This window comes from Gymnogyps californianus, chromosome 16, assembly GCF_018139145.2.
Source record: "Gymnogyps californianus isolate 813 chromosome 16, ASM1813914v2, whole genome shotgun sequence".
In the NCBI taxonomy this organism is placed as follows: Eukaryota; Metazoa; Chordata; class Aves; order Accipitriformes; family Cathartidae; genus Gymnogyps; species Gymnogyps californianus.
The window spans coordinates 14,818,585-14,873,447 of NC_059486.1; the positions used below are offsets into that span (position 1 = coordinate 14,818,585).

At 55.8% G+C, this 54,863-nt stretch overlaps 1 protein-coding gene across 1 annotated transcript; it reads left to right on the plus strand.

Annotated features, from left to right (window-relative positions):
- The first annotated feature begins 10,077 nt into the window (after positions 1–10,077).
- On the plus strand, positions 10,078–34,343 carry RPH3A (rabphilin 3A). The gene is given in 22 exon segments (XM_050906681.1): positions 10,078–10,245; positions 10,820–10,834; positions 11,657–11,800; positions 20,030–20,159; positions 20,470–20,556; positions 21,075–21,240; positions 21,691–21,732; positions 24,233–24,385; positions 25,718–25,822; positions 25,995–26,054; positions 26,125–26,145; positions 26,148–26,252; positions 26,255–26,344; positions 27,432–27,511; positions 27,908–27,982; positions 29,162–29,271; positions 29,887–30,013; positions 30,533–30,589; positions 30,789–30,940; positions 32,732–32,813; positions 33,360–33,456; positions 33,827–34,343. Coding segments are annotated over 22 exon segments (2,106 nt in total). The 5' UTR covers positions 10,078–10,168; the 3' UTR covers positions 33,958–34,343.
- The last annotated feature ends 20,520 nt before the right edge of the window (positions 34,344–54,863 follow it).

A 54,863-nucleotide genomic window follows, 5' to 3' on the forward strand; every position in this document is an offset into this window, starting at 1 on the left:
AGATGAGGAAGAATGGGAGAGGGGGAGGGAGGGAGAGGGGATGGGATGGGATGGGATGGGAGAGGGGATGGGAGATGAGGAAGAATGGGAGAGGGGGAGGGAGGGGGAGGGGATGGGATGCGATGGGATGGGATGGGAGAGGGGATGGGAGAGGGCTGGGGAGGAGGAAGAATGGGAGAGGGGGAGGGATGGAGAGGGGATGCGATGGGATGGGATGGGAGAGGGGATGGGAGATGAGGAAGAATGGGAGAGGGGGAGGGATGGAGAGGGGATGGGGAGGGATGGAGAGGGGATGGGATGGGATGGGAGAGGGGATGGGATGGGATGGGAGAGGGGATGGGAGATGAGGAAGAATGGGAGAGGGGGAGGGAGGGAGAGGGGCTGGGATGGGATAGGGGAGAGGACGGGCAGGGAGGGAGTGCCGCTGCCTCTAACCCCCCCCGCAGCCCGCTGCGGGAGCCGGGGGGGACCCGCCCCGCTTTGCAAAGGGGCTGCGCCCCGGGGCGGGGGCGGCTCCCCGGGGCGGGCAGCGGAGCGGGGCCGGTCCCGGCCGTGTCCCCTCCCCGCGCCGCCCCCGCGCCGCTCCGCAGTGCTGCCGCCGGAGCCGCGCTGCGCCGAGCCGAGCCTAGCCGAGCCCAGCCCAGCCGAGCCCAGCCTAGCCCTGCGCGGGGGGAGAGGCCGGCGGCGCCGCGGCCCCCCCGGCCCGGCGGGACCCCGGCCCAGGTAAGGGGGGGGTCGGGGTCGGGGCCCCCCACGGCGCTGGAGCGGGGAGAGCGGCAGCCGGGGCGGGAGGGTGGGGGTGTGTGTGTGTGTGTCTCGCCGCTCCTCTCCCCCGGGTTGGAGCCCTGGGGCGGGCAGGGGGGAGCGGGGGCGGCCCTGGGGGTCCCCGTTGCGGAGAGGCAGGGGTCGGGGTGCAGATCCGGGGATGCTCGGCCAAAGGCGGTTCCCCCCCCTGCCTGCAAGGGAGCAGCCGGCCGGGGAAAGTTGCAGCGTCCCGGAGCTGTGCGGGTGGTGGGTGACCTCCCCACGGCCGTGTCTCCCGTGGGAAGCCGGTGGCAGCGGCTGGGGCTGGTCCCCGGCTTGTGCGTGGAGCTGGCATCGCCCCTTCGGCACGTTGTTGCAGGTGGAGCGTTGCTCTGGTCGTTGCTTTTGGACTTCGCCGTGCGCGGGCAACTTTTGAGCATGTTGGGCATTTGGGGGGTTTTTAAGCCCCTAAAATTGTCTCTTGACCCTTTTCCCGGAGCGTGAACAGCGAGAGCTGCGATGGCAGCGGGAGCTGAGCCCCTTCCCTGGGCACCTGGCAGCAGCGGGATGCAGAGACCGTCCTGCTCCCGGAGCGGAGGGCGTGCTGCGAGGGTGCTTTGGGTTTTTCTGCTCCCTGTTAGGGCTCTGAAAGGGCATCGCTGCCCGGCTCAGGGCTGGCTCAAGGGGCTTTAGCAGGTGCCTTCCCTGCTCCTTTCCCAGGACAGACAAAAGTGATGCAGACGGCATTAAAAGCTATTTGGAGTGGTAGCCTGAAACCTCGAGGCAAAACCAGCCACCTTGGAAAATAGGCTGAGGCTGCTAATGCTGCTGTTCCCGGGGTCAGGTTGTTTCAGGGAGGGGACCTGATTATCTTTCTTGCTGGTGTCTTTCTATTAATTCTGGTTTCAGGTATAAACTGGAGCAGCAATTTGTCTTTGAGCAATTAACACTTCTTCATTTCACTGCTAAAAAGCTTTGAGCAAGGTGGCTGCCCTGAACGTGGCTCTGCTTTGGGCTCGGTCCGTGCTACACTGCTCCTGGGATCTAAAAAGTGTGTGTGGATCAGCCTGATCCCCCCCCTTCTCGGGAGGCTGCAATAAAAAAAAAGATAATACGGGGCTTCAAAACACAGACATTCGGCTCTAGGGATGCAAAGATGATAACAGATGAACCATTTGCTTTAATTACTGGTATCAAAAGCCCAGGCTGCAGCTTAGCCTGAAAATAAATATTGTTAATGTTGTGATACCGGGCTTTATTTGATGATGCATCGTTCATGTGGCAGGGATTTAGCGAGCTGCTCGCTTTTGCTGTAGGGGCTGACTCAGGAGATCTGCGTTCAGCCCTTCTGCGAGGATCAGCCTGGGGTGCGTGGAGCCGTGGGTCTGAGCCCCACATGCTGAACTGGGGATTGCTGCAGCATCCCCTGGGCACTTTGCTGGGCATCCCCCAGGAGCGTAGCGTTGGGTGGGCAATGCTTGTCCGCAGCAGCCCCGCAGCCGGGCGAGCGCCGGCCGCCTCCGGCAGAGCTGTGTGCCATATCCAGGCGATGCGGTGGGAGCTGTTTGCCATCACCTGTGTGCGTGGTCTGCGGGATGGGCTTCCAGCAAAGCCCCCCTGCATCAGACCCACCAACCCCGTTAGGAGCAACCCACCTGGGTGCAAATACCATCCCTTGCTTGACACCGGCTCCAGCCTGCCGATCTGCTTTCTCCTCCTTCACAGTCTTGCTTTTGCGCTGCCCTGGCTCCCGAGGAGAGCTGAAAAGCATGCTGAATGTGGAAAAAAAAGCACATATTTTTGTGTGGAGCACTCTTTGCAGCGAGGGTGAAACCTGGGAGCCCATTGCGGGACTCTGCTGTGCCTCCGTGGCCGCGTGGGTACGTGTGTGCTGGTGTTAAATGTTCCCCGATATTGGAAAGGGCAAGGGGAGGAAAAACTGCTGAGAAAGGGTGAGGGCACTCACAGCTCCGGGGTCTCTTTTTGTGCTTAAGTTTTGAGGGACTTTCTCTGGGACCTGAAAATGAGATGGTCCTCCGTGTCCGCCGCAGGTCCCGGGGGCTGTGCTGGCAGCGGTGACCTTCTGCCCGCTCACCAGCGCTGCCGGTGGCCCCGGCCCGGTGCCCTCCTTCTGCCCGCAGACAGGTGACAATGTCACTGCGGTCATTGCCAATTAGTGATAATAGGTAATGAATCGTTCCAGACGGTCCCAGCCGAGCACTCAAGGTCTGGGCAGGGAGGAGGGCTCTGCTCCCTGAGGCAGTGCCCCCAAGGCCAGCCTGATTAATTCCCCCATCCTCGTTAAGCTGGAGGCTGGGGAGTGGCTGGGGCTAACGACCGTGATGGTTTATAATGTTCATGTGCTGGAAGATGCCCTGGCTCCATCCCTGTCCTTACCTGCATGGGTGTGAGCAGCATCGCTCGCCTCCAGCCCCGGGAGGTGGGTACGGGCTCTCCTATTTGGGCCCCAGTGCGTCGGTGAGGGGGGACAGGTCCGGCTGCGTGAATACCAGATGCCTAACCAGGGTGTGTGGGGAGAGAAAGGAGCTGCATTTAGTGACTGGGGAAGGTGGGAGCCCAGCATCTCCCAGCGTGGCGCAGATGCCGAGCTGGGTGGCTGCGTGCTCCTCTCTGCCGGTGGGCTGGGCTCCCCGTGGCTCTCGGGGAGGGTCGGGCTGCGGTGCCGGGGGGACCCCCTCCGCACAGGCCTGTCGTGGGGTGCCTGGCTCCGCGTGGCTCCTCTGCCCCAGCCTGGCCCTGGCTGGGCATCGCTGCTGCCTCCCGAGGAGGGCAGGTTTGCAGCCCTGAGCATCCTCAGCACGACACCGTGGTCCTCGACCACTGCTGGGGCATCTTGCGGGGACTGTCACTGCCTTTGGGAAACCGCCCCCGGCAGCGAGCAGGACCTGCCACCTCCGAGCACGCTTGGCATCACCGGGCTGGCCGATACTTGCCAGCCTTTTCACACCGCTAAACTTCCTTCAGCTGCTGCCGCTGTTGTTGCGTGGGGGTCCCTGCGCCGGCATCCCTGATGGGGCCGGTTCATCCCAGCAGCTCTGGCCACACGCCCCGTCCCTGGCGGTGCCCAAATCGAGGGCGGTGTGCCGGATCGGTGTGCCAGAGCGGTGCAGTGATCTGTTGCTAAGCAGCCTTCAGAGCAGCTCTGCCACGGTGAGAGGAGCGATGGCAACGCCGCCGCTGCCTTTAATAGCACCGGGTAGGCTTGGGGTGCGCTTGGGCATCGCCTGGCCAGAGACCCCCAGCTCCAGCAGCCACAGGTAAGTCGTATAAACCCAGAAGTGATTTTTTTTTTTTCCCCCACCATTGTCTTTCCTGCAATTAATCAACGGGAGTAAATCCTCATGACAGCATCATAACAGTGTTTGGTTTGTGAAGGAGCTGCTGGAGGAAACGTCAACGTGCTGCTTGAATAAAATTGACTGTGCGCTCCTGCTCAGCTGCCTTGGGATGGGTCTTTGTCTGGAGGATGACAGGGAGCTGGGAATTAAGGGGGAGGGAAAAAAAAGCATCTCTTGGCACCTTGTGTGAATTTAAAGGCAGCAAAGGCGTTGGCCAAACCAAAGGCATCGGCATTCAGGAGGGTTCCCAGCCCTGTTGCTCTGGGCTGGGCTGCGGTGTGGATTTAGCTGGAGGCAGGAGCAGCCCCATCGGCTCCTGCGTGCTGCATGGGTGAATGCCGCGTGCCGTCGAGCAGCGTGCCGGGTCGCGGCGGTCCCGTCCCGGCGTGTCATGGGGCTGGGTGGATGGGTGCTGTGGGCAGGCTGCTGCCGGGTGGGCTTGCAGGGGCAGCCATGGGATCAGGGCACCAGAGGATGGCCAGGACTTTAATTGCTTTGCACTTCTTGTACGCCTCTGATCTGTGGATCGCTGTGGACTGCAGCCGTCACTGTCGGTTACCTGCGGGGCCACGTTTAGCCTTAATTAACCAACTAGTGCCAAGCTGGCCCAGGGAGTTGTGGGGCCTCTGTTCGCTGTAAGGGTCTGGCATGGGGCCGAAGGATGCAATGACCCCGGGTTTAGGACTCGCTGGTTCTGGGTCTTTCCCGAAAGCTGAACTTCCAGGACCCCTGGCTCTCGCTGTGCCGCAGTGCCGTCGGAGGGCTCTGCACCCCGGGGTCTGATCCCACCTCACGCCATCTCGCACCAGAGCAGCGTTGCTGGGCGGTTGGGGTGCGCAGGTCCCCGTGGGAGCACAGGCAGTGTGCGGTGCCACGGCTGTGTGTCACTCGGTGCTTCGCCTGGAGTCACAGGGTGACTGTCCTGCTGTCCCGTGCCCCAATGCCAGACCTGTCCGGGGGTCCGTGGGCGGCTCCAGGCCAAGCAGCTTCACTTTGCCGCGTTTCTGCCAGCCGAGATCTGCCTCTCTTCTTTCTTTTTTTAAAGGAAAGTCTCAAACGTGGGCTGTTTCCTGAAGCGCCATCCGTAAAGCAGCTTGCCCAATTTTGCCCGAACTTTCTAAAACGATTTGCATCCGAGATGAGACAAAGCGCGGACGCTGGCTGCCCGGGGACGTCGGGATTCGAGGGAGTTTTGGTGCGCGGGACCCTACGGGGCTGGGCTGCCCTCCTGCCCCTCCATCTGCTCTGCTGATTATTTTGCAGCATTACACAGCTGCTTCAGCAGCTGTTTTGGGGCTATTTACACCTTTTTTTCCCCCCCTCTGCAGGTAAATCCAGTAGTACCAAATCCAGTAGTACCAAATCCTGCCTGACCCTGGAGGGGAGCGAGCACCCTGCTGTCTGCTTGGGCAGCTCTCTGTGGCCCCTATAGCCATACACGTACGCCATAGGGGATGCTGTGGGGTGTGCGTGGCTCCTGCGCTGGGCAAACTCTTTTTCCTGGGAAAGGAAGAGCCCGGGTGTTGCTAGATGCTTGGGGCAGAACCGAATGTGGGGTGCACAGTATCTGTACCAGGTCTCCGGGGTCCCCTGTGGTTTGCAAAGCTCTCTTGGGTGCCAGGCACCAGCCCCGGTGCTGGGGCACGGAGGAGGGCAGGATCTGGCCCTGATGGACTTGTGAGATGGCGGCGAATGTCACGGCCAGCTGGGAGAGAGCTCCAGCTAAAAATGGTGTTTGGGGACGCACGTGCGTGCTGAGCGGCGGGGAGGCACGGTTCCTGTCCCGGGGCTGCCGGTGCATCCTGGCTTCTGCATTTGCTCTTCTCATCATTCAGCCTGGGGGGTTCCCACTGGGTCCTTGTAACCCCCAAATACTCACCCCTTCTCCCTAGGTGTGGGGCTGGGGAGCCCCATCGGGCAATCGCATGCTCATACCCTATTTTTTCCTCCCCATCCCCAGCTTCACCATCCAGCTGGGGAGCATAAATCAGCTCCCGTTGCCCGGGCTGGCCTTGGAGCTGGCATGAAAATCCTGTCAGCCTGACGGAGGATGGTGTTTGGATCCGTTCGAGTTCAAAACCTCCTGTTTGGTGATGACACGCAGAAATAATCTGTCACTTGGCCTCCGAGCAGCAGTTTGGGTTATTTGTTTGGGGTCTGGCTACTGGCGGTGAATAACAAGCTGCCACCGATGCTCTGTCTGTAAGCGTGTTTCACCGAGTGAATGGACGGGCTCTAAACCCTGCCCTTTCAAACCAGATTAATCGCATTAGGCTTTGTCAATGCAAAAATTACCTCATCATTGGCACTGGCAGGTGGTGTAGAGCAGCAGACTTATTCAATATTTAAGAAAGCTGCATTGCAGAGCTGAGAAGGCTGGAGAAATAGGTTGCCTGTGTCAGTGTCTTTGCTGGTGGAGACGATCTCTGCAGGCACCGCCAAGTGTGAAATGTTGAGCTCGCCGTAAAAACCTGATTATTGCACTGCGAGTCTTCAAAATACTGAATTTTCTGTTTTCTACCCCACGATGTTATTTCCAGATGGCTAAACCAGTGTGTCTGGGCAGCCCTGTAATGGTCTCTTTGCAGATGCCCGGTTGGTGGTGGCGGTGTGGGTGCCTCCGGGTCCTGCCCAGGGTGCCAGCAGCCCCGTGTCCCTCCTGGTGCCCACGGGGCAGGGTGGGTTCGCGCCGTGGGGCTCCCGCCGCCTTTCCCTGCCCACCCGGGGCTGCTGGAGAGTGAGGGGTCCCTGCCGGTTGCTGACGCTGCATCTACCGGATTTTGGGTGCTGGCGATGGGCCCGTGAATCGGCACCTCTTGGCTTGGAGCGAGCGGCGTCTGCGCGCGGGACGACAGCGCCAGCAGCTCGGGGAGAGGCAGAGTGATTCACGGAAGGCGTTCAATCCGTTTTTATTAAGGCATGATCAAATTCATGGGCTCCGTCATACAGAAGTAATGGAGCGGTGTGATTAGAGTCATGTGGCTCTTCCTTAAGGCCAGAAATTAAGACCTCGCTTCTATTCCTGGCTCTGCCCGGGACGCGCCGCGTTCGCGCCGGCGGGAGCTGCCGCCTGGCTCCTTCTGACCTCCGCCTGCAATCGGGGAACCTCGAGCAGCCGGGGACGAGAGGGCTCCTCGCATCCCCGCTGATGGCAGACCTGGGGGGAGCCGGTCCCGGGACCCTCTGGGGACAGCCAAACCCTGGAAGGTCTTGGCATCCTCCTAGGATGGGATATTTCCATTTCATTAACTAAATGCTGCTGCATCCCATCAATCACGACTTGGATTGCCACATCCTTTTGCTTGTGAGCAGGGATTTGGCAGGGGGAAAAAAGCCACCGTAAGCTGGTTGTTTTTTTTTTTTTTTTGTTCTTTACTGTGTGCTAAAAATGCGGAACCAAGCATTAGGACAAGCAAGAGTAGTTGCTGGAAGTAATGCAAAGTAGATCTTCAAAATCTATTATTTATAGGCGGAGGGAAAGTGTATTCCTCCAGGAGCCGTCCCCAGGCTCTTCTCCATCTGCAACAAAGCGAAACACCCGTGGCTTCTCTATTATTAGCAGAAAGTTCTAGTTGGGGGGAAGAGTTTTCCTCTCCGCCAGCTGAAGTGTCGGTTCTTGCTCTACCCTCTTCGCTAGCAAAAACCAGCGATTTTCCTCTATTCTTTGCGGGGCCGGGGCAGCCACTACTGCTCTGCGTGACCTTGGGCAAGTCCTTTATCTGCCTGCATCTCCCCACAAATGGGTGCTGGCAGCCCAGCGCTGCCCTTCCTCCCAAGGCACCCCGTTAAATCTGCGTCCAGCCCTGCGAGACCCCCTGCTCCCGACAGGACCCTGCATCCCCGGCAGGAGTTTGCTGCTGCAGTGCAGATTGTGGAGGTGGCGGGGGGAACTTAAATGAACAATTTGCTTATTTAACTGACCTTGTCAATCAGAGCCTTCTGATTTGGCACAGGAATAGGCGCTGTATGAAACCAGCAGAGCGCTAATTACCACACATGCTTCGCTTCTTTTATATATATATATATATATATATATGTATTTTTGGAAGTTATCAGTGAAGCAAAAGTGAGCCTCAAATCTCTGGTGACTCTTCAGGGACTGCTGGAGAAACCCCTGCAATATTGCAGAGCAGAAAGTGGAGGATGGGAATTATGTTTTTCCCCCTTCCTGGGAAAGTTGCACTTTTTTTCATGGCTCGGAGTTTGTGATTTCACTGGGACAGTTTTGCGAGCTCTCATTTTCCATCTTCTCCTCGGGACAACCTCCCCAGTGCCTCTCTTGGAGTTTTGCTGAGAGCTGGAGTTGCTCTGTGCCCTGCAAAGGTGCGTTCGCTGGGTTTGGGCTGAGCTCCGGTCCTGCCGGGATGCACTGGCCGCTCTGGGATGCTGGCTTCGGTGCTGGGACCCGGCGGGACGTTGGTGGCCGAGTGGTCCCTTCCAGCCGGGGAGGAATCTGCGGCAGCATCTTCCCAGGGCAGCAGGTTTGGGAGGACGAATGGCCCACGGGCTGGGAGCAGCCTTGTCGCCCGTGGGCCAGGCTCTGCAGAGGGGTTTGGGGTTTTGTGGGGTTTTTTTTTTTTAGTTCTGCTGCAGGCAGGAGGAAGCAATTCAAATGCAGGTGCCGCGAGCAATGCAGGCGGGAGGCTGCTGCCGTGGGGGGATCCCAGCGGGTACCCCATGCTGGCTCTGCCTCAGTGCTCGGCGCAGGAGATGGGCAGGGGGGAAAAACCCGCGGATGGGAAATAGTTGAGTTAACAAAAACTTCCCCCATCATCAGGGGGTCCTAACGAAGCGGGGATTTGTATCCTCCTTGGTGCCTTGTGCTCTCGTTAGCGCTGTAGCAAAGCCAAGCCCTTCGTGGACGGATTGCCTTTTCTCTTTTATTTCCACCTTAACTCCTGTAAAGGGAGGCTCGACCTGAGCTGCTCCCTTTGCAAGTGATATCTCACGGGCGATGCCACCCGTGGGCTGCACCCTCTGCCCTTGGGGACCATCCTGAGAGTGGTCCAGGCGTGACAGTGGCTCACGGCGGCATCGCAGCGTCCCCCAGCACCCCACGGGCTGGGCAGGAGGACGGATCCTGCCCTGCCCTTGGCTGGGGGACCCTGCTCTGCCTGCGGTGTTCACCCTGTGTAAAAACACCGGGTTTCCCCCCCCGAAGAGACGATGGGACGGAGGGATCCGTCCCTCTGCCGTGGGTGACGCTGGTCGGCATCAGCTCGGGCTTTGCCATCCAGTGCCCATCCCCGTGCAGTGAGTAGGGGCGGTGGGTGGAGGGGGAAAACACCCCCAGAAAATGGGAATAAACTAGCACTCAGGCTCTGAATTTTACATCAGTTTGTTTTTTAATAAAAGCTGTCAGTTTTGCTGAAAGGAGAAGGGTTTGAAGAGCTCCCTTTCTTGATGAATCTTTTGGAGATGAGCAGACAGAATATCGTGTTTGGGTCCTGTTGCCACATCCTCCTTCAGTGCCTCTCCCGGTTTCATTTTGCAAAAACTTTAATAAACAAAAACGAAAAAGGAGGACTTTTGTTCCAGAGGGAATGTGGTTTGGGGGAGGACAGCGAGACGTGCTGGGTTCTAGGAAGAAAGTTTCCTAGTTTGTAGGTTTTCTTTCTCTGAGACGGAAACATCCTCTTCCCTCCCAGCTCTGAAGCCTCATAATTAATGTGAGGTCGGGTACCTCATTAATTACATCCGTGCCGAGCATGGCTGCATTGCCCTCTTGGGAGGGTGGTGGTTGTGGACTCCTGCGTCTCGTGCGTGATATCAAGACAGTGACTGAAGTGACATCCCTGTTCCTCTCCCTGCTCCCACTCCTCTTAATGCCAAAAATAAAGCCCTGCCCGGCGTGATTTTGTGTTTTTTTTGTTCGGTTCCCCCCCCCCCCCCCCCCCCCCCCCAGCCTGGCTGAAAGCACCAGGTTACCTTCATCGGCATCGCTGCTATCTGGCAGACGAGCAAAGTGATTGACCTCCCCGGCGTGCCGAGTCGGCGCTTGTCAGCGGAGCACCGGTGTGCCCAAACTCGCTCCGCGTGTCCCCGGGTCCCCTCGGCAGCCAGCGATGACCGATGCGGTGGTGGGCGGCAGCTCTGACCGGTGGATGTGCCCCGGCGACAGGACCATGTCTCTCCGGGCCAGGTAAGAGGAGGGGGACCAGGGGCTGCGGGATGCTGCTGGTGCGGGAGGGAGGGAGGAAGGAGAGTCTCTGGGGGGTGGGAGACGATGTGGGTGCAGCCACCCCGGTTCTGCCTCTGGGGTCATTGGGAATTGGGTTTGCACCAGTTGGATGGGGACGTTTTGCCATGTTGCCTCCTAAATCCCCTGAGAAAGGTGGTGGGGACAGACCCACGGGTGTGCACGCACCCCAGTGCCGCCGAGGAGCCCTGTCCATCTGTCCTGACGCCCTCCAACACGGCTGCCGTGCGGGGTGATGCTGCATCCCACCGCGTGGCAGATCTCCATCCCGGCTGGATGGGTGGTGGCAGCACCTATGGATGGGTGCTGGTTTTGGGTGCCTGGACGATGCAGGGGCTGGGTGAAGCTCACTGCTCCGCACCGCTTTGGAGGAGCAGGGGGGGGACCATGGAGAGGGACACACTGTCGGGGACCATCACCCCCAAGGCGGGGAAAGCACTGGCTGTGCCCGGGCTGAGCTGTCCTCGTCCCTTCTCTCACCTAATCCTTGTTCCCTCTCTTTCCCTGTGCCTCCCAGCAGCGAGAAGGAGCAGTAAGTATCTTGCTTGCTTTTTTTGGCCTGTTGCTCTTTACCTGCTACTCTGACGGTCTTGAGAGAACAGGAAAAACCTTGCTCTGGATGCAAGAAGAAAGCAATGAATTTTGGGAAGCATTGCACAGGGTTTTAATGAATTTAAGGTTTAAGACCGTGCGGGTCTGCTCAGCCCAGGGGGAAAAGACCCAGGAAAGGTCTTAAGATGAGGGGAGGAGACGCGTTTGCCTTTTGCATCCTTTGTTAGCATTGCCCCTCTGCTGCCCGCTAATTTGCAAGGCTGAGTGGCAGACGTTACCGTGTCACCAGGTTAAAGCTGCCTGATGCCCACGCTGTGCTCGCTGTGCGAAAGGATCTTTGGAAATGACGTTAGGAGAGGAAAAACTCCCATGTTTGATGAAATGTACCCAAAAAAGCGCCCACTCCTGCGGCCATCGTCCCGGTACCGCAGCTCGCTGGCAAACCCAGTGTTACACAGCAGAGAGCAGGGTTGCAAAATTAACCGTGTCGGTTGATGCTTAACATGGAAATAATGAGAATATTTTTGAAAAGGAAATTGGTTTTCTCCATATGAAACAAGTGTTTCTATCTGAAACTCCCCAAAAATAGAAATAAGAGCTTCCACCCGGTGGGTGGGGGCTGTTTGCAGGATTCTTGCTTAGAAGAGAGCTTGGAGGATGGGGAAATATCGTACCCCTTCTTCCTGGGCTTGGGAATTGGTGCCTGGCTATCGCCCACACACACGTGTGGTTGCGCACGCACACACATGTGCACGCACATGCGTGACCTGTGGACGAAGCCCTGGCCCCCGTCTCCCCGCAGGCTCCCCGCCGGCTGGGCAGCGCGGGGCGGCCAGCCCGACCGGCAGCGCAAGAGCGAGGAGCTGACGGACGAGGAGAAAGAGATCATCAACCGAGTCATCGCCCGGGCCGAGAAGATGGAGGAGATGGAGCAGGAGCGCATCGGGTAAGGCGGCGGTGGCGGCACCGGCACCACCGCGCCGGTGGGACGGGAGGGACCCCAAGCTTTGCCGGTGCCCGCGGGGGGAAAGCGCTCGCTTGGCTGCTTTCCTGGCCAGCAACTACTGCACTGCAGCGTTTCTCCTGAAAGGGAGCCTGCGGGGGATCTTTTTGAGCCGGCGTTGGTCCTTGGCCAGGAGGAACCTGTAAGCAGGGGAGGGAGCTGCTCGGCGTGCCGCTGCCGCTTGGCGTGCCGCCGCGTTCTGGACCAAGAATTTATAGTCTCATCGATTTTCTTCTTTTTTTTTTTTTTTTTTCTTCATTCCAGAAGGGATCATTAATAACATCTCATTTCGGGGAGTGAAGCTGCTGCTGCTTGCCCAGTCCTGAGCCCAAGCACCCGTGAGCGCGGGCAAAGCCACGGCTCACCAAAAGGTGTTTTGTCTTGTTTTGGGAACACGGATGGATCCATCGCCCCCTCCAGCCGCGTGTCCCGGCGGTTAATTCCTCTTGCCACCCAGAAATGAGCTGTCTGTGAAGCTGATTAGGTCTGAATGACACCCAGCCTCAGGGCTGGCCACGTGTTGGGACCAGCTCCTGGGGGGGCTAGGGGTGCCCATGGTGGGGTACCCACAATCGCTGGCGGGTGCTGGGGGCATCTCTGGTGCCAATGCACCCGGCACGGAGCAGAGGGCAAGAAGTGCCCGTGTTTGCTTTTACTGCATCTCTACCCTGCCTGGGCAAAGGTGCCAGGCGAAATAATGCTAATAATTAGGTATCGGCTTGCTCTGCTGGGGATGGCTTTCCGGAGGGGGTCTCCATAATCCCGTTTGTCAGGCGTCATGCCTTTTTTCATTACAGAGGAGCATTTTATTCTTGCTGAGCTTAAGCATCGACTGCTTTTTTCTTCTTTTTTTTTTTTTTTTTTTTTTTTTCCTTTCTTTCCCCTTCCTTGCAGGGAAAATACTCAGGCCCAGGCAGGAACCGTGCTCTCCGCTGCCTCGAAGAACGTCAAAGCCCCTCTCGTAGCTCAGGGACAGCTTTGCTCAGCACACAGGCGCGTGGCCCCGCAGGGCAGCTGCTTGGCGAAACGCGGAGAGGACGTGCCTGTGCCCGCAGAGCCTCGTGCTGCGGCCGGAGCTTTAATCCATCACCCCAGCTGCTTAATAACCCTTAAATATTGAGTGTACGTTGGCGATGCAGTCACGGGGTGCTCCAGCTGCAGCACGCAGTCTTCCTCAGTGGCTGCGGCCCGTGGCCTCCTACGTGGTGGATTTTATTTACTCGTTTTTAGAAATACTTTGTTAGGAGCGGGTCTGTGAACAGCTTAGGCAGGTACGGCTTTGAGAGCGGCTGTTCATGGTGCCTGGGGCTCGGCGTGTGCCCCACGGATGTGCTGCTGCTCTGGGCTGGGGGTAGCTCCCCGGCTGGCATTGCCTCGCGTTACAAGGTGCAACGCTTTCCTCTCTCCCGGCTTTCTGGCAGAAACCAGGTGAAAGTAGCTGTGAATGGCGGTGATTCATTCCCCAAAAGTGCTTACAAACAGCCTTTCCCCAGCTTTGCCCATTTGCAGCCCGGTAAGAATCACTCTCAAATGTGATGCTCTTTGGATTATGCTTAAATCAGCTTCAGCAGTGGGGGGGGAGAGATGGTTTTTCTGCATCGTGCATTCCTGCAGCTGTTTGCAAACCTGCAGAAACTCTGCCTTTCACCTTTGTTAGCCGAGTCGGAGGAGGTTTTCTCATCCTCATTCATGAAAAAGCCGGGCGGAGGACGCCGTGCCGTACTGGGAGTAGAGCAGGGGAAGGCTGGCGGATGTGCAGTCGCAGCTGATTTGCCTCCTGCGCGTAGGCGTAGCAGGAGCCTTGCCAGCTCCTTTGTGTTTGTTGGCTTGCACAACAAGAGCTGTAGGATGTGCAGCTACAGAAATATGGGACAGCGTCTATATCAGTCTCGTACAGAGTCACCCGTTGAGGAGCTGCTCGGACGTTATCCAGAATAGCTCCTTATATTACAAAATAATCCTGGTTTGCCAGGCTGGCCTCTGGCAGGGATGCAGCGGTTGTGACTGTGTCCCTTGGTCGGACACGCTGCTCTAGGGAGGTGCCCCTGGAAAGCCTGATTTGCTGTGGTTTTCTGGGATTTTCTATTCCTATAAGGGGGGGAAAAAAGGAAGATGCATTAAAAACTTGGGTTTGGTTAATATAAGGAATAGCTTACGTGAATGAATGCGCCTTCCAAAGGGGGAACACGTGGTAAATACTTGGAGTTGTCTTCATAAGCAGATGTGTTTGAGGGGCTGCATTTGAGCTTTACGTATAATACCTGAGCAATCATGAAGTCTACAGCCGGGTGCTGGCTGCAAATGAACCACCTCGTGCCTTGAAGTCCCTCCTGATGTAGTGCCATCCATCTCCTGCCCTCTCGCGTCCCCTCTCCTGTATCTGCCATCCCACGAGCCACTTACCTCGGCCGGCCAGGGCAGGGTGGGAACAAATCGATGCTGCTTGTTGAGAAGATGTTTGTGGAGTCGGACTTCATGTCAAACCCAACTCAAATTAATCTAGCAAAAGAGTATTTTTAGCACCGGGGGTGGATGGAGGCCTGCGGGATACGTGATCTGGCTGCTGATGAGGATTGTACGACAAGGACACTTTGGTGTCTGGTGGTTTTTTGTTGTTTTTTTGTGGATTTTTTTTTTTTTTGGCTGGGTCATTGTCTCATAGCACAGAGAAGGATAATAGGAGCTGAAATCATCTTAAACAGTGATACAGTGAGAGCGCGTCGGGTGTGAGTTGATGAAGGACTTTACAACTGCCTGGGGGTTAGGATAATCCTTCGGGCCAGTTTAAGGGCAGAGGGATCGGAGGGCAAAGCAGACCTGCAGCAGGAACGGATCCGTTCGTGTCTGTTCTCCCTCCTTGCTTGGCCTGGGCTGGTGCTCGGGGGTCCCTGCGGCAGCTCTGTGCTCTCTCCATGAGGAGAGGTCCGTGAGGAGCCAGTTCCTCCTGGCTGATGCGGGAGGACGTGCAGGCACTAATTGGCTCTGTTATGCACCTATAATTGGGTGCCATCAATAACCCACCGAGTCTGCTCTGCTGCCTAATGAGGTCCATCGTGCTCTCGGCATCGAAGAAAATATCTTAAACCATCCAAAGTTAGAAATTGCTGTTTCTGGAGAGTGCCTTGTGGCACGGTTCTCCCAGGGGTGAGGTGACACATTGCTCCTGGATCTGGCCGTGCCCCTGCCTGGGAGCAGCTATTCCCTTCCCTCCAGTCCCCTCTCAAAGTGCAATGGTTTGACTGTCTCCCCGTGGGTCACAGCCTCTCACCTTTCCTCTGAGAAGGACCAGCTATCGAGCAGGATTGCATTTTAATTTGGCTGCTTATTGCTGGGATGACACAGGCATAATGCTGGAGCAGATGGCTGAAGTCACAGGGGATTAAGTCATTAACCACGGTGGCCAGCAGCAGAGATGCTCTCTGGGGACCACAGTCTCGTATTTTCTTCCTCGTGTTCAGACAACACAAAAATAAAAATAGGGGCCAGGAAGGGCAGGGTTAGTTGCTGGAGGCAGAGAGAAACGTCTCCTGAGATGCCAGCTTCTAGAAGAGATGAGGTTAATTCATGGCCAGAAGACAGCTCACGCGCTTCTTGAATTTTTGTGGGGTTTTGGTTCCCCCCCCCAAAAAAAACCCTCCTCTCTTATTTCTGAGACTGGGATGAGCCTGCAAAACAACAACCCTCTTGTAATACATCGCAGGAGGCAGCAAGCACCTGGAGTGATGCACTAGCGTGAAACGGGACACTCTGAAATGCATGAATCCCCCTGGCCTCCTTGGGTATCTTCCCTCCATAGTGAGGGCTCTCAGCGGAGGATGAGCTTTGCAAGTCGACCTGTACAAGCTCAAATGACGCTTTACCTTTAGTTGCCTGTGCGCTTGTAAGGGAAGAAAATTGCTTCTAATTTTTCACCCTGATTTTAATTATGTTTTCTTTAATCTGTAGCTTGGCTTCTTTTCTTGTCTCTTTTATACCATTAAAATTAGCCTTAATTTAATATTCAGCCCTTTAAGGCACTTGATTTCCCCACGGAGGCAAGTCAGTGCTTAATTCTGGAGGCACTTTGTGACCTCCTTTGTGTTTTACTTGAATTTCTTTTTGCCACGTAACTGGTGGCTGAGTCCGTTCCCGCATGGGGCTGGGGAGCACCCGGCTCGTGGTGCCCCGGATCAGGTCCTTCCTCGCAGGTCAGGTCCTTCTCCTGCCCCCACGCAGCAATTTGTTGTCTGCTGCATTAAATGTCCTCCCTGACGCGATTTAAAACCCATTAGGCACGTCTTTAGCCGTTCATTTCTGCAGAGTGGCAATGAATATTTAAACGCAACAAACTCTTGCGTGCCTGCCCCGCTGTGAAGTCTTGTTTCCCGAGATCATCAGCACTTCATGCCGGTGACTCTCTGTCCCTCTCCGGATTGCTCTGGTCCTAGTGCGAGAGAAAAATGCCGATGCTGTAACCCTGCGGGTTTCTATCCTATCTGGGATTGACCCCAGCCGGAGATGGTCCCTCAGCCCGGGGAGCAGCCTTTGCTGCGTCCCTGGGGGACCCTCCGCCTGCCTGAAATCACGGGAGATGTTTGCAGGTCTTCCTGCGAAGGCGAGCCCTTCCCCTGCCCGCGCCGGGGCTCCTGGGTGCGGGCAGGAGGCGGCAGGGGAGGTCTCCCACCAGCCCTCGCTGCCCCGGGGCTGCTCGCCTTTCTCTGCCAAACCGTATTTACGGGGCCAGGCAGATATTATATTGTCAGGCGACTGTTTTATTGCTGTTATCATCTCAGGTGCACGTTAAGCATTTCAGATATAGCGTATCGCCCGGTTCCTATATCTTGCTCCCATCAGTGACTAATACGTATTTCTTTGGCAGATGACGGATGCTCTCCCTCTCTGCAGGGCTGTCTCCAGGACCGGCAATGCTCCTGGGTGCCGGGCTTAGCCAGCTCCCTGCCACCGGCTTCAGTTACTCCTCTCTTGGTTTTTGTTTTTTGTTTTTCCCCCTATTTTAACAAATTGAAGCATATTTCCTGCTCTTTGAAGTTAGCCTTACAGAGGCCAGAGGGATGGGCGCTTTGAAGTGCACGTAACGGTAAGGAAGATGTTGCTGTAGTCCTGGAGTTGTGCAAGGGAGAGTGATGAATTGGATGGCTATTTTATGTGCAATAAAAAGGAGAAACAAATGATATCTAGAGGAGAGGGAGAGAAAAGCTTTTGGGAAGGCAGAAAGCTTGTTCCTGGCTGCTGCCTGGGCAAGAGCAGGGCGTCCCTCCGGTTAGCAGTGGGAGAACAGCACGTGTGTGGGGCTCCGGCACGCGTGTAGGGGGGTGCTGGATGGAGTCAAAGAGAAAACCTGGGCGCTTTGCTCCCAGTTATCACCTTAATCAGGAGCTTCCAGCCCATGGGTCTCGGTGCAATACCCCCTTTCCCAGGTCTTGCCCTCTTTCTGCCAGGTTCACGCCAGGACTTAAGATTTAACTTTTTATACAGTCCTCTCACAGCAGCGTTTGAATCGGGGGGGGGGAAAAAAGCCCAATTTCTCTGGCTTGAATGGATGTTTTAATTAGGCAGAGGTGCTTCGTGTGAAACTGGTGCCACAGGTATGTGTACTGACTGCTGAAGCTCTTCCACTGGTTTAAAAAAAAACCTCTTGAGGAGCTGCTTCTGGTAAATGAGAGACTGGGAAAGATTTTGCAGCTAAATAATGGATCTCTTGAAATGCAAAGGCGGTTTTTTTTCCCCCTTTGATTGTGCCATTTGTTCTAGTTTCTATAATAAGTTTGTTTGGGCTTGCAGATTTCCAACTGGAAGCTGCTTCTCTTGGAGCAGAGGTCTTGCAGCACAGCGGGGGAAATTGCAGAAGAGACAGGGCTTGTACATGTGCTTTGCTGCTAGGAAAATAAAGGTTTTGCCCCAAAAATGTTTCCCCTGTTGAGGTGGGAGCAATGTGCTGCGACAGAAGCTGGACGTTGTTGGTTATTTGCTGTTGGGGGCTCTTCATGGGGACCCTGCACTGCATGTGGTGGGACGTGGGCTGGGAACAATCGTGGTGTGATTCATTTCATTTAAATAAGAAATGTTTGAGGAACAGCCAGTTTCCAGGTTTTAACTGGAATACTGCTCGTTGCTGGCTGGGTGTTTATGGGATGATGCAGCGCTCTCGAAATCGCTGGGACCTCCGTATTTGCAGCAGGGTGTATCAGCCGTGGAGCTTGGGAAGGCACCAAGGGCAGATGGTAGCTCTAGTAGCTGGCTTACTCTGTAGGAAGAAATCACCTATGGATCATCTGCAAAGCAGTAAGCAGATGCTGAAGGGCAGGGATAGACAGCCGTATCTCTTGGGAATAACGCCGGAGCAGGGAGTTAGGTTAGCAGATAGCTTCCCCGTTAAGAGCAAAGTGGAAAGGCATTAAAGCACCTCGCTGTGGTCTGAGGATGTTATTTTTCACCAAAAGGATGAGAACCAGAATTGCTCTATTTAGAAAGCCCGTGGTCGTGTCGCTGCCGAAACTTCAGGCAACGAAGACTGAAGGTACTTGCAAGCCCACCCATCTGCTGTCTGGTGACACCGTAGCTGTGAACAGAGTGATTTCTCCCGACGGCTGGTTCCGTCTGGCTCTGCTGGCTGCCCGGCCCCAGCCCAGTTTTCCCATCTCCTCGCTGGGAATGGGCTGCGGGTTCACAAATAACTGTCAGGAGGCACCTCCGCATCAGCAGCCCTGAGCACGCTCGAGCCCAGGGAGATCAGCCCCTGCGTGGGGAGGAGTGGGAAATTCTCCAGTGGGTTTTAGCACAGCCGATGTCTTCCGCCTAAACGAGATGTTGCAATAACGTGGCTTTGGTCGGATAACGTACGCAGAGTCACGGAGCTGCGTCCCCGCTCTGGGCTTGACTCAGTGGCTGATGAAGTGCTTCGAGATGCTCCCGTTGACTGCAGCGAGTTTCCAACGGGGCATTTTATGAACTGTAATAGGTTGCATGTTCCACGATGCTTTATTTTTTCACCTCTTGCTGCTATTCCTTTATCAAGCAGCCATGCACAATAAGGCCGTTGTTTTTCCACGTGCAGTCCACGGGATGCCGGCCGTCCTGCCAGCGGCTGGAGACCAACCGCAAAGGCGCCTTATGTAGAGAGGAGCTCATATATTGTTTATGAGCGATTCAGAGGTGCTGGCAGCCGAGCCGCCATAAATCTCAAGCTGTCATCAGACATGTGGGAAAATGTCTTTTAAACGTCGGGTGTTTTTTACGGCACGCCGTGTTAGCGGCTTTGTCAGATCTGGGTCAGGCTGCCATGGGAGCGGATGGCAGCCCCGCGGGCGAGGGGGGCTGCGGCTCTCTCCGGTGGGCTTGGGGCTCCTCCTCCCTTTCTTCATTCCTTCTCCTTCCTCGCTGAATGGCGTGCATTTATGCATCCTTTTTCCCTTCTAGTGCTATTTTTAGGGCCAGGATTCTGGGTTAACTGAGCCTACAACTCACCGCCAGCTCTCGGGTGCTCGGCAGGCAGCTCGCTCCTGCTTTGCAAACTGCTTTTGCCAGTGCTGAGGTTTCTTTTTCAGAAGTTGCTTAACTGTTTGTTTTTTTTTTTTTTTTTTTTACCTTTGCAGTAAACAGATGTGTTTTTATAGCCTGTTCTCCAGTGGACTTTTTGCATTTTACTCAAAGGGCTAAGAATTTCCATAAAGTAAATTACATGCAATTTTTTTCTTAGAAAATGAGAAAACTAATTAATTCATTGAGTCCTCCTGCCAGAGCCCCTTCCAAGATCTCTTCTCGCAGCTCTTCCATGGGCAGTCGCTGTGACTGGGTGGAAAGGTTTCCATTTGGGGAAAAAGCTGCTTCACTGATGCCAGACTGCTTTGTGCAAAGGTGCTGACTCGGATGGATTTTATGCACGTGTGTGTATGTGGGAGCTGGGGCCAGTATCTGCTCTCTGGCAGTGTCAGTGGAAGTTAATGGTTGTGCAATATAAAGCTATAGCGGAATATAATACTCCGACATGTCCCCTGGGATGTGTCTTTTCCCCTGGTTGCATTCCCGTAGCTGGAAGAGGAGAGGCTCTGCTGGAAGCTGTACCAGCAAAAGGAACGGCTGGACCAAAGGCAGCAGCCGCCCCTTGGGAGCGGGACCCCCCGCGTCCCGGCCGTGCGGTGCCTTTCCTGACAGCCCCTGTCCCCTTTCTGCCAGGCGACTGATGACCCGGCTGGAGGACATGCGCCGGAGCGTGCTGGGGGACGGGGTGAACCGCTGCATCCTCTGCGGGGAGCAGCTGGGGCCGCGGGGATCCGCCTGCGTCGTCTGCGAGGACTGCAAGAAGGTGAGGCATCTCCCTGCGCCCCGCTGCCGAGCGCAGCCCCCCCCGGACCCACGCGTCTCCCCCTCCGCCCCGGTGCAAAAATGGGCACCTCAATCTTTCGGCGCGTGTTTCGATTGCCCAGCATCCCTCCGCACGTGGCACAAGGGGACATCACCGGGGGTTTCTGCAATCGCTGATGTTTGTGCCGGCAGAGCTGTCGTTAACCAGCTCTCATTAACCTCGCACTCCCGAGGGGTGGTGCTGGTCCGGTGGGACCTTTCGGTGGCCGCGGCGTCCCCGCTGCCACCCGGCGCTTTTGCTTTCTCTGCAGAACGTCTGCACCAAGTGCGGGGTGGAGACCACCAACAGCCGGCCCCACGCCATCTGGCTCTGCAAGATCTGTAGCGAGCAGCGGGAGGTGAGCGTGGCAGCCCCGGCGCTTCCCCTGCCCCGGGTGTCTTCACCGGAGTGGGGATGCGGTCCCTGCCCTTGGTTTCACCCTGTGCACTGTCCCCACCCCAGACCTCTGAGACGGGACCAGCTCCAGACTAGCGGATGCTCCCAGGGACTTTCAGCCTGTCCCCCAGCACCACTAAACCTTGCCTAGCTACTTGAGTCTGGCTCTTATAGGATGATCTTGTTTTCTATATAAAATGTCTCTTCCCCCCCCCCTTGAAAACAAAGTCTTGGGGTTGAAGAGGCTGTTGTGGCCAGAGATCGGCTCCCTGCCACCTACAGTGTGCAAAAGCCAAAGAGTTAATTAATTAGCAGGAGGGGCTGTGGGGTTGTTGCGGGGCAGGGGGGTACGGGGTGCGTGTCCTCAGTGTTGCCTGCTGGAGGCAGACCCTGGCAATGCAGGGGGACGAAGACTGCCAGGTCTGCACCCAGCATCCCCCCCCAAGACATGGGTGCCACCCCGCTGCCTGCACCCCCCAGGTGTGGAAGCGCTCCGGCGCCTGGTTCTTCAAGGGTTTGCCCAAGCAAGTGCTGCCCCAGCCGATGCCCGTCAGCAAGAACAAGGGACCCCAAGCCCTGAGTGAGCCTAGCTCATCAGAGCCGCCTGCCCAGGACCCAAAACTCCCCTCCCGTGCGCCCACCCGAGGTAAGCGACAGCGGGTGCTGACCCCCCTCCCTCATTGCAAGGGGCAGGGGTCCCGTCAGCGAGGCGTTGGGTCTCCTCCCCATCGTTCGCAAGGGCAAGCCCTAGCAAAAAGCGTCCAGAGCGGTCACGTAGCTGCTGCCTGTTTTCTAAAGGGTGCAGAAATCGCCCCGCTGCCCTCCCTGCCTGCTGAGGCTTTCTCTGGGCTGTCCAAGTCAGGATGGCCGAGTTCGCGGGGACATCCTCGAGCAATGCAGCCCCTGGGTGGGGATCTGGGGCACCCGGCCAGGGGTTTGGGCAGTGCCTGGGTATGAACACGGTGATGCAGAAGCCTAGAAAAAATAAGAATAAAAAAGGAAACGTGGGGAAAGAGTGGCAGCACGTCCCAGGTTGGTGTTGGCGGGGTGGGCGGGCTGCAGCTTCACCGCTTCTCGCTCTGTTTGTGCCCCCAAGGCCAGGCGGACGCCAGGCCCCCGGCCGAGCAGGACTCCGATGGTAAGCACCGGCGTTCGCACGCTCCCCTGTGCCGCTGCCTCGGTGCCGCCTGTGCTGAGCCCCCTCTCTCCCTCCCTCCTTTCCCCGTGGTGTTTTCCCGCGGGAGGCTGCAGCGGCAGCAGCAGGACCTCTCCTTGCTGCTGTCACCCACCGCGCGGGGACCGAGTTATTCTGGGCTTTCCCCACCTACTGCACACGCCTGGGCTGAAATGCTGCAATTGAAAGCGCCGAGCAGAATTGCCTCTGTAGGTGGTGTTTCCTGCTGCTGATTGGCAGGTGTTTTTCTGGTTATTTAATGGCAGTCCTTAGAAAACCTCCTATGGAAACTTTAGGAGCCTTGCGGGGGGCTTGTGCATGCCTGCGAGGGACGGAGCAGCCGAGCTGCTCTGGCCACATTGGGTTTCCTGCATCGAAGCTCTCTGTGCTGGTGCCCTGTGCCCAGGCTTGTGCCGTGTGTGGGTTGCAGAGCAAGGTGAGGATGCAGCGGTGGTTTTTTATGGTTATACCTTGCCCCCTTCAGCACTCGCAGCCCCCCGAGGCTCTGCCTGCATCGTTGTGTTTGATAGCGACGCCGGCCAAGGGGGCCGCGTTAAGCGGCAGCAATCAGTGCCTCCTGCTTACAGGGGTGAAGCCATGTTCCTCACCGGGGCTCACCAATTTCTAACCTCATATCTGCCCTGCACTGCTCTGGACCCACATCCCCTGGCTGCTGCTGCCGGCACCGGCAGGAGCTGGGGTCAGGGCTCCCGCTGCTCCTGGACCAGCCATGCTGCTGGGAGTTAAATTTGGAATAATAGCCCCATTTTCACAGTTTAGCATCGGAGTGCTGAGACGATGAGGTTACCTGACCCCCGCCTTCCAGCACCAGCGGGCCGGGCGATGATTAGGCTGGGAGCAGCCCGGTAGCTGCAAACCCTCCTCTTCCTCTCCTCTTCCTCAGCTGCGTGGAGGAGGCAGCGGGGGGGGGCTGAGGACACAACTCCCCCCAGAGCGGTCCCCCCCGTCCCACCTTTCCTTTAGCCCAGGGTCTGTTGTGACAGCGATAACCCAGCTGGCAGATGGCCGTCGGTGTGCGGGAGGTTTTAACGGCTGGTTCCCAGGGCCGTGTTTCGTTTCCCGGTTGTAGCTGCCTGCGGCTTCACTCCGTGTCGGGTGGGCTGCGGGCAGGGCTGCAGGCAGCATGTCAGTGAGCAGGGTGGGTGGCACAGCCTTGTGCCGAGCCATGCTCCCTGCAGCACCGCTTGCAATGGGGACGCATCCTGCGTGTCTGGGTGGTGGTGTTGGGGCGAGCTCCGGGCGGGGGTACCCATGGGGGGGGGGTACCCATGGGGGGGGGGGTACCCATGGGGGGGGGGGTACCCATGGGGGGGTGCCCGGGCTCGGCCACAGCCCGTGCTATGGCTCACAGTGCCGGCAGGGAGCTCCGGCTGAGCCTTGGCAAGGCTGTGCCCAGCCCGGTTGTGCCGAGTGATGATCTTCATCTTGCCACGCAGCAGAAGTTGGGGAAACCACTTAATTAAGACTATTTAATTGTGATGGTAGCTGGTGCCATTAAGCTTCCCGGCCCCACAACAGGCTGCTTTTACTAAGCGCCGGCTTGCTTGCGAGTCGGGGAGGGTTTGTCAGGCTCCGCGGCTCCCTCCTGGTGATCAGCATGCTCATGATGCGCCTATGATTTTCCTAAAGCTCCCTTGGAAAATTATTTATTGCATCGCTATTTCTGCACCACGGGGCTCCTGGTTGTGGATGCTCGTGTCCCGTCCTCCCTCCTCTTCAGCATCACGGCAGTTTTACCCCCCTCCTCTCCCCCACCTGCAATCTGTTGCGTTTCGCTTTCTCCTTGCGCCTGGTGACCCTGAGAGCCCAGCCAAGGATAAACATCCCATTTATGTCACAGCAAAGATTTATACCTGGCGTCTCCAGCACAAGCCAGGTGAGCGCCGAGACCTTTTCCATCACATCCACGGGTTGCAATTTATCAGCGCGAAGCACCCTGGCGTGTGCGGCTGGGATTGATCTGCTGGGACGGCTGCTGCTGGGTGGATGGAAGTGAGAGGCAAAGGCAGCTGTCACCGTTGTCTCGCTAATAAATGGAAGATAATCGGCAAAAAGAAAATATGATCCCCCTGTCCTGGGGACCGTGGAGCTGTAATGCCATTAGGGGTTTGACGGGTGCTGAGGACCGGCTGATGGATGCCTCTGGCCTTGTTTTCCTGTGGGGCTCTCGTGTCCCCATGATTTGCCGTGTCCTTTGGGCTTTCCCGACCACTGTGTGCAGGTTTGATGGTGCAGAGCCCTCCTGCTGCCCCGCGGGTGCCGGATGGCTGGCAGTCCCCGGTGCTCTGGGGGTGATGCTGCAGCGGCCGTACCCATCCTCCTCCTCCTCCTCCTCACGCCTGGGCTGGGCATCACCCAAGCGGCTGCTCTCAGGGCTGCCTTTGGGGATGGATGGGTGGTCGGGGTGCAAGCCTCACCGCTGCCTTTATCGCTCTCCCTGCAGGCAGCGATGCGATGGCGGCTGCCCGGGGGAGCTACGTGGCGCCCGGCCGCAAACCGGCTGAGGGAAGGCCAGGCCCGTGCGGCAGCGAGCACGCCGGCGGGGATGCCGACAGCCGCGACTACGCTGCCGAGAGCGGGGTCAGCAGGAGCCCTGGTGAGAGCTGCGCTTCTGCGTGCTTGTGCACGCTTCTGCATGCTTGGAAGGAGAGGGCTGAGGGGGCACAAAGCCGGCAGCCATACGAGGGTTGTCTCCGCTTGACGTGCAGCACTAAGTGATGCCGAGGGATTTCGCGTTGCAGAGCACCGGCGCCTGCTTCCCACGCCGCTCGCCTGCTGTTTTACACTGTTCTGTGGGGTTTGCTGATGGGGAGGTGTGGGGTGTTGGTGAGATCGGGGGGAGGCATGGAGGGGGATCCCTGTCCCTTCCCCTTGCATGCAGGGAGGAGAGGCAGGATCCTGCCGTGCTTTTCCCTGCAAAGGGACGTCTTATGGCCCGTGGAAGGACACGAATTTGAAAAGCCCCGTGCACAATGTGAGAGCTCTAAGTGAAGAGACGAGTGGGCTCAGCGCTTACCAGGCTGATTTTAAGCAGAGATGAAATGCAACCGAGTTGGGATCCTAAGTAGAAGCATTTTTCGTGCTGCTATGCCCCCGCCTCGCTGCCGGGGTAGGCACGTGCCCCACGAGGCGCTGCCGAAGGAGCAGGCATGGGCCAGCCCTGCCTGTGGGAGCCTGTGCTTCGCTGGCAGGAGCCTGGCTGGGGATGTCATTTCTTGTTTCATGAAAATTTGATGTGCTCCAAGCTATTGTAAATGGCTGTGATACGAACGGGTGGCTGACAGCGTTCGGCGAGCCTGGATCCTCCCCCGGTGCCTCTAGAAGGGGAAAGGCACTTGCAGAGACCACTTTTCGTCTAGGAGCTGAGCTTGCACGTTTAATTGGTGAAGCTAAAAATGTCCAAGTCCTCTTTAATTCCTTGGGAAAGAAAGGAATATTCAATGGCAGGGTAGTCAGGTAATAGCTGGAGAGGGGCATTCAGGGGGGATGCTGTGCAGCGGTGGTCCTGGGGCGTTGCTGCCGGTCGGGCATGCAGGGGAACGGGGGTGTGATGGGCATCGCAGCGATGCTCACGGGTTTTTTCACCTTCCAGCTCAGACCAGTGCCTGACCGCAACCGCATCCATCCTCCTTGTTCCACCTTTCCTGCGTCTCCCTCTGTCGCAGGCGGATCGGCGCAGCACGAGGTCCCCCTAGTGAAGCGCTCCCTGCTCCAGCCCGGGCTGCACCCGCTCCCCGCAGCGCGGACCCCAAAAGCGTGCGGGGCTGAGCCGTTATCTTGGCCACCTCCATCCATCAGCCAAACCTCTCTCCTCTCAGCTGCCTCCGGCTGCCCTTCCCTGGCCGATTCAGGCTGTAACCCCCTCCTCGACACAGGCAAAGCCCCCCGGGCCCAAAACGCCGTTGCTGATCCTCCCCTCTCCTTGCAGGCGTGAAGAGGACCAACTCCCTGCAAGCCCCACGGCCGCCTCCACCAGCTACTGCCGGCCCTGGTCCTGGTCCCAGTCCTGGTCCCAGTCCAGCAGCACCCCCAGGTAGGATGCAATGGGGATGCGGCCAGGATGCTCAGTCCCTGGGTGGGGGACACCCCAATGCCCTGCCATGGGCAGGGAACCCCCTGCTTGGGGCAGTGCCGGTGCTGGGGTGGGAGAGGGATGGAAAGCATCACCCAGGTGAGTGTCCCAGTAATGCTGCATCTGTCCCCAGCGCCGCCGGCAGCGGGAAGACCGGGTCCCGGGGTGGCCAGCCGGTTCCCGGAGAGACAAGGTAAAATTTGGCTGCCTGCGAGGGGCTGGGGGGCAGAGCGTGCCGGGGACTAATGAGGTTCCTCCCACAGCGAGCCCACCGCTGGGACCCCCGAGCCGGCCCGCGCCGCTGCCAGGGAGGAGCGAGGAGGGGGCTACGCCGTGCCCCCCGCCAGAGAGGAGAGGCCAGCCTGGCAGCCCCCCGCCTTCCCGCAGCCCCCGCCATCCCGCCGGCACCAGCCGCCCCGCTGCGGCAGCCGCCCCAGGAGGAAGAGGAGGAGGATGCCAACAGCTACGACTCTGATGAAGGCAGTACGTACCTGGGGCGCCCAGCCGGAGGGGAGGGAGCTGTTTCTTTGGGAAACCTGGGATTTTGAGGAGGTGGTTGCTGCGGGCCCGTGACTCGCACTGTAAGGTCGTGGGTTTCTGGCAGGGAGAGTCCTCGGGGAGTGCTGCTTCCCCGCAGGGCTCGGAGCCGGGGCAGGGTCTCGCAGGCTGTCCCTGCTCAGTCCGTTCAGCGCAGCTCGTGGGATCTTCAGCTGGTTTTGCACCAAATTATTGAGCTCTGACGCGTGACGGTTTAGGCTCTGTGCTCACATGACCTTCCCATTTCCAAATTTGAGTCCCAAAGGCGGCTGCCTCCTTCCATCAGAGCATCCTTTGCTGTGAGAAACACCACCAGACCTTGTCTGTGGGAAAGGCTTGGTGGCTTCAGTACCTTTACGCCATGAGATCTCGGTGTTCAGTCATTTGCTCCCCTAAAAGGGAATTTGCTGCATGAGGGCGAGCATCTGTGGCAGGGCAGTGCTTTGCCTGTCCAGCCTGTTCCCACCCAGGATGGGAAGAGCTGCTCCGGGCCAGGAGCAAGTGTGGAAATCGTACTCAGATAGGAGCAGATGGACCCAGCTGAGGTTCTGTGCTAATTCTTCATCCCTGTGATCTTTTCCTGGTGAGCATGTGAAGACAAGCGTGAGCTGGTTTCCCACAAGTCAAAATGGGAGCCAAACGCCGAGCCCCAAGCCTTGGGAGGAGATGCTGGCCACCCGAGCTGAAACACCTTCTCAGGGTGGTCCTGGGGTGGCATTGCCCTGAGAAGGGTTTGTAGGGTTACATCCTCCTTTGCCTGGCGAATGTTACAGTCAGCTCAAGAGCCCCAAACTGCCCTCCCTGAGCAGTTCCAGCTTTGTAAAGCTTTGATGACCAGAGCTCGTGAATCTGGCTGGATTTGTGTGTGATAGTTTGGCCGATGCCGGCGCAGTCTCACGTGCATTAAATGGCTTTTACGTTTGAACCGCAAATCTTTCTCTTACTAATCAGGGCTGATTAAACACAGTTATTGGCTGGGGTTTTAACGAGGTCCTATTTCCAACTCCTCCTCTTCCTCTCTCTCTGCTGTCAGCTACGCTGGGAGCGCTGGAGTTCAGCCTGCTCTACGACCAGGAGAACAGCTCCCTGCACTGCACCCTCATCAAGGCCAAAGTAAGTGGTCCCCTTTTTCCCCTTCTTTTACTGCTTTAAGTCCGTCTTGGCTCCCAGCTCCGCCGGTGTGATGGGATGGAAGCAGCGTGGCCGCTGGCAGAGGCTGCTCCCCCGGGAGACCCAGCCCAGCCCCGCTGGCACTGCTGCTCCTGGCTGGGAAGGAGAGGTCTGTGGGGTTTTCCTCGAGTGGGTCTGAGAGGTCTGCGGGGCTTTTCCTCGAGCGGGTCTGATTTTTCAGCACATCGTGGCACCCATGCCTGCTCGGGGCAGAGAACAAGGCTCTTGGCTTGCTGAACACATTTTCTCTGTACTGAGTTGCCTCATGGGTAGCTTTTTCTCTTCCCTGGCTCTGCTTAAGGAGGATTCATGCACCATGTTTTCTTTATTATCTTTTAGGGCTTAAAGCCAATGGACTCAAACGGCCTGGCGGATCCCTACGTCAAACTGCACCTCTTGCCTGGAGCCAGCAAGGTGAGGCTTTGCCTGGTCTGGGTGTGTTTTGGGCTGGAGATGGAGCAGAGGTTTCTCAAAGCCCCCTGAGTCCCTTCCTTCCATCAGACTTCCTCCCCTTGATTTCTCCACGCAGTCGCTCACTGCTGCTATTCTACCCGGGAGGTATCTCTGAAAAGTGATGATGCTTGCGGATGCTCTCCCGTACCCAAGGAACAGCTCATCCTGCAGACAGGGATCTGCTTAGGGATGGAGGGGAGCTCAAGAGGAGGCGACACTGTTCATGCATCTGACAAAAAATCTAATTATTACCACAGTTTGAATGATCCGTTTGCTTTGAAGTTGCAGCGTGTTCTTGTTAGAGCTGTGAAGAGTAAACTCTGACTCCCCCCCACCATCAAAGAAAGCCCTGGAAATCTCACTCCCCAGCCCAGCTAAGCTGAGCTTAGTGGGGAAACTTTTGGGGAAGGGATGACCGCCGCTGGCCCGGTGCCCAAGGGGTGCTGGATCCTTGCTCGGGGGCTGCAAAGCTCTTCCCTGCAGCTGAATTTTGCTCAGAGGAACTAAGTGCAAAACAAGGGGGAAAACTGATAATAAAACCATTGGATTGGTATTTACAGGTTTACTTTACGTGCAGGGATTTTCTGGTCTTGTGCAGAGTAAATCAAGGTGTCGTGATCTTGGGAATTGCTTTGATTTCTATTGCTCTCCTGTTTGCTGCTCGCTCTTGTAATTTTTTTTTTATTTTGCACCTGTGTTTGTGAAAGACACATGAACAAGTGACAGAGCTCCTCGTTTCCCAAGCTGTCATCTCCTTTAGACCGCGAGAGCCGTTACCCAAGCCCCGCACACTCTGCCCTGTGCAACTTTTTCTCGTACAAGTGTCCTTGAGGGAGGAGGCCACAGAGAGTGAAAAAAGCCGGGCGGTCAAGGCTGCCCTGGCCACTGCGGGCAACTGAGTCCCCGGTGCTGGCATTAAGGTCCACCTTGTCGGGTCGGTGATGCTTACCTGGAGTTGATGGCTCATGGGTGCAACAGCCTCAGCAGGCAGCGGTGATGTCCTGCAGAGCCCAGTCAAACCACCTCTTGTGAGCCAGAGGTGATGGAGCGTCTAATTTACACTCCCCTGCCAGGAGCCTAAATTTAGGTGGGGAGGCGTTCAGGGGCGTAATTATGGTGTGTTTTGTTTTGATGCTGTAGTCAAATAAGCTGAGGACGAAGACGCTGCGCAACACCCGTAACCCCGTGTGGAATGAGACCCTGGTGTACCACGGCATCACAGATGAGGACATGCAGAGGAAAACCCTCAGGCAAGCAGAGGAGCTGGGGCATCCCGTGGTGCGGTGGGATGGGGACTGTGGGTCTCCTCGCAGGGAGCATCGCAAGCCAGCCTTCCTCAGGAGGGCACTGGCAGTGAAGTGCAGGTGTTGACAGAGCACCTGGAAATGCAGAGTTTTTGGTCAAAATCAACACGCTTCACATGAACATTGCTGATTTTGATGGTGCTTTTAAAAAGAGAAAGAAAGGCATTTTGACCCTGTCATTTAATATTAAATTATTGGCATTGCTATTATTCTTATCAGCATAGAGATTGTATATTGCATATCTGTGCTCGATTTGACAGTGTCCCAGCAAAACATTTAGATGTCTCTCAAAAATTTTTGGCATTTGCTTCCTACAGGAAACCTCCACCTTTTGATTTCTTGCCCCATCGCAGAGCACATATTAAAAACGTTGATTTTTCTGGCAAAACGGAAGTTCAATTTTCTGACTGCTTTTGGTCAGAGGAGAGCCAGATGGATGGAGGCTTCGATGGTGCTTTGCTTTGTCCACCCTCGAGCAGTGCCCTTAGAGGAGTTGTTTTGTGCTCCGGGGTCAGGTACTGATCCGGCCTGGTTGATGTTCACCTTTCCTGTTCCCTTCAGGATCTCCGTGTGTGATGAAGACAAATTTGGCCACAACGAGTTTATTGGAGAAACTAGAGTTTCCTTGAAAAAACTCAAAGCCAATCAGAAAAAGAACTTCAACATCTGCTTGGAGAGAGTAATACCAGTGAGTTTCTGTGAGATTTCTTTCTGCTACCGTTCATGTTGAGGTTGCTAACAAATGGCACATGAGGGAGTTAGTGGTGAGCTTGGAGCTGGAACCGGCCAAGAGCTGTAGGTGCCTGACTTCACTGGCATCTGTAGGAGTGGATTCCCACCCGTGTCTGGGCTGACGTGACATGTGAAGGCCAGGAGATAAGAGCGTGGTGGGAATCCAGGGGAAGTGACTCCAGGGACCTCCCGGTGGCCGCAGATCTGCTGGCATTGCCAGCCTATGCTGATGTATGTCCCTGTGGAAGAGAGGGCAGGTTGCTCCGTCCCTGAGCTCTGCTCCCCAGTGCTGTGGGCGAGGTGCTGAGTCTGCTGAGGTGGAGGTTGGAGCAGATGAACATACCTGAGCCCCCTTCCACTCCCGAGTCCAGAGAAAGAGCTGGGCTGGGCTCCCGGGGGTGTTTTTGCCATAGGACGGTGCTCTCCCAGCTGCGGTCACTCACGGCAGTCTCTCTTTTTCCCTTCCCCATCCAAGATGAAGCGTGCTGGAACGACCGGCTCATCCCGTGGGATGGCACTGTACGAAGAGGAGGTAAGAGTCCTTGGAAGACGACATGCTCCGTGCGCATTTCACCCGTCATCTCTCATGTACGAGCCCCTTTTCGCCCCCCCCCCCCCCCGCCATGGGGATACAAGGTTCCCTTGTATCCATCTTGTCTCATCTGCTCTGCAGTTGACCGTCTTCCTCGCTCAGCCCCCGTGTCCCCATCTCTGGTCGCTTCCTCTTGCAGGTAGATCGTGGCGGGGATGTGGAGGAGCGTGGGAAGATCCTCGTGTCCCTCATGTACAGCACCCAGCAGGGCGGCCTGATTGTCGGCATCGTACGCTGCGTGCATTTAGCAGCCATGGATGCCAACGGATACTCAGACCCTTTCGTTAAACTGTAAGTGGGAGCTGGGGCTGGCATAGTGCGGGTAACGTGTGGTCATGGAGCCACCCACTGTCCTTGGGCAGTAGCTGATGGGCTGAGAGCTCCTTCCAAAGCCACTGGAGAGAGGAGAGTGTTTCCCAAGCACCTTGAGACCTCGTGCAGGACTGAGCTGCCCGCTGGCGATGCCTGTGCAAGGTGGTAACGCTCTGCTTGAGTGCCCCTGCCGTGGCTGAAGCTAGGGGAGACTGACCCAGCCCTTCGGTCCATCCGCTCCCCGTCGGTTCCCAAACGCACAGACCCAACAGCCACCCTGTCGGTGCAGAGCTGGAGGACAAGAGGTCCTTCTCCCTGGCTTTGACCCACCGTGCCTGCAGGGTGGGGAGGGCTTGTTGTCCCTCCATGCATGACGAGGAGCACGTGCCCCGCTTGCTGCCCCGTGAGCCCACGTGCCGGTTGTACCCGGGAGCCCAGGGATCGCCCTGCCGTGCCTGTCCCTGTCCTGTGCCATGTCTCCGCTGCAAACAAATCAGCTTAATTAATACAGACAGCGGTGTCTGCTGCGGTTCGTGCCGGCGATGCCTTGCTGCGACACGGAGCGGGTCTCCTCGAGCGGCAGCGCACCCGTCGGTGCGCTCGGCTGCGGAGGCAGGTGATGGGGGAGCGGTGCTCGCCGGGTGGCTCCTGCGAACATGGGGGAATAAGATCGTTTTAACTCGAACCTCATAAACTGCAACACGGAGAGGACCCTGCAGTCATTCCCGGTTGCAGTTTTCATTGCTGTTTTCTCTCTGCCTTCAGAAAAAACCTCTGTTCTCCCTAAAACTCATTCAATAACTCTCGTGTTGAACATTTTGCACATCTTTTTGTAGCTGAGTGGAACTGAGTAGTTTTCCTTCTCAGTCTCTCTCTTGTTTTTTTATATTTTCCATTCCCACAAACAGAAGATGGTGGCTTTCCATTTTTATATCAACTTCCAACACAGATCTAATTAATGCCAACTCTACAATTTAGTTCTGGGTCTACAGCCAGGCTGTGAAGCCTGAGCCCCTAATTTTTCCCACGTTCTCTAGGTGAACCTGCCTTGGCTGAGTATACTAGTCTGCGTGGTATTAAACACTAATGGGCTATTTTTTTTTTTTTTCATGTTTCTCCTCATCTCTGTATGCGATCACACATTCTTGGCTGGGTTTTCCAGGGGCCAGGCTCGGTGACTGGCCGTGCGATGGCCCTTGTCTACTGGTGACCAACCCGGCTGCTCATTTTCCATATTCCCTGACAGTTTCAGCGGCTCCCCGCTGTCGGCCTCCGCAGGTTCCTCCCCAGCAAAACACGGAGTTCACCCGCTTTTGCTCCGTAAAACGCCCACAACCATTTCTTTTAGCGTGGCTTGGGGAAAAAAAGACTTGGGACCAATGCATGGTTTGGAAAGGACATCAAGAGTGCTCGTGCAGGCTTGCCGCTTGCTGGTGTCTGAACGTTACCCAGCCGCTCCGAGCAAGAGGTGCTCCCCCAGAAAAGTTTCTGCTGAGCTCAGCGCTCTGCGCAATGCCGGTCTTTATGGTTTTCCATGTCTCGTCTGGCAATCCAGGGGGAAAAAAAGAAAGAGTATTCAGGATTTTACTCATTTTTACATTTATTTTAGATAATTTTAGAAGGTGGGAAGGGAGACTGGCTAACCCATTTCTTTGCCTTAAATATCTTCAGTTGCTTCTTTCCTAGCCCAAAGCCTCACTTTTTTTTTTTAGCTTATAAGCTCACACTGTTCTTGCACTTGAGTTTTGAGCTGTTTTCTGTTGCCCCCAGTTGGCTGAAACCTGACATGGGAAAAAAGGCCAAGCACAAGACACAGATTAAGAAGAAAACATTGAATCCTGAGTTTAATGAGGTAAGGATGGATGTAATTTTTATATTATTAAATCAACTTAGCTAATTACTGTGTTGTGCGGAGGAGGCAGACAAACTCCCCGAGGTTCAGTTCCTCGCTCTGGCTGCTTTCCCCCTTCTGCATCCAGGAATATTTTAGGAAGGACTTTGCCACGGGAGATCTCACCAGTTCAGTGCCGGGCAGCGCCGTACACACTGACACCTCCCCGCTGCCTGTGCTGCCGACTCCCTGTCACCCCGGCCGGGGGGTGTGGGTGGGACGAGGATCCCCAGGGGGTCCCGTGGCTGGTGCTGCTTTGATGGGACACCTTAGTGCTCACTTAGATAGAAGGGGTGAGCTCAGCTTATGGGTTTGTGCAGCGTGCTGGGATCCTGGGCGGAGAGGTGCTGCAGGGAAGGACCATTCGCTCTTCATTAGTGTATTTTAAATATCCTCTCGTTGGATTTTTGAGTTGAGGCTGTACAGAGAGATCACTTCCTTAACTGCAGTTTTCTGGGTGTATTTTCCTGGGACGCTTGGTGTGACGTGCACGTTCTCCTTCTGCAGGAGTTCTTCTACGATATAAAACACAGCGATCTGGCCAAGAAGTCACTGGACATTTCTGTCTGGGATTACGACATCGGCAAATCGAATGATTACATCGGTGAGCTGCAAGTCTCTGTGCTCTGGGGTGCGGTTTCGATGCCCGATATAGCGTTCGCTGTACAGGAGGGACACGTAGGTCCACCTGCCCTGTGAGGAACCCCAGGCTGAGCTTTGAGGTGGGACCATGCAGGTTGGTTGGGCGCTTGTATCAGGCCATCAAATACAGTACACCCACTGTACTGCCCCATCTCCAGCATCCCGTGGGGTCTTCTGTGCAGGCAGAGCAGCTCTAGTTGTTTCCACTACATTTTAAATCCAGGAGGAGGAGAGAAACGCTGCAAACGTGGGCTCTGTCCCCATGGAAGTGGTTTCCTGGAACATCAGCGTCATCTCTGAATATGATGTCTCTTCTCCTCCCTTTCTTTCAGGTGGCTGTCAACTCGGCATTACGGCTAAGGGGGAGCGCTTGAAACACTGGTATGAATGTTTGAAGAACAAGGACAAGAAGATTGAACGCTGGCACACCCTCCAAAATGAGAACCACATTGCCAGTGATTAAAGGGAGCCGCTGCCCGAACCTCCCCAAACGGCCCATCCTCTGCCAAGCCCCTGTAGATCTCTGATGTCCGTCTTCCAGCGCAGTCATGCCTTGCTACACACCTCTGGTCCCAGGGCAGCAACGCTCTTCTGCCTCCTCCAAGCATCCTCTGTGCCCTGTCCTCACCTCCACCTGAAAACTAACCCAGATCTTTTATATTCTCTTCCTTTGGTTTTTTTTGGGGGGGATGTCACTGAATTATCCTGGTGTGTAATTTTGTCAAGCAATAGTTACCCTCTGACTGTTCCTCTTTCTCACTAGTCTCACGCGCGCCGTGATAGCGTTCCTGTTGTGTGTGTGATGCTCTGTGTTCCTCCAGCCTCCGCTCGCGTGGCTCGTCCCATCACCACCGGCTCGTGGCTCCTTTATCTCCCAGCGGATGCGTGGCCACCAGCCCGGCCGTGCTCCCCTCTGGCGTAGGGGGGTTGAGCGCTGGTGTCGGAGCATCGGCCCGTTCTGCTTGTGTGATATCGATACCTCGGTTGCAATAATGAAAAAGCTGTTTGGCTTTGGTGTGGGTCGTAACCGTAGCCTGGTATTTGTGTTGTCATGATTAGGCTAAAGCCTGTGTCACTGATGTAATCCCACGAGTCCTGCTTGAGCTTTAGTTCTGATTTGGTATACTTGAGCAATATTGTGGTACATCCTTTGCTGAGAAGATCCACCAATAATACAATAACAATAACGAGAAATAGGGAGCCACTCTGTGCTTGCAGGGAAACAGAGATTTGGGTTGGTTCGTGTTCGTTTCCAGCCGCCACGTGCGGTTCCTTTCTCCCGAGGAACTCACACGCTCCGTTGCTGTAGGAGCACACCCATGTTTCAAGCTTGTGACTACCTCCTCTTCACATCCTGGCTGCGTCGTAGTGACTAGCTGAACCCCGAGGGCAGTCCCTGGGCCCTCCTCAGACTGTCCTTTCCCTTGCCGACTGTTTGCCGTGCCACAGGCAGGAGGGAAGCCGAGGGAGAAGATACTTCCCACCAACTAGCTGATGTGTGCAAGGATTATTGCTTTAAAATATCACAAATACTGAGATTAGCTGGAACAGTTAGAGGTCTTCCAAACTTTGGGGGTTTTTTGTTTGTTTTTTGGTGGTTGATTTGTTTGGTTTGGTTTTTTTTCCCCTCAAATCTGCACAAGAACCATTGTCTTCAACCTGAGCTTTAATGATCGTCTGGAGGTGTTTGATTTGTTCTTGATAGCAGGAGAGTCAAGACGCTCTCAGACTGATGCTGATGGGGTTTGGTACCATTCGCTGTCTCTGGACAACCTCAAGCATAGCAATGTCGATAGTAGCACAATAAGCACTACTGGAATATATTGTCGGTCAGCTACACACTGCGCATGTTGTATGAAGCCTGAACCCCAGCCCCTTCGGTTCACGCTGTCGTCCCATGACTTCCCTTGCAACCCGCTGCTGTAGTCCGCTGGCGTGCTGTCGTGTGGCGTGTTCTCAATTCAGCTGTACCGCAGAGCTGTTTCTTTTGAAGTGGATGAGTTCTTTTCCTATTTTTTGATTAATTCCAACCCCCCCTTCCCCCAGCAGAATTTGCTCTGAGTGCTGACTTGCAACGAGCGTCTCTGCAGGGCTGTGATTTCTGCAGCTGGTGGGGGCTGCGTGCTGAGCGATGCTAACGTCGCTGTGGGATGCTAACCTCTCTGCGTCCGAGCACTGCTGCTGCTGCTGCTGCTGCGGAGCAGCCCTTCCCCAGGTCAGGGCTTGCAGGTCCAAGGAGGTCTGCTTTCCCTGCCAGCCCTCCTTGTAGCCAGCTCTCCACCAGGAGCCACCCTTGGACCACGGATGGGGAAAGCAAACCTAAATCAGTGTGGGCACCCTCTGCTCCAGTCAGCCTGAGCTGGGGCAGCTGTTCCATCATCCCAGCCTCTGTCCTGTAGCACGGCCACTGAGATGGGAGCTGCTCGGGGCATGATGCACAGAAAGAGTGCAATGGGAGAAGACACTCCAAAAATGGCTTTCCCCTCCCTTTCAATGCAGTTCTCCACTCTGCACCAGTAAGTGCAACATCCTAGAGCCCTCGAGCCACACTGCGCTGGCTGTGCAAAGGACCCAGACTGAAACGACTCGTTCTTGTGGATCGTTTCCCTCTACGTCCCGTGCTGCTCCGTGCAGCCGTGCCTGAAAACTCACTGCTCTGAGGTGGTTCAGCTGTAGGATGCTGCCGTCATCCCTTCCAGAGTGATGGACCTGCCCAGAACCTTTGCACGGCCCTTGCCTTTACCTCTCGGAGCAGCAGTTGGGCAGAGTGCGCTTCCGAGCTGTGCTGGGGAAATGGGTGGCTGGGGATGAAATTACTTTTAAAAGAAAAAAAAAATATCTGAGCAATTCCTTAATTTATTCCTGACCTGCAGCATCCCAGCCTCCTTTATGTGTGCAGAACAATTAAATTAAGGTTGCCTTTACCCATGTCCTGTATTGACATTCTCTGCTCAGCTTGCTTTCCCTTCAGACAAACAATACGCAAATCATCTCTTTGCACCCATAAAAATAAAGTGCAACTTGCCAATCCCCCTCGCGGTATTGTGCAAACCACAGTCCTTCGTCTCCATTTGCCACCCTCTTCTCAGTTTTTCTGATGGTAATTTCTGCCCTGAATGACTTCTTTTTGTTGTAAATAAAGCATGCACATATGGATTGGGAATGGTGCAAAAAAAAAAAAAAAAAAGAAAAAAAAAGCCTCTTCTGCTGCTGTTTGCATTCAAACTTGCATGCAGTGATTTTACAGCAAAGTATCAGTTTACAACTATTAAGAGAAAAAGGAAATGTTACGCAGGAACTAGAAATACTCCAGTCTTCCGCTGCATGCAGCACAACATCCTCTCTTCGTGTGGTATCTAATAAAGTGAGACTATTGGAAAAGAAAAAAAAAAAACCAAAACATGATGTTTTTTGGCTTCTTTCATTCCCTGCGGGAATACGGACCCCGGCATGAGCTGGTAGGGGTGGGCAGCTGTCCTAGTCGTGGGAATTTGTGGTGGGCTTGGGGGTGCTGGAAAGTTGCGTTGGGTTCAAGAGGCTGAGGAGGAGTTTGGGATGGCAGGGTGCAGCCCCTTCTCTGTGGGGAGAGGTCCCAGCCCTGCAGAGCTCGGCTTGGCTCTCCTGCACCCCTGGGGGGGTAACGGGGATGATGTGAGTGTTGGGGAACAGTCTGGGTTAAAATCCTGGGTGCACCGTGGGCATCGATCCTTTGTACACAGCCGAGACATCCGTGGGCTCCTGGGGGCAAACACGATGGGCACAGGCTGCTGGGGAAGACCACCGTGCACGTGGCGGTGGTTGCTGCTTTGCTCTGGCGCTTCCGCGGGTCCCCTCGAAAAGCAAAGCCACCCCATGAGAAACGAACCTCCTGGTGCCCTTCTTCATGCCCCAGCCCTTCTCCCCGGTTTGGGGGAGAAGGAGCCATCCCCTCGTGTAGCTGCAGCTCCTGTTGCGCCACTGCAGGAAAACACCCCCTCCGGCCGCTGCACCACCCAAGCAAATTATTTTTGGCATTTTTAGGCTCCATTTCCAGCAGATCATCAGGTGTGGGCCCCAGCGAAGGGCACGCCGGGATGGTGGGAGCCCCTGGGACAGCAGCGGGTGGTGGTTCCATGGGGACCGTGCCCCAGCCCTGGGCAGGGGGATGCAGGTGATGGCATCTCCTCTCCGGGGACACCCGCACCCTCCGGGGACCCAGAAAGGGCCCGTGGGGACAGAGCGGAGCCGGGGAAGGTGGCTGCACGGCAGGTCTGGCGCCGATGCCCAGAGACAGCAGCAGATGTCACTGATGCTCCAGGTATGGCAGGAGATGCCGCAAGGATGCCCACGACCAGGGCTAGCGTCCCCTCAGCACCCTCCATCCTGGTGGTGGGACCCCCTCAGTGTCACCCATCTTGGTGGCGGGACCCCTCACCCCTTCAGTAGCACCCATTGTGGTGGTGGCCCCCCAAATGCAGTCTTCATGCAAGCTGTCGCTGAGCCTCGAGGGATGACGGCCTTGGGGTGGTGGTGGAGCTGCCCCATCCCCATGGCTGCTCCCACACAACGCAGGTTTAACCCGTGGTTTCCCTGAGGCCAGGCCAGTGGCAGTTCTTCAGGAGAGGTCTGTGGGCACCTAAAGCCTCCTGAGGTGCCTACGCTGATGAAATGCCATCACAGCGCATTGCAGTTGGCTTGGGAATAATTGCCCAGGAGAGACCTGCAGGCCAGGGACCACCTTCCCCAGAACCATTGGTGGTCAACTGGACTCATCTTGGAGCAAAAAGGTCAAAATGGCAACTTAGATACCAGTTTGTGGTAATTAGGGTGTTTGTGTAAGAGCCAGCAGCAATGACTGGTATTGAAAACCTCCAAGATATTTAAAATTGCCATCTGGTGCTGCCTGTATGTACTGCTCTTAATGAGGACCCTGAGCTCTCCCACCGGTCAGGAGAAGACCTCATGTTCTCATGCACGGTGGCAGGAAAACAACCAGAGGTTAAACATACGCAGCAGTGACTGAACTGTCTGAGGCGATCTCCTCTTTGGCAGCAAACTCCAAGGAAAAGGGGAAAAATCAGGCTAGCTGCCGGTGAGCTGCAGGGTGCATTGGCATGTCTTCAGAGGACAAGGAGAGGGACGGCTTGTGAGGACAAGGAGCACGAAGCTCTTTGGTTATGTCACGCTGGATGCTAAGAGGCTTGAGCAGAGAAAATGGGTCATTTTCCAGAAAAGGTGAAGCTGTACACGTGCTCGCTCCCGGTGACTGCCAGTGGTGGTATTTTAGGTGGGGTGGGTGGAAGAAAGAGCAAACCACCATCCCCATAATTACCAGCTGTGCCGAGAACAGTGGGGCCAATTGCATCCCCCTTTTTCTGCTGCTAAAGCTTGTTCTCTTCCAAACCTTTAGTGGCAGGAAATAGTTGGGTCTTTGTCTTCCGAAAAAACAGTTCCCGGAGATGTCTAGCAGCCTTAAATTTGAGCTTTGACTTCCTTTTATTAGTGTTTTTCAGCATGAGAGCTTCCCATTGATTTTTCCTCTCTGCTGCTGCCCGGTGTTGGTGCGGCGAGTGGCCAGCCAAGAGGTCCCAGCTGAGATGTCCCAGCAGACTGGCCACCCAGCTCCGGCCGAGCACCAGAGCGAGCATCCCTCGTATCCCCTGTGATTAAGATGCCCCCTTGATTAACTGCGGGGCAAGGCAGCAGCGCTAGCTGTGGTCAGCTGTGAAGTCCTGAATGGGAAGTGCTTCAAAAGAGAGAAAGAGGCATTTGGAGCGAACCCATGGGGATAAGAGAGGGTCCTTTGTTCCCCCTAATTGATATTTCTGCTCCCATTTTCTTCTCAGCCTCTCTGAAAAGGAAGCCCTTGGATTGCAAATTGTGCTTGATCAGGACCATTATTTGCATGTTGTGCTTTTGTAGGTAGCTTTACAGTTTTAATTACATCTCACAACATCTGAACCGTTCTGCTGTTCCAACCGGTTTCCTTGCGTGTTAATTAGATTTAGACCTTTGGTGCAATCGATAGATTTTCATCTCGGTACTGGCCAAGCCAGTCATGACCAGTAATTTACAGCTCTAGTTGTTCTGAAATCAATACAGATTTGCTCTTCATTGAGAGGGCTGTAAAACACGGGTGACATCAGGCATGCTAAGCAGTTGACATGGAAGCAGGTCCCTTGCTTGTCTTGGAGAGTGGCCAGTACAATCAGAGAGGAAAAGCTACAGGACCGGCGAGTGGAGCAGACCTCTCCCGCTGAACGAGCACCGGGCTGAAGACGTTGACAAAGTGTTGGGCTCTTGCTCCTCTCCTGGAGCGGGAGATGCAAAATACAGTGTATGGCCAAACGGCTCCTCTCCAAGATGCAAGTTGCTCCAGAAGGTCATGGCAGCACCCAATGACCCAACTCATACCAGCATCCTATAGTGCTCTCTTCTAACCTATCTCCTTGGGGTATAACTCATAAAAAGAACACGTTATGGAGCTCTCATAACATGTCCTGCATGATCCCAGGGTGTCAGGAGGGCACTGAGGCTCTCCTGCTGCACTGAGCAGGAGAGAAACCTTCCATGGCTTTCCATCTTCTGGGGGAAAGAAGAAAATAAATAAAAGCAAACTTTTACTATTTAACATTTCACTTAAAAAAATAGAGAAGCTCAACTAAATAAATCCCTCTTCTATCCGCTTTCACGCCCAGCTTTTCAAAAAGCCTGCAGCTAGAAATCTCTTTATCTCGTAGGGCACAGATAACGATGTAATTATGAGCTCAGATCAATGGCTTTCATCTCGTCGGTGCTCAGCCTAAAAATAAACTGTTACTCTTTCACTCAGATGCACAGAGCTGGGGCTAGCATCTCCTCTGGGCCACTGGCCCACTGCAGAACCATTTACTGGCGGCCATGGGGCTGGAGACAGTCTGCTGTGGGGTCTGGAGAGTCCACAGAACTTTTCCCTGGCGGAAACGGAGGGTTTGGGTTGTCTTATTTCTGCAGGGTAACATTGAGTCCCGAGCAGGAGAGACCAGCGAAGATGCCCGGGTGATGCTCACCTCCTCCCGACCACCTCACGGAGCCTCTGCCGCATCCCCACCGCGCTGGTGGCTGCCGTGACATCGCCTGTGAAAAACGGAGACACGTTTTAGTGGTTGTGTGAGTTTCGGTGACTTTCTTGGGAAAGAAAAATCCAAAGAATAAATATCAGCCTTTTTTATTGCATGCTGCATAATAGGGATATAACTTATTGCCGTTGGAGAGCGGAGTGGTTGGCAGCTGCCATAAATCCCCAATTCCAATAGACTCTGCTTGCACTTAAACAAAAGTAACAACAGATGTACAGGCAAACAGCAAGCATAATTGGAACAGGGAGTGGAGTATTTTGATTAATCACAGCCTGAATATTAACTGGGCATAATGCTGATTTTCTTGTATAGGCAGAGGCCCCCGAAGGTGTACCTCTCTCCAGCTGACAGCGTCGGAATAACGAATGCACTAAATGTTGCGGTACTGCTGCTAGTCTGGGATGGGGCGGTCTGGCACGGCACCCGCAGCCCCGGCACGTGGGAACTGGATCGATGCCAGGCTCAACCGTAATAAAATTGTGTACCTGCTAATTGCACACCCAGCCCGCCTGCCCACGCTGGCCAACGTCACCCACTTGGGAGGGGAAAGTGGCATTTAATTAGCAACATGCGGGTCTGATCTTCTTCACCGTACTCCCACCCTCCCACGGCTTCAGTTCCGTGGCTTTGCTGCTTTCCAACCAACACTATTCGATCAAAGCTTGGGTGTCGCATTGAGCTCGTCTCAGCTACCGGGAGCCACAGCTTTCCCCTGGGGACTGCGTCTCCAACGAGCAGAATTTTCTGTGTGCTCATGTGGGTGTTTGGGATGGATCCTCTCTGGGTGGGATGCAGCCCAGTGGGATGGCCGGGCGTTGGAGGTGGGGTGCTGGGTACCAGTACCGGGCTGTGACAACCCCTGTGGTGATGCTGGAAATGAGACAACTGCTTTCAGCTCATCTTTCCTGAAAGCATCTGTCTGCAAAGGTTGAGGTCGGCTGTCCTTACTCGGTCTTTGCCTTGGTGACACCTTCATTAATCTAATCAGTCCAGATTAAATTATATCACAGCTCAGATTAAAAAAATCAAAACCGGGACCAGATTTGGATTAAAACGTACGGTTGCAAGTGAGCCTGGCTTGGCAGAAAGCAAGCAGACAAATAAGGGAAAATTCTGACTGAGAACCCTTTGCAAGACTAAAATTGATGCTTGTGGCACCAGAGCAGCCCACGGTCCCCGCGGGGGTGGGAAGGGGTGCACCCCCACCCGCCGGGCCCTGCCACGCTGCTGCAGCCCCTTGCATCACGCTGCTGCACTGAGTCAGAGGCGGAAGATCGAATTTTACTGTAATCCAGGTGGAGTTAATACTAGCTGGGAACAGTTTATTGCAGAACGTGGGCCTGGCAGGAAAGGTGATGGGAGCTGAGAAGCAGCGAGACGTCGCGGAGGCTTTGCCAGCGTGTCACCGCTATGGAGGGTGCCGCATTATATGCGTATATATGCGCAATACAATAATATCGTATTATATGCAAACCCATTTTTGCATCCTCACCCCACGACGTAGGCAGCACGCAGAGGGCACCTTTCGGGTACGTTTTGGGGATGCTAGGCAATGAATCAAAGCCCCTCACCTAAGGTCACGGGCAGAGCTGGCTGCCTGCAGTGCTGCCCGCTCCTCCGGCAGCGGCTGGGCAGGGAGCGGGCGAGCTGCCGTGCTGCCCTGGGCAGATCAGGCAGCGGGAGCCCGGCGCCTGCCTTCAGACCTGAATTAAGTAGCTGGAGTCAAGATGGAAACTGAAGTTATCTGCTTTTAGAGAGCTGAGCAGGTTCTCTGAATCCATTAGGGTTGCAGAGATAACTGATTTCTCGGGTTTTCTGGCAGCGCTGTGAAAAAAAATCTCGACAAACTAGCTCCTTCCAAAAACTGTCAAAGCAAAAAAGACTCATCTTGATCAGGTCGAAACTGGAAAATAAAAGCCCTGGCACACGAAAAGAAAAAAAAAAAAATTACTGTTGGGTCAAAGGGAATTGGCATTGAGGAGAAGCGTTCAGGGTATTTGTAAACAGGGTGGGCTGAATTTGAGAGAGAAGGAGCCTAAGAAATTCATGGGTGTCTCTATCACTCCTCTTTGTTCCCGGGGTGAGGGTCAGCATTATTAATTAAGGGCTAGATAGGCAGAGCTGAATAGCTGATTGTTATCTACCTGATAAGAGCCCTGCCATGGAAACCCTGAGTGGTACAGCCAACATTTCAAGAGCCTCAGCAAATCAGGGTTTTATTCAGCCTGCTAACAAAGAGTATTTTCCTTCTAAAACCCAAATTATTCAGATATGCACGATTCCCACTCAGCTGTGAAAGGCAGGTGGGATCTCCAGGGGCTGAATTCAGCATGTCTCAGCTACGTGCCTTATCTCCAAAGCTCTGCCCGTCCCCAAGGACAGGGCGTTCCTGAACGCCCAGCTCTGCCCTCACCTTGCCGGAGTTCATCCGCAGGCATCGCTTTCATCCCCAGCCGTTTGCTGCTCTCGTGTGTGTTTAACGGCCTGGCCTCGCAAACTTGCTGTGGTCGAGTAGCTGGAAAGTTTTCAGAGAAACAAGCCTTTTGAGACAGCTAGGCAGGAAAACTAGGTAGGAAAACCTGCCTAAGTGAAAGCTATTCTGCCAGTCCAGAGGAAAGTAGATCAAAACACGCTATATATATTGAATATATAGTATTTATACCTGAGGCCCCTGAATCCAGCCTGCTCCTTGCAGCAGTTTCTAGCTAGTCCTGAACCACCAGCCTTTTTTTCCACCCACATCCATACGTGCGGCAATTTTAATATACGAGCTGCTGCATCCCGGGCAGGAGGCTCAGGATTACCCCGAAGTAATCCTTTCTTCACTAGCTGCTCAGAAACATCCCGCCACCCTGCTGCAGAGGCTCTGCTGCCCAAATATATCACTTCTTGGTGGAGATACTATGCTGAGTGATGCAGGGGAGCAGGGGGATGCTCAGCAAAGCATGGGCAGCGGAGGGAGCAGGGGCTCGTCTCAGGAGGGCGGTCCTCTCCTCTCGCAGTGGGGAGAAGCTGGAACCCCTGGATTGCGTCTTCCCTTGCCAGGAAACCTCCCCACAGCTGGAGTCTTGGCCTTGCTGTCTTCCCAAAGACCAGGATTTCTCTCCAGGCTTGCCCTGTAGATGGGCTCAAAATGATTCCAAGGTTTGGGGACCTTATTCCTGCCCCCTGCCCCATTTTGCATGACAAGACCTGGATCCACCCTCATTTTAAGGCTGGCCTGGAGGGCTGGTTTTGCAAAGCTGAGCTTGCAGGGTGATGTTCTTACCTGCCGGACCTGCTGTGTTGGTCAGTGCCATGGGTTCTGGCATACCCCGAGCTGGTCCTCGCCTCTCCTCTACGCCAACCAGGAGAGATGACGTGTTGGTCAGGACAAAGACAAGCGATGGAGACGGCGGTGGCACAGGACACGCTTCCCATGCAGTGGACCTGTGCCGTCCATCGTGTGTGTGCCCTGCATGCAAGGAGAAAGAACTCGCCATGCTCTGGGCCCCCCTCCTTAGCCCTCCTCTTCTTCTCCCCCTCTCTTGGAGCTTCTTGGGCACAGGGAGCAGAAATACCAAGCCCCGGCTTGCTCTTCTGCTTGAGCAGAACCGTCTGGAACAGCGTCTGGGAAAAAAAGGAACGATGTTTCCCACAACAGCAGCTTTTTAATATGAGCGAAAACAGAGCCAAGCGTGAATAATTCAGAGAGAGACATGAGCTCAGTTTTCGTATGCAACGGGCAAACACTTTGGTTTTTATGGCTGTGTTTGCTTAAAGCAGCAAGAGGGTGTGACAGCGGCTTGCACGGGTCCCGAGCACCCGGCGTGGGCTTGCCTCTGCTTGCTGTGGGCTGGACCACCCAAAGGATGGCTTCTCCTCCCTGCCTGGGGAAATACCTTTCCTCCTGGCCACAGACACACGTGCAAACTTGTAAACACCCAGTGGTCTCCCCACCGTTAATCATCTTGACCCATGGACTGCTCTGGGCTGCAGCCATGCTGGGTGCAGCTCTCATTAGAAAGCAGAAGCACGAAGCAAAGTACATTAACCGTCTGCCGAATTAAAAGCCCAGCAAAAGGGAAATCAAAACCCAGAAGGTCCCTGGTCCAGGGGTGCACAGCGAAGCTCCGGTGCTGAGCCAGCAGGCACAGGTAGCGTGTCTCGGTGCACATGAGGATAATCCTGTGTCAGAGCGGCTCTCCTGGAGATATAACATTATCGATTGCTTTTGTTTTACAAGCAGCGTTGACATGATAATATTTGGCAGCAACATTAACACTGAAATATGAGCTGCACTTGAGTCTTTTTATATTTAATTGTTTGAAAAATGACACGGGGAAGGCATTTGTGCCCTGGCAAGCTGCATACCTGTCAGATGGTGCTGCCAGCGGTGTGGGGAGATGCTGATCAACAGGCTGGGGACATGCACGGAGCCGGGGAGACGCTGCCGGCACTGCAGAGCCTGTATGCTGCGGGGGACGGTGTTGGCCACCCCACCCCTTCCCGGTCCCTGGCATCTCAGGGTCCTGCAGCAGTCACGGAGCGAACAAGGGTGCTGCAAAGTTTCCTGCGCTCATGGAAGCGGCCGCTGGCAGATGGGGCTTTGGCTGCTGTCCCTGGGGCAGAGCATGACGGGGACAGCACGGGGAGGTGGGGGCAGCGGGTGCATCGGGGTCACCCATCCATAGGAAGAGCCACTGGTGGTGGTGGTGCAACGTTTATTCGTCCCAGTTTATCTCCCATGTCTTCTTTTCCTAATCAACCTGAAACACTTGTCAACATCCTACGCGGGGAGCGCGGGAGGAAGGCAGTGTGCAGAGGGAGGTGGAGTGCGCTGACATTTAATTCAGACAAGGACTTATGCCGAAATAGAGTTAAAAATTACGATCCCAGTGCCAACCAGCTGCAGTCAAAAGCATGGGAGAGCCGCAGTTGGGGGGATGCTGGTCTGTCCCTGGGGTGGGGGGGGATGTTCCCCCGGGGGTATGGTACCCCCAGGCAGGACCTGCTTTCGGAAAGGCATCTGGGAATGGGGGAGTGAAAGGTGGCATAGGCGTTGTGGTACATACAGGTCAAGCCAAAAGCTTAATAAAAAGCCTCGTGTGTGTTTCCAGCCCCGGGGGTGCAGGCGGGGCTCCTCGGCGGAGCGTGCCCGGGGGGCTAGCGCATGTCCCGTGCTCGGCAGCATGCCTGCGCTGGAGTGTGGGGCTGGCCCACGGCCAGCGCCTCTCGGCACCCGGCAGGACGGGGCTTTGAAGGCTGTTGGCAGCAGATTGGTTTAATCATCAAATTGCAGGGGAGAGGCGACGTGGCAGGTCACCTTGGCCATTCGGCCGCCTGTTGCACATCCTTCCCCTGACCGAACTGAAATGGTCCCTCTTGCACCCTCTCTGCTTCCCCCCCTGCTCGCCTCCAGCATTGCCCCAGCAGCGCAGGGAGGACCCCACCATCACCCTACTTACACCCCCCGATCTGACAGCTCTCTTTAGCCTCAGCTGCCACCGGCGCTTGAAGAGCAGCTTCCTCCCTCCACTTCATCTTTCTTTTTTTTTTTTTGCCCCTGAGATGTCCAATTCGCAGTGGTTTTATTATGTTTGTTCGAAAAAGCCTTGCGGCATAAATCCGAAACCACCGATTCCTTTACTGCTCCCCGCTGACCTCCCTGCGCTTGCTCAGCCCTGTCCGGATAGCAGGAGGTCTGCAAAGGTGGGGACTAAAACCAGCAAGAACACTTGGTGCCCACCGAGGTTTGGCAGATAGTTGGAGGTGCAGTTGCCCTGGCGTTGCCTGTGGTTTGGGGAGCAGCCCTGCCAGGCTGTCCCCATCTGCACACTGTCCCCAGGGGAGGGGAAGGCATTCCCACGGTGACAGCGGAGGTGACAACAGCTAAGCCACAAACTTGGACCCTCCACAAGTGCAAATCTGGGAGCACTCAACCCAATTTCCAAAGAGTAAAGCGAGGCGAGCCAGGAGTATCGCCATGGGCTTCTGGGGATGACGGGAGAGGCTCGGGGACATGTCCTTGCACAGAGGAACTGTCTTCTCCCGCTCCCCAGCCACCTCCAGGGACTTGGGAACAACCAGGGGGCCGGAGATACAGATGCCATGATGGGGACCGCCGGCGGATGGGGCCGGGCTCGGCCGCTGCCGTCCCCTCCCTTCCCAGGCACTTTAATAGCATTAGGCTGACAAAAATGGTTTTAAAAGCCGCTCTTCCCAGCTGCAGCATTTCCAGCTCCAGCGGGCTGGAGTGACGTTCGCCCGGCACTTAAGCAATTGGGTGAATTAGCAGCTCAGGCCGGACGCTGGCAGATGCCTGGATTGATTTTCAGCCCTTTTGTGCCATCCATCATGGGCACGTCCCAGTAAATCCCGGGGGACGGCTGAGAGCGTTGCTGGCAGCGCTGGGGCTTGGCGACCCGGTACGTGCCAAAATGCCACCAAGGCCACCTTGAACTTCGTGGTTGCCACTTGAAATGTCACAGCGGTGGCAGGGAGCCAGAGCCGGTCCCTCTCCTCTGGGGAGCAGCAGGGCTGGGCTGTCGGGGTGAAGATGATGGGTGTGGGGTTTGGTTTGTGGTTGCTTGCTCCTTCCCCTGGGGACCCGGGCACGGGGCCATGTGTCAGACCCGGGATGCTGCAGTCCCGGGGCCGGGTGGTGACGCTGCTGTCAGCAGCGCTGGTGACAGACCGACACCTTGTCTGGGGTGAGACACGGGACCTCTTAGACCTCCTCCCAGACATAGAGGGTAGAGGTTTTCTGGAGACCAAGGGACAAGACCTAAGGTGGGGTGGAAACCCATCGCTCTGCTTTAGCTCACGGAAAGGTCAGTCCTTGCCTGATTGGGAATGTGGTGACCTAAAACTGCACCTCCTTAAATGCCGATGAATTTGTGAAAGGGGGGGAAGGCAGACATCTGCACCGGGGGGGCTTTATAAGCATTACTGTGGAAAGGGGCATTTTTAAACGTGGCAACTTATTTATGTCTTTTTTTCCTCAGCGTGGAAAGGAACATTTTTAAACATAGCAATTTATTTATGTCTTTTTTTTTTTCCCCAGCTTTTTATTTATATTTTTTAGACAGATACTTATCAGGGTGAGGTGTGACTGGATCTATTGCTGCTGAGATCATGACAGCAGCACCCAGCCAGCAGATCTGGGGTTTCTCCCATGTCGTGCCAGTGCCACGGACCAGCTCAGAGGCCAGGGACCGGGATGTGTGCCAGCCCGGCACGGCACGGGGAGGGAGGGAGGCAGGGCACTGCCGCAGGAGCTCGCCCAAGGAACAGCTTCCCAACACAGCCGAGCACTCAGTCCTGCTCACGAGTCCTCGCTTGCTCCATCAGCAAATGGGCCCTGCTTGAGCTGAATAATTCAGGCTCTGCAGCGGCTGCCGGTCCCGCGGGTGTGCAGCACCGCCGGAGAATGCCAACGAGGCCGGCGCTGCAGAGCAGCAACAGCAGCCGCCATTTGGACCCAGAAAGCTGAAAACTGAATCCTTCCCCCCAACCCGAGCGATGCCACCCCAACCCCCGGGGCATGTCCCCTTCCCGAAAGAACCAAACTGCATTTTGAAGCCCTGAGAGCCAAGTTGCATGGTACAGGATGCGGTGCTGGCACAGCAAATCTGCTCCTGGCTGCCTACTATGAGATGCAATTGATGTCGTGGCCTCGGGGACGTGAGTGATGACACGAGGTGGTTTCAGGACAAGGAGCACCCAGGGGGCTGGTGGGCAAACAGACCTTGTCCCCAGGTCCTGGTCACTCCAGTCCAAGAGGTGCACCTGATGCTGGAGGAAAGCTGGGTTGTCCTTGCAGCATCCCTGCCCTTCGCCTCCTCATGCTCTCCCAAGGCTCCTCCCGGGGGGATGCTCCCGGCATCGCGTGGTGCAGAGGCAGGCGTCACATCCCTGTGGAGAGGCAGCGGCCGTGGGAGAGCCGGCGAGTCGGCCCCGAGCCTGAGAAGCAGGAGCATGGAGGCTGCAGCTGAAGCAAAGCTGCTTCATGCCCCCCATTTCACGGTGCCCCCCCTCACGTTGCAACGCTCCTATGAAGCTGCAGGGGTGGCGGGTCCACGAACCCCCGCTGTCAGCTCCAGCCATCCCTGCGGCGTCAAACAGAGCCGGATGCTTCCGAGTCTGATGAATAAGAAGTCGTGTGCCAGAATAAAATGCCCAGTGCCAGGCTGGGATGGAGGGAGACAGAAACCATCCCTGCTCCTCGGTGGGTCTGTTTCTGTGGGGCAAAGATGTGCTGATGGAGCTGGGATCGGGGTCCTGAGCGGCACCGGGCGCGTTGCACATCATGGGGTATCGAAAGGGGGTGTAACGGTGCCGAGCACCCCGCAGCTCGGGCAGCCGTCCCTCCTGCAGCTGATCGAGCTGTCAACATCCCTGCTCCATTTTCTGGATGCACCGGGCTGTGTACGAAATAATTTGCTGAGAATCATTAACCTAATGATGGAGGCTTTCGATAAACGGCTTAGCCTGGCTGTGGGGAAAATGGGCTTAATAACGGCTCTGGAGAGAGACACGAAAAAAGAAAGTGGAAGGAGCGGGGGTGGGCTCGAGGGGGCACCGAGGGCAGTGCTGGGGTCTGCCACCAGCCCCCCCGAGCCCAGCGGCTCTCAGCCCCATCCCACCCCTCTCCTTCATCCTGGAGAGGGGAGAGGAGCAGGAATGGGGTGTGAGCACCAGAATCCTGCCCAGCCGAGGGATTCATGGATAAAACCCCAGGACCACGTCCCAGCGCTGCTCCGGGGCCAAAGGGGAAACTAAAAAGCAGCTTCGGGACCACAAATACTGGAGTCTGGGGAAAACTTTGTGCCAAAGAAAACGCAGAAGATGTTTTTGGCAGAGCTGAGCCGTTTTCCCAGGCAGGTTTCACCTTGCCCTGAGAGCAAGGTTGCATGCTCCTGGGATGGGGCAGCCCCAGAAAGACTGAATCACCCCAAAAAACAGTGCTAGGGTGTGGGTCAGGCCCTTCTCCTTCCCCTGGGTAAATGGATGCTGAAAGCAGGGCCACTGGGACCCCCCCGATGGCACTGGTGAGTGCAGTGAATCCCAGCCGGGGCAGCCCTGTGCGTCCTGCGAGTGACGGTTTGCTGGGAAGCGGTGACATTTCAGAAATTTGCTTCCTTTCCGATTTGCAGCGAAAACCCATAAAAACCCTTCCGTGGAAGAGCAGCGGTGGCAATGGTTTGCTTGGAGCCACCCCGTCGCCCCAGGAGCACATCCCAGAGCCCAGCGGGTGCTTCTGGGTGCCCTCGCCACCTCCCCGGCCCCGGAGTGACAGCAGCGATGCTGCACGGGGTGTGAAATCACATCCACAGCCCCCGTGTTCCTCCACCCCCCCTTCGAGGGAGAGCTTTGATAAATGTCACGGCAGCCCCGCTCCTATTTGGGGACCAGAACTGAGCCCTCCATCCCCCTGGGATGTGCAGCACCGCAGCTTTTGCACGGTCGGGCATATTTTGGGGATGCAGCTCCCTGGGACGGGGGGGAACCTTGGGGATTTGGGTGCCCCTGGGCGTGGGGGGCACCGAGGGTCCCAGCACTCGCACCCAAACGGAGACCCAGGCTAAGGCAGGACCTCGACAGGCAGCTGCCCGCAGCCCCCCAGCACTGACCCCACCGTCTGCTTTCCATCCCCGCTGGCACTAATGGCTCCGTGTCGAATCACTGTCCGGGCTGGTTCGGGGAGGGCGCAGCAAACGCCGGCGGCTCTCGCCTCATCTCACCGGCGCACGCGGGGAGCCGGGGGGCAGACACCGGGTGGTCCCCCTCTGCCAAAAGCGGAGCTGGAGCCCCGGGATGCTCGACGAGGGGAGCCCCGCAGCTTCAGCGCGGTCTTGCGAGGCTGCGGGAAGCAGAGCGACGCCGCAGGGAGTTCAAATCACTTCACAGTGGGGATCAGCACGGGGGAGAAGGAAGTTTGGGGAGAAATATTCCCATTTATGTACAGAAATTGTGCCAGACAAGCAGGTTTTGACAAGAAGCTATGAACAGGCAGAGGAAAGAGAAATGCCACCGGCTTTCATCTTTATGTCTTTTTGCAATTTTTATGTCTGAATCGGAATTAACTTTTGAGCTGGAAAAGCACTAACTGCTGATAATTAAGCCCAAAATGCATCGGTCTCAACGTTAGATGTCACCCACACACCCCCGTTCAGTCCCCAGCCCTATTATTTTAAATTGATGCAATTATTCATCTTGCAGAGTAATATATTTTTTGTTCTCCAGTGCCCAGTAGACCTTAAAGCAGAACAAATGCTTTAATAAAATCGAGATGGTGCTTCCTGGAAGCCAGAGCACCGGGTTATTAAGAAGAGGAGCAGGTTTGGGAATCTTTAGTAGATTATTGCCTAATATTTTTTTCTTGCAACATATCTATATCATTAGTAAATGTTTTCTGTTCACTGATTAACTTTGTTTATTTCTTAATTAGGTTTAGCACCGTCTGTCTCGTGGTTGCAAAATAATTGTTTGATTAATGTGCCTGAATATACAATTTCATTAAGCCCCCCGAATCAGTTCTGTACCAATTAGCCACGCCGTAACATGCAGATCTGGGACATTAGAATGACAATTTTAGCCCATTAAGTAATAACTGTTATATTGATTGGTGATAATGGAGCAGAGGCAGTAAATCTACGTTCGGCTGAGTTACAGCGTCCCGGGGGGTGAAGTTGGGGCGACGATGGCTGCACCCCAACAGCACCCGCCACTCCCCGCCGGTCCAGCTCCCTTTTGCCACCAGTCAGTGATTAAGTGGCTTTAATTAAGTCTTTCAGTTTGGGTGTCCAGGTGAGGACGTCAGGTTTAGCCGCCCGCGGTACCTTTTTGGGTGATGCTTCCAGGCGGGGTGGGCGATCTGGGTGAGGTGTGCCAAAACGAGAGCGCAGCCCGCCTGCGCCTTCTCGCGAGCCTCCGCTCCGAGTGGGATAGGATTCTCAATGAGTAATTAGTAACGATGGTGAAATTAACGCTTCCCTTTCAATGGCAATGAGCTGCGCCTTGTGGGATGAGGAAGGGATGGGATGGGATGGGATGGGATGGGATGGGATGGGATGGGATGAGATGGGGATGGGATGGGAAGGGGGAATGGGAGTGAGAATGGGATAGGGAGAAGGACAGGAGAACAAATGGGGATGGGATCGGGACAAGAACAAGAACAGGAATGGGACAGGGATGAGGACAGGAAGGGGCACAGGGCCAGAGAGGGGACACTGCCAAGGAGGCGGCTTGGCTGCTGACCCCGAAGGAGGTGAGATGACCGCCTGGTTGTGTCAGACATGGCCAGAAACGTGTTTGGAAATGCTTTTCCACTGGGGAGGAGGAGAAGGTGGGGGACAAACAAACCGTTTTCCATTTTCCTAGGCGATATGCCAGCCTGCGAGGATGTGACCCTGGTACAGCTTTACAACTAGTAACGCTCCAGAAGAGCCGATGTGAGAGCGAGTTACTATATTTGCTCTCACCACAACTGTGGCTTTTTTTTTTTATGCTGGATTCTGCTCTCAAAAACTAGGACACAGCCATTACACGTGTCTGCTCGAAAGCTACAGTAATCTCCTGCCATCGGTCGGGGCCGGGGAGGCTGCGTGCCGGCAGCCCTCCGGCCAGGGAGCAGCGGGTGCAGGTTTTGCCGGGTGTCCGAGCGCTCCGCGGGCTCCGGATCCGGCACTGCCAGCAGCTCAGCGGCAGTGAGGGGAGGCTAGAGGGGACGGCCACCCCCGGGAGCCCCTCAAACCTCATCCCGTTTGTAGAGCTGAGGTTTTGCAGGACCCCGTGGCGATGTCACCTGTGCCTGGGGACTGCCAGGCAGTGATGGCCACGTGTCCCTTCCTCCCTCCCACCCGCGATGCCACAGCTCTGGCCACGGCCAGCCGGCTCAGCAGAGGGGCAGGCAGCTCAAAAGCAGTTTTTTTTCCTGAAAATAGGTGTGTAGGTAGGAAAGTGAGGCTGTGGAGTGAGTCCTGCCCTTACTAGACATTGGGGAGTCACTGGGTGCCATCACTACGGAGCTTCTGGCCCTCACACATGTCTCTCTATATATGTATATACAGAATATATACATACTTACATCTAGGTGTTTCTTTCCCTTACAAGCCCTGTTTCCACCAGTCGGTGGGCACTGCTTTGCCCGGGAAGTCTTTTCTCTTTTTCTTCCTTTCTTTTTTAAACCAGCAATTAATTCCCTCTTACCGGAGGGGAGAAGCATGCCCAGACGACGGCGTGTACTCGGCTCATCTGTAACACACCAACGAGGAAATGCGAACAGCAGAAAGCAGTAATAACGGCAGATGATGCAGGGGGAAGCTCGGGCTGTGATGGGCACTGAAGGATGGTTGGTGTAAAAACCGGGCGGTGAGCGGCTCTGAGCTGTGCCGAAAAAACCCTTCCAGCCCCAAAACCACGGCATTTTAGCTGCCCTCGGTGTCCCCATCCCAGGGCTGCAGGTCTCTCATGGGGATGAGGTTTTTTCCATATCTCCAATGGGAATTTCCTGCTGCAATGCCTAGAGCTGCTTCCCATGTGGGCTCCAGGGTGGGAGATCTGTGGGACTGGGACCAGGACCAGGACCAGTACCAGGACTGTGGCTGTGCCGGGTCTCGGGCAGGTCTGAGCAGTCTGCAGCAGGCAGCCCTGGGGCACGCGGGTTTGGGGATGGAAGCAGAGCCAGGGGAGCACCACCGAGGGCAGATTGTGGCTCCGTCAGAGCCAGGCTGGCTGCCTGGCCTGGGGAAGGATGCGGCCCCGCAGCGGTGCTGTGTGCATGCAGGGGACTCCACGCTGTCCCTTGCCCTGTCCTGCTAGTGCTAGTGCTAGTGCTAGTGCTAGTGCTAGTGCTAGTGCTAGTGCTAGTCTGCAACCCCAGCACACACCGAGCTGCTGGCCCGGCCACCCTCGAAAGCCACCTCGCTCTCCAGCACCAGCACCGGGCATTTTACCAGTGGTTAATTTGCGATGTACCGTTGGCCTTCGTCACACCGGGGAATGGCTGAAATCGTCATTTTCTTTTGTACGGGAACAAGCAGACCTGGACTTCATGGGCTTTATTCTCACTTCAATGCATTAACATTGACTGGAATTATCTGCAGAAGTCTCCCAGGCGTCATTTGGAGGAGGGCAGCCCTCGGCGAGCTCTGCTCCCAGCCAGGGACATAGTAGTAGTAGTAGTAGTAATAATAATAATGATAAAAAATACAATGGCCACCTTCGAGATAAGGGGAATGGCTCCGGACGGCACAGGCAAGGCTTGTTTCTTTTGCAAGAAAGGAGAGGAGAGCTGCGCTTCTGCCGAGCGGCTGCTCCATCCCTGTGCCAGCCCTAATTCCCAAAGTGGGGCTGGGCGAAGCCCTGTGGGAGCCATTCCCCTGCCCTCATCCCGGCCCTTGGATGCTCCTCACCAGCGAGGAGGAGGTCAGAGCAAATCATTCTGCCAGCAGCAATCACTGACCATCACCATGCCGGGGCTGCCAGGGGAGGATGGCTAAACGGGGTGAAAATGGGGATTTTTTAAGGTTTTCATAAGTTTCCCTATTCCAAGCAGGAATAAGGCTGAGCTTGCCTCACTGTACCCCATCTTTTCCCCATCCAGCGGCATCTCGAGTACAAACCAGACCCAGGGAGGGCAAGGAGCATCTCCGGCTTCTGCTGCTCCACCGCAGCAGCGCTCGGCACCGCCTGGCACAGCACGGGGGAGCAGCCGGCTCATTTATCAGCCAGCACTAAATGAAGACGCCGAAATCCCGTAGCAAAGCCACGCGAAGCAATTTCGCCTCCAGATCCGCTCCTCCGTTGAAGCATCAGGGTGAGCCCCCACGCGCAGATGGTTTCTCCGTTCCTCCCCCGGCGAAACACCTGCGCTGCCTCCCCTGCAGCAGCCCCCGCGCCGCCTCGCCTGCCGGCGGGGAAGCCGCTGCCACGAGGATTTGGGGATCTGTTCAGGTTGGGGATGCCCTGACCCACCGGCCACCCTGGGGATGGACCAGAGCCACCCCCAGGGCTACGGCCAGGAGCAGCCACGGCCACAGGCTGAGCCCCAATGCTTCTGGAGGAGGGGACGAACTGGTTCGCCAGCAAATTTACGGCCCTGCCGTACGCCCTCTCCGTCTGTGATTGAAGATCTGCGGAGCTGCCCTCTGCCAGAGCCAGGGCTGGCCGCTGCCGTGGGGCGGAGGGCAGAGCATCGCCCGTGCCCCTGCCCCAGCCCTTCCCCACATCCATCACTGTCCCCCCAGGCATATAATCACGCATGACCCGTGCCCGAGACCCACGCTGC